Source organism: Mesoplodon densirostris, chromosome 11 (genome assembly GCF_025265405.1).
Source record: "Mesoplodon densirostris isolate mMesDen1 chromosome 11, mMesDen1 primary haplotype, whole genome shotgun sequence".
Classification (NCBI taxonomy): domain Eukaryota; kingdom Metazoa; phylum Chordata; class Mammalia; order Artiodactyla; family Ziphiidae; genus Mesoplodon; species Mesoplodon densirostris.
In genome coordinates this window covers 80535001-80592177 of record NC_082671.1, presented here as the reverse complement: position 1 = coordinate 80592177, position 57177 = coordinate 80535001, and the positions used below count along the sequence as shown (strand labels likewise).

The window sequence follows — 57177 nt, the reverse complement described above, 5'->3', positions numbered from 1 at the left end:
ATAAATACTATAAAATGATAATTACAGATAGGTCAGTGAAGATAGCCACCAAAATAATTACTTCAACTTCATGCCTATAACCAAAAGCTTTTAAATGAAACAGCTTAAAGTGGTCATTAAGCAAATGAAGACTATAATTAACCCACGCTAGGTTCCTAGCCTACTCTATTGAGCCTAATCTTTGGAAAAACTTAATTCATTTTAGGGGGAAAAAAATCTGAGTTAAGATATTCTTTAGTGTTAATACAAACAAGCTGCAACCACTAATTTAAAATCGGAGGGCTGTTTCTTCAATAAGAGTACATTCCTTAATAGGACTGTATCTGAATAAGAATTCCATACAAATAGAATATATACCTTAACACAAGATAACAAGGAAGGAATATTTCACATTATACAGAACACACATTTAGTTGATTCAATCACGATGAGTTACCCTTCCAACCAAATACTTATTTTTAATACTTATTACAAATGTTGCAGTCAGTTTGGTATATGCTGACAATCAGACAGTTTAAACATTTAGTAGTGTAAAGCACACGTGAACTGTTTCCAAAGCAATATGTGATGTGGTCTTCGTTTCAAAGGAGCAGAAGTGACTGAATTACTGTCTGCTCTTTAATGTTTCAACTAACCTGTGAAGAGAAAATGAACAGTTTCGTAAGATTAACTTCAAACTTTCAGGTATAGATCATTTATTATATAAATTTTATGCTGGAGGTGGATTCCAAAGCACTTTAAATGATGAAGGCTAAGACACTTATATTAAAAGAATGAGGTTATGGACTCAATTTCCATGAGGGTCTTTTAGCTTTCACTTTCTCTATGCTTTGAATGAATAATCAAAAAAGACCAGGGACTTCCCTGGTGGGGCAGTGGTTAAGAATGTGCCTGCCAGTGCAGGGGACACGGGTTCAATCCCTGGTCCGGGAAGATCCCCCATGCCACAGAGCAACTTAGCCCGTGAGCCACAACTACTGAGCCTGTGCTCTAGAGCCCACACGCAGCAACGACTGACCTCACGTGCCGCAACTACTGAGCCCGCGTGCTGCAACTACTGAAGCCCATGCGCCTAGAGCCTGTGCTCCACGGGAAGCCACTGCAAATGAGAAGCCCATGCACTACAACAAACAGTAGCCCCCGCTCGCCACAACTAGAGAAAGCCCGTGGGCAGCAACGAAGACACAATGCAGCCAAAAATAAATAAATAAATTTTAAAATAAATAATCAAAAAACACCAGATATATACTTTCCAGGCTGCTACTACTACAGCCAGGCCAGATGTGGATTAATTCAGAGATGAAAACTAGTCTCAGTCTTCAAGGAGATGACAATTTAATGAGCAGATGCACAAACCAACTACAAGACAGTGTAACAAGTACTATTATATCACTGAACTGTGACAAAGACCTCTGTGTGTGGTAAGGCAGTGGGCATGAAGTTACGTCAGGGAAGGCTCTTGAGAAACACAGAGCCTTAACCTAAGTCCTGAAGGATAAGGAATTGGAGGGTGCGGTGAGGTAGGGGGAAAAGCTAGAAATACAGCAGAGAGCTGGCTTATCTAACTATAATTAGAAGGTGTGGTTGAAATAAAAGCAGACGTACATGAAGACCAGTGGAAGAAAAGGGTGGAGGAACAATATGATAAACCGATAAATAATCTGAATTTCATCCTTAAGACCAAAGGGAAATCACGCATGTATGTGCACAGCTGCATGTCACACAAATGCACAAACGGCTCCTGGAGACATACTTACCATTCCATTGCCTCATCAAGGCCAGTGCCTTTGGTTGCTGAAGTTTTGAATATTTGCCATTTTCGGTCCTTCAAGGCAGGTAACCCAAGTGAATTTGCCATCTCCGAGGGAGTCATGGCCTGTTCCATGTCCTGCTTATTTGCAAACACCACTAAAATGGCTTTTCTCAGCTCTTCTTCCTAAATAACATAGAAAAGGCTTGATTTCTTCTAATCAATTTGCTCCCTTGAGTTTAGGAAGAAATGCCAAAAAAAATCTATTATTTTAAAAGCATATTTCCTAATTATTAATATATAATGTTCATTATAAATTATTTGAAATTATAGAGAAGTATGAAGAAAAGAAACTTCACCCATAATCCTATCTCCTAAACATGATCACTGTTTAACATTTTGGGTATTTTCTACTGCTTTGTAATTCAGATACTTAATAGTTTATTTAGTATATATATACATTTAAGGTCACATTTAAATACAGTTCCATACCCTGCTTTAAAAAATAAACTAAACATTAAATTGTGGATGTTTTTCCAAACTATCAAAGAAATTTTTTTTAATTAATTTATTTTATTTATTTATTTTTGGCTGCACTGGGGCTTCATTGCTGTGCGCGGCCTTTCTCTAGTTGTAGCGAGCAGGGGCTACTCTTCATTGTGGTGCCCAGGCTTCTCATTGCTTCTCTTGTTGTGGAGCATGGGCCCTAGGCACACAGGTTTCAGTAGTTGTGGCACGCGGGCTCAGTAGTTGTGGCTCACAGGCTGTAGAGCGCAGGCTCAGTATTTGTGGTGCATGGGCTTAGTTGCTCCACAGCATGTGGGATCTTCCCGGACCAGGGCTTGAACCCATGTCCCCTACATTAGCAGGCAGATTCTTAACCACTGCGCCACCAGGGAAGTCCCTCAAAGATTTTTTTAAAACATTAATGGTTATACTCTACACTAAGAATTCATGCACCATAAACTATATAACTGTTTTCCAGTATTAGATTCTTCCTAGATTCTTTTCACTCGACTATTAGAGAAACCAAAGTGACAGAATCATAATACAGAAATCTTTGTATAAATCTCTATTTCCTTAACACAATTCTCTAAAAATGGGATCAAAGTATGAAATTTTTTTCAGGTTCTTGTTACATGTATTAATAAACTGCTGTCCAGAGAGGCTGTAACAACTTCAAATCCACGAACAGTGTATGACAGTGCCCATCTCCAATGCAGCTTTGGTAGAACTGAAACTATATATTTTTCCAAACATAGCATTTCATTATATGCTTATTTATTATTAGTGTATTAAAAATACAAATGTTGGACTTCCCTGGTGGCGCAGTGGTAGAGAGTCCACCTGCCAATGCAGGGGACATGGGTTTGTGCCCCGGTCTGGGAAGATCCCACATGCCGCGGAGCAACTGGGCCCGTGAGCCATGGCTGCTGAGCCTGCACGTCTGGAGCCTGTGCTCCGCAACGGGAGAGGCCACAGCAGTGAGAAGCCCGTGTACCGCAAAAAAAAAAAAAAAATGTTATTAGCAATAAATTCTTCTCCTATAAATTGTAGGTTCATGCCTTTTGCTCACTTTTCTATTGATTTGCAGAAGGTATTGATACGATTAAGATCACTAATCCTTAGTCACTGGCTGTAAAACTGTGTCTTGGTTCCCCATTTTACCCTAACTTGTATTGTTTGGCATCTGAGCTTTGTGGATTTTTTGTTTGTTTGTATAATATTAATATAATTAAATCTATCTTTTCTTTTGTAATTCCTTCCAATTCTTGGATTTAGAAGGACCTTCTCAATCCAGAAATTTTAAACATATTCCCTTATAATGACTTCCATTTTACATAATTCTTTACTCCATTTAGAATTTTTGTGTACAAAAGTAAAACAAATTGATTTTGTGTTAAGTTTTAATATAATAGTCCTGACTCATATTCCACATGTACTTTATATCACTAATACATAAATATTAATTGATTGCATCAATTAAAAGTTACTTCCTAAAGAATGAATACAATTTTTAGTTCTTTCTCCATAAGATTATACAAGTCAAATCCTAATACCACAAATAACCTAACAACAATCCAGTACAATTTGAGAATTGTGAACTTAAGTTAATCCATTTCTTTTATGCCATACTTTATGATAAAAATCTATTATAACATGTGAATTACATCTAAATCAAGCTTTTATTTTAAAAATCTGTTATACCCAAGGCAATTAACCAGTCCCTTAATACTCCTTACACTTTGAATTTGGTCTAAGAAGCTCTTATGATAAATATGATGCTACATTGTAAAAAAAAAAATTTGGCAAAACTTTAAAACTTTAGGTCTGCAATTTATAACTCAGAAGCTACTAAGAAGTTAGTTGTCCAAGAACTCTATTCTAGCATTCTAAGAATGCTTCTAACTAGGTAATCAAGTGGCCTAGAACTTATATTTAAACATTCAATGATCAGATAATTCAGAATCATAGTTTTGGTGGGAAAAGGAAACCTATGCATCTAATTTTCTCAAGCAAAGGCAATTTCATTATTAATTAATTAGTACATTTGAGAAGCTTATTTAACAAATGGGGATATTAAAAACTTTTAGTTGATTAATTAATGCATCCTCTGAATTCAGTCAGTTAGCCAATAAATTATCTTACAAACCTCAGTGAATATAATGTATTGAGTTCTTAATTAACAGCTATACACTGTTCCACACATCAGGGGTACAGGGTAAACTCAAAGAACTTTACACTTTTGGGTGGGAGGCATATATAAGTAAACAAACATGTTTAAAATAATGGAAAGAAACGGTAAGTGGTTACAAAGAATAAAGTAGGATAAAGGGTTAGAAGATAGCTGAGACCCCCTCTCTGAGGAAGAAACATGTGAGATAAAACATGTCAAGAAGGTAGCCACACAAAGACTTGGGGAAAGAGCATTCCAAGCAGGAGGAGCAAGTGCAAAACCCTAAGCCAGGTGTCAGCTACGCAAGCTTGGTGTGAAAAGAACAGAAAAATCAGTGTGACTGAGGCACTGTAAACACGGGGAAAAGTAAAGAATGTGAAAGCTGGGAGAGGCAAACAGGGGCCAGAATTGTGCCAGAAATCCAGGAAGATATATTTCTCTGAACTTTACATTTCTAAAGCAAACAAATATACTTTCTTACTATTTACATATTTATACTATTTATATAATAAATAAGTCTGCTTCCATAAGCTAATTTATACAACTGGAATAAAGACATTTTAAAACAATCACTTCATAGGGGTGACTTAGAATAGTAACTTCAGTTGAGAAAGAGTTTAGCTCAGAACTTCCTGGAAATCAAGGAATCTAGTTTAAAGGAAGTTACAAGACTGGAGTTTTTTTTGTCTCCAACTCTCTCCCCAACAGTATTTTTGGAATAGAAAGTAGCTTGCACAAAAGAAAATGATACTGAAGGCATAGGGGGAAAAGACCCCTGTTTTCCTTTTAATTTTTCCTGCAAATGACAATAAACAATAAAAACAGCAAGCAAATATAAATGATTTACCCACATTTTAATAAAGTTTTCTTACCTCCAACATGGCAACTAACTCTGATTTGGAAATGCCAATTCGGTCTCGGTCACAACTGTCTACTACATAAATGACTGCATCTGTGTTTGAATAATAACATCTCCAGTATGGCCTGAAGAAAATTCAGAAAGGGAGAATATATTATTATTTGAAAGAAGAAGAAACTGGTATGTTAATTCATATGCTAGGACTTGGCAATGATGGGGTGGGGTGTATTACTTGCCAATCCTTCCCCATCCATGCCAGAATCAATGCCATAATGATTCATTGTTTCTGATGGACATATATCATATCCCTCAGATGGGATGGGGTGGAAAGAATATTGAGAAACATAAATCACAGGACCAAGGAGCTTCAGAATGAGTTCAGACTTTAGGCTGAGAGAATATATTTATAATCTATAAAATCACTAAATGTACCGATAAAAAAAGTTCCACACAGACCTGATCGTTACATCTTAACTAGAAACTCCTTAAGAGGAATGAGTTCTTTTTAAAAAAATTTTTAATATGATTTTATGTAACAGACATTAAACTGATCACTGAAGACACGAAGTAGAAATGGCTAAAGTAAGAAATTGACTCAAATGTGGTTCAAGAAATAAAATGAGTTACAGGGCAGCAGGATGTCTGGGGAATACACTACTGATCTTTTAAGATGGTAAGTACCCTAGTGAGTGAGCACTGACAGTCACTAAACATTCACAGTTGCCATGTCAAGCACAGAATGCTGGGCAGGAGACTTGAATTCCAGAGGGCATCTATGTTCACATTAGTCCTAAATGGTGGGCCCAAAAGGTATTTTTAGGAAATCCAAAACAGTCTGTCACAGAGGAAGGGACTGACAAGAATTAACTAGAGGACCCTTTTTATTTAAAAACTACTGAAGTAATTAGGTCTTGAGATTTTCATGAAAAGATTTTTCATTGAAGTGATATCTGAAAAACTGGCTTCCTTAGATTTTAATTCTTTAGTTAAAATCTTTAATTCTCAGATTTTAATTGAGAGAATCAGGCCGTTTTACCTCATTTTAAACTAGGTGTCTCCTATTAAATTACAGAAGAAGACATATTTTGGTTTACTCCTGTAACCCTAAAAGAGCCAATAAAGAAAGATTCAATACCACAAAATGATCTGGCCTTTGCACCATACCTGATACTTGTCTGTCCTCCTAAATCCCAGACTTGGAATTTTAGGTTCTTGTATGTTACTGTCTCAACATTAAATCCAATGGCTGGAAAAGAAATCAAAATAGCAGTATATGTAGACTAATACATTCTGTCTTCAAAGTATCCAATCTGAGTTTCAGCAATTAATAGTAATTGCTGAATCACATTGTTAGTTCAAATATTATCCCATTTAAGATAAGACAGTATGCTGTGCTACACACGCACACATACGCACACCAATTAGCAAGATCAACACCACTTTCAGGGTATATAAGAACCCCCAGCTACCTATGCAATTATATAATTCTTAGCTCAATGGAAACCCTATTATGTTAAACTCCCTTCAAAATACAGTACTGGCATACAAAAGTGTTCAGAAAGTTATATTTAGAAAGGACAGTTGTATTACAAAAAAATGGAATTTTGGTACGTTGCAAATAAACAGGGAACAAAACCAAGAAAGCCTAGATAGACTCTAAACTTCAGTAGGTAAGGGCACAGCAATGGCTGTATACCTCTTTATGGAAGCTGAGTTCTCTAAGGCTGGCAATCTCACAGACCCTCTGAAAACCTCCTCAAGAGCTCATCTGTAATAAGGTCATAGCTAGATGGTCAAAGGGGAGGAGTCCCATCCCTTTTCCCTGCCATCCTTCTTAGCTGGAGCTCTCGCATCACATGCCTAAGGCAAGATATTACTATTTTCCATTGAAAGGAATCTGAAGGAGGTGGAAAGGCTACTGAAAAAAACTTGGGAGCTACATATACAAATATTACTAAGATTTCACAAACTTAAAAAAAAATCAAAGTAAAAAATGACTTAACAGCTATAACTGGACAATTAATTTTTTAGATTTAAGTTTATACTGGTAAATGATGATTATGAGTATATGGCAAGTATAAAAAAATTACTATAGCAAACCTGAGTGAAAAACTAAAAAGCGAGTTCATGATGTCTCCCTTAGAATTAAGTAGCAGGGTAATCACTGTCTTCAACCTCAGTTAGGAGTGTTGGTTATTTGCAAAGGACAAGGGCGTGGTATGAACCATATTTGCTGAAATGCAATCCACTGGGCTATGTGTATTGCAGGGGCCACGATGACTCAACTGTAGCAGATTGAGTTGGGTGATTTTGAAAAGCAAAAACCAAGGAAACTGAAATTTACTGAAGGTGGCATAAAGAAGTAACAGATGACACAGGGTTTGAAAAGTTCTTCTTTCATAAAAGCTACACTTTTTTTTTAACCTGGAAATTTAAATAGTACTAAATTTAGAAATACCTTGAGTGACAGAGTAACTTTAAAGGCATAATTTAAATATTCTTGAGCAAACTCTACAAACTATTAGTTTAAATGTACTAATCTTACTAATCTAAGTAAATTCAGGGCAACAAATGAAAATAGCATAAGTAACAGAACAGTCTTATTATGTAGTAAATTAAGATTGCTGGAGAATATTCTTCTAGGATATTAATTGATTTAAAGTCAAGGTGTTTCTTTTCTTGATATTTTTAAGTACCAGATTCAACACTCAGTCTCTTCAACTCAGATTTTTAAAAATAATCAATAGAATTACTAAAGAGAAACTAATCTTAATCAAATAGTAACAAATACAGAAAAAAACCCACTTCATATGTAATAATATCACTTCATATCTATATAATTCTTTACACAGGTTTACAAAGTATTTTATATACTAGATTTATTTTCCCCTCAAAGCCAATGTATATTTATTATCTTCATTTTATCAACAAAGATACTGGCTCTCAATGAGATTAGGTGGCTTAACTCTACCCAACTTTTAAAACAGCCCTAAACAGCAGAACCCAGCCATGCACAGGGGTTCATAAATTACACCAAATTGTCTGTAAATTTATGAAAAAAAGTGTTATAAATATTATGCTCATAGTAGAAGTTTACGAACCTTATTAATTACATTATATATTTATTCAGAAATAAAGTTATGTTTGCTGGAAAGAGAAAGCCCCTATAATTAGTTTATCATACCAACACTTACTAGGAATAGTAGTAACGACTTCTCCAACCTGTAATCTGTACAAAATTGTAGTTTTTCCTGCTCCATCTAATCCCAAAATTAAAATCCTCATTTCCCGGGTTCCAAACAGACTGGAAAAAATGCTTGAGAAAAAGCCACCTTAAAAAATAATAAAGATGTATTTCAATATCATTTCATGAACTAGGTCCACAAAACATTTAATCTTACCCTTTGAAAGCTACAGCAAATTAAATAATACTGTAATATTTTCTTCGATTCATAGGTGCATATTTTTGTTTCCAATGAAATACATTATTCAACATCAAACTAGTAATTACTGATTGTTACCATGTCCTGGATACAGTGTCAGGCAGGCACAGAAGATACACTCAAAAATAAGAGAAACAGGACCACACTGCCCTCATGGAGCTCACTTTCTAATCGAGAGAATATGGATATCTTAGCATGATCTCCTCACTACCCCCAGAAACCAAAGGGCAAATCAGAATGACAGTGGGACAATGAGGTCCTTGAACATGAAAAGCAATTACTGTTGTACAGCAGCAGTACCATCGTAAGTACCTTCAATCACTGATCCCACACAAAATACCTGGTTATTTTACCAAGAAATGGCAAAATTAAGAGCTGCAAGTCTGGAAAAATGAATCCACCATGGGTTAGAGAACCTTGAACATTTGTAACACAAGGGGTGTGACTTGACAAAATCCTTTCTACCTTTTACAGGTTAAAAAGAAGCAGAAGAAAAAAACTGAAGGGGTTATGCAAAAAGACAAGAAACCGCTTCTGACGTTCCAGACCAAGAAGTAAACTCCCCAGAAAATCGCTGAGGTATTTAAATAAGGCAAAGAATTTGCATCATTTGGAGGGTTGTAAGCAAGTTAAGAAATCTGCACCTTCATTTGGGCTCTAGCGGGGAGGGAAGCTCTACCTGATGCTTGTGATGACAATGTAGTTCCCTCAATGAGCACTCCAAAAATTGAGATTAAAATGTCATCGCTGACTAGTAATACACTCCCTGCCCATTTCCTCCTCCACCTTATCTACAGGAAAAGCTACAGGTAAGCAGACAAATGCCAAGCAGTAATAAAACATAACGAGCACCACCTTCTTTTGGAGTTTAAACTGACGCAGTCCCAGCGACCAGGGAGAATCCAGAAGCTCATCCTTCACCCAAGAAACCTGAGCGAACCTGCGACTGACACGCTGCCAAGCTTCGCAAGACCAGCTCCATCCAGCAAGTGGCGCTGGGTCCGAAGGGATGAGGGAAAAGTTCACCGACCCGCGCTGCCCTCACCTCGGACCCCGCCGGGAGAAAGGAGAACGGGATAAGACGGGGGCGAAGGTTCGAGGCAGGGTCCACGCACACAGGTGAAGAGCTAAGGTGAGTTACGTCCTCAGCAGTCAGCGCCCTAAGACGCTAGCTACTCTGGGCTTTCCAGGCCGGCCCCTCTCCTCCTCCTCCAGACCCCAGCCCTCGGCCTCGGCCTCTCAGCGCGCCCAGGCTCCCTTCTCAGATCCCTCACCCATGATGAACTGCCTGTCCTCCCTCGTCGACCGGCAGAGACTGGGCCCGGCCTCGGCAGCGACTCCTAATCGAGCCTCAGCGCCGCCACCTCCCCTCGCCTAGGCCTGCGCTCAGGCTCCGGCTCCGGCTCGGCCTCGGGCTCTGGTTCCCAGGGGGTTTCCTTGGAAGCCTGGTCAGCCAGCAACTTCCACGTCGGACCTCCCGGCGGGGGCGGGAGCGAGGCCGCCGCGACTGCGCGCCGGGAACTGCAGCCTGAGCGTCCGCGCCGTCACTTTCGACGCAAGTCCCCGGCGCGCAGGGTGTAGATACTGCGGAAGCCGCAAGGGAAAAAAAAAAATTCAAGGACTCCAAGTCTCCCCTGATTCTGTTTTCTTGGACAGGAAAGGCTTCCGAAATAGGGAAGTTCGAATTTTCATTTTAAATTCTGACACCAAGAAGTGGTGAATCCGCCAACCGGGAATGCGCGTCGGGCCTCGATGCGGCAGTCTGACTGGAAGCGGACGCAGCTTACGGCGTCGCAGAAATTGCTGGTCCTGAAGCACACTGCGGGCGTTGACCCGATTTTCCCCTGGCTCCTTCCTCCGACTAGGAAAGAGGGCTACCTTATAATAATAGGAAGAGCCCCGCGCCACCAATGCGGAGCCGCCTTACACTGAGGCCGCCAACGAGATTTTTGGCGTCGCAGTGGCCTGCAGGGTCAGCGTTAGCGTCCCTCCCTCCATTCTTCTACCTGTACCTTCTCCGATGCTAGCAAAAGGCAGTCATTACTCTATAGGAAAGGTATGTATCTTGAGGGCAACATCATTTTTCAAAATGCAGTCATTCCTGTTACTATTGATCTGGTTTTACAGTTACTGCTTACCAAAAAGAAACGTTTGAGGAAACAAGTATAGCAGCGTGCTAGAATTAAAGATAAACATTTAGTTTATAAGTCTGTGGAATTTTATTCTTCAGACTAACATTTGGAATTGACCTCACCTCTTTCAAGTCTTTGCTCAAATGTTATTAATATTTAAAATTGCAACCTACTCTACATCCCCCTTATCCTGATTTTTTAGAAGTTACCACTAAACATAATTTACTTATTATGCTTATTTATTGTCTACTGCCTCTCACTAGAATGTATCATCTATGAATGCAAGTATTTTTATTTTGTTCACTGTTTTGTTCTTGTACTTGGGCACTAAACAAATATTTGAGAGAATGTGTTGAATTATACGTTTTTAAGGCCAATAACATAAACATTAGTTAACTTAAACATATATTATGCAATATTATTAAACTTGTTTCCTAAACTAGGCATATCTGAACCACTATTTGATATGAGAGGCCAAGCTCTCTTCTTCAAGAAAGTTGTTATATTTGAAGAGGAACCACCAGATGGTGGTATTGCATCAGGTTCATTCTCAGCGGAATGAGATCAGTTGGTCTAATTGATTAAAAGTGGAGTAGATAATTTAATCCTTTTCAAATCTTATGGTCCAGCAATAATTTATTAAATTTTAAAACGTGAATGTTTAAATGCAGTCCAAGCAAGTAACACAATTTCAAAATTCTTTTGACTATAAAGCCACAATACGATCAAATTAGTTTAAATTTTTTAAAGCTGGAAGGAATCTCAATTCCAAACATCTCAATTGCCCATGAAGAAGTAGAAACAAGCTAAGTGATAGAGCCAGGACAGCAACTCTGATCATTTGACTTCCAGGCTGGAGTAACTGCATTATGATGCCTTCTGTAACTGAGCCGTGATCTATACATTTGGTAAATTGATTTGCAAACACATGACCATACTGTAGTTTCCTAAGTTAGAAACGTAAACATTTCTGTGCGTTACATTACCTAGTGGACGTTACTTTCTTTTGCTCCGATTTTATTCCATGAAGCAGAAACCTATGAAATATAATAAGTATAAATATATAAGTATAATAAATATCAGCTTCAGAAGGACTTAACGCTGGGTATTTATAATTGTCTTTTAAACTAAGGAGTGTTTTGAAATCATAACTAGGTGTGTGATTTTTCTTTTTTTAATACATCTTTATTGGAGTATAATTGCTTTACAATGTTGTTTTAGTTTCTGCTGTACAACAAAGTGAATCAGCCATATGCATACATATATCCCCATAGCCCCTCCCTCTTGTATGTCCCTCCCACCCTCCCTATCCCACCCCTCTAGGTGGACACAGAGCACAGAGCTCATCTCCCTGTGCTATGCGGCTGCTTCCCACTAGCTATCTGGGTTTTTTGGGGGGGTTTTTTTTTTTTTTTTTTTGCGGTACGTGGGCCTCTCACTGTTGTGGCCTCTCTCGTTGCGGAGCACAGGCTCCGGACGCGCAGGCTCAGCGGCCATGGCTCACGGGCCCAGCCGCTCCGCGGCATGTGGGATCTTCCCGGACCGGGGCACGAACCCACGTCCCCTGCATCGGCAGGCGGACTCTCAACCACTGCGCCACCAGGGAAGCCCTAGCTATTTGTTTTACATTTGGTAGTGTATATATGTCAGTGCTACTCTCTCACTACGAGGTGTGTGATTTTCACAAATTACGTATTGTATTTCAAATGTTTCCTTTCAATAACATGTACTTTGTTGTCAAAGAATTTCTCTTTAGACTAAGGGGTCTTTTTTTTAATTGAGAAATAATTCACATACAGTAATATCATTTTTTAAGTGTACAATTTTAGTATATACACAAGGTTTGCAACAGTCACCACTGTCTAGTTCCAGAATGTTTTCATCACCCCAAACAGAAACTCTATACCCATGAAGCCATAACTCCCTACTGCTCCCCTCCTAGCTACTGATAACCTTTCTGTAGCTATCTATGAATTTGCCTATTTTAGATATTTCATATAAGTGAAATCATACACTGTTTGTCCTTTTGTATCTAGCTTATTTCACTTACCGTAATGTTTTCAAGGTTAATCCATGTTGTGGCATGTATGAAATACTTCATTCCTTCTTACTGCTAAGTAGTATTCTGTTGTGTGGATATGCCATGTTTTGTTTATCCATTCATCAGTTGATGGATATTTGAGTTCCCATTTTTTGGCTATTTGAATAATGATGCTACAAACATCTGTGTACATGTTTTTGTGGAAATACATGTCTTCACTTCTCTTAGTTATATACCTAGGAGTGGAATTAATGGGTCATATGGTATCTCCACAACTACAGAAAGCCCGCATGCAGCAACGGAGACTCAACGCAGCCAAAATTAAAATAAATAAATAAATTTATTTAAAAAAATAATAATTGTCTTGGCTATTCTGGATCCCTTGCATTTCCATATTGAATTTTAGGATCAGCTTATTTGTTTATGCAAAGAAAGGCAGTTGGAATTTTGATAAGGATTGTACTGACTCCGTAGATTAATTTGAGGAGTATTGCCATTGTAATAGTCTTCCCCATTCATGAATGTGGGATGTCTTTCCATTTATTACGGTCATCTTTACTTGTTTTCAACATTTTGTAGTTTTCAGTGTACAGGTCTTGTACCTTTGGTTAAACTAATTCCTGAATATTTTGAGCTTTTTTGAGACTAAGGGTTCTTAACCCTTAGTCAGCACTTCCATCGTATTCTTGTTTGATATACAATTTCAAAATTCATAATATACTTTTGAGAGAATAGTTAACAATGAGCACCCATGTACCTAACACCCATCTGTAATAATCATCAGTTTATGGCCATACTTCATAGCCACTCTTGTTTCATAATTATCCCTACCATTTGCACCCACTCACTAAATTCTTTGTAATCAGGTGCCCACACTTGGACCAGTCAGCTGTGGCTAAGGGAACAGTGTCCACTGGAGGATCATATTTGCTTTCATATGCACCATATGCATGAATAAGGGTGCAGGAAGGGGGAAGTTATAGTAGCTGGACACACTAGGTATTCACAGTTATTTTCTAATACCAGTATTTGTCCCCTTGGGGTAGATGTAGCTGGCATTAAGTAGAGTATTAATGGCTCTTCCTAAACTGCGTCTTGCTGTGATTGTCTTCTGCCCTGGAGAGCTGAGGAAGCAGGACCTCATTCACTAGGGAGGACATAACACACGCCACAGTAGCCCAATGTCTGTGGTCTCAGATCTTTTATAGACCACCTCTTGACCAACCCAACCCCTTCCTCCCACCTTCCTCTTTTTCCTGAGGGCAAGACCGGCTTGTCTCTCTATCGAAGTTATTATACCAGAAGTGAGAGTTTCTCTCTCATTGCTTTATTTCCTCTCAAATCTCATTATAGAAACGCGGGGGCATTTCTTATTTTGAAATTCTTGCCAGCTGGAGAAACCTGGGATAAGGAACCGTTTTATTTTCTAACCCAGGAAGCCTGGGCTCTCTGTATCTCCTCCAAATTCTTCTTACAAACTGAACAGTTCTGTAGTGTCTTTCTCTCTTCCCATAGCTCATACTCAGCTCTAAGAAGCCAAATGACACTCTCAATATTCTGCCTGGAAATATCTCAGCCAGCTAGGCAAGTTCATTCACTATGTTATCTATATTTCAAGTTACTACAGGCAACGTTTTTATCCACTGTTCCACAACGGTTTACCCTAAAAGATTTTTGCCAGTCCTTCAGCTCTTACTAACAGCCTCTTCATTTTACCAGCCTCCACCCACAGTATGGTTCCAAAGTCAATGCCATGTATTTTAAATTTCTATGTACCCCATCTCTAGTACCAGTTTCTATATGTCACTTGTTTATTGCCATGTAACAAACTGCTTCAAAATGTAGGGACTTAAACCAGCAGTAGTAGTTATTTATCACAATCATATGGATTGGCCAGGCAGTTCTTTTTCTGATCTTGCTGGAGGTTATTCACACAGCTATATTCAGCTGGTACATTGGCTGACTTGGTTGGCCTCTCTCTCCATGTGGTCTTTCATCCTCCCAAAAGCTAGACTGATCTTGACATGGCTATGGCAGTGCCATACTCCTAGGTATAGACGTAACAGGAATGCATGCACATGTGTAACAAGAGACATGTATAAAAATATTTACATAGCATTATTCATAAAAATAAAAAACTGTAAACAACCCAAATATCTGTCAATAGTAGAATGGATTCATAAATTGCAATGTATTTACATGATGGACATCTATATAACAAGGCAAATGAAAGAACTACAGTTGTATACTGGAGAAATATCATAAACACATAATTGAACAAAAGAAGCAGACACCAAAGAAAGCACACTATGTATGATTCCGTGCATATAAGTTCAAAATCAGGCAAAACTGAACGATAATGTTAATTTTTGGAAAGGAGAAAGTGGGTAGGTGGAAGCATGAGGAAAGTTTCTGGAATGTTCTGATATTCTGTTTCTTGACCTGATTTGTTTGCTTCTTTGATACTTCATTGAATAGTACATTTATATTTTGTGTGTTTTTCTGTCTATGTGTTATATTTTTAAAAACATTTGAAGAAACCACATTAGGATGACATTTCCACCTATCTAACTGGTAAATTTTTTAAGAAGTGGCACGTGGGAAAATTGTCACTCTCATCCACTGTGCAATCCTTTGGATGACCATTAGGCAGCATCTACATACAAAATTTTAAATGCACATACCCCTGACAAAAATTTCGTTTACAGGAATTGACATAGATATGCTTGCACATTTACATAGCCGCATTTGTATTATGCTATGCATATACATGAAATTCTGAACATTCGTACAAGAAACCTTAGGAATGGTTACTCTGCAGAGTAGACTGCAGATCTGAAGTGCAGGAAGACACTTTTTCTTGTATACCCTTTGTACTGTTTGAATTTTATACCATGGATTACTCTTTTTTTTTTTTTTTTTTTTTTTTTCTGTACACGGGCCTCTCACTGTTGTGGCCTCTCCCGTTGCGGAGCACAGGCTCTGGACGCGCAGGCTCAGCGGCCATGGCTCACGGGCCTAGCCGCTCCGCGGCATGTGGGATCTTCCCGGACCGGGGCACGAACCCGTGTTCCCTGCATCGGCAGGCAGACTCTCAACCACTGCGCCACCAGAGAAGCCCGGATTACTCTTTTAATAAAAGTAAACTAGTTGGCTTTTTTTGCTTATTTGTTTCTACTTACCCAAGGTCATCTGGTTAAAAGTGACAGAGCCTGGATTTGAGCCCTAGTCTAACACCAAAGCCCATACCATCAACCATAACTCTGAATTTTCTCTTGTGGAGTCTCTGTTTTCTCTCCTAGAAAGTGAATGTATTTGTCTAGATTGCAAGGGTCTCTTTGGAGACCGACATGGAAGCTCTGTTATATAAACTGAGCCAACACCGCAGATATGTAGGAGAGATCTACCACTGAGAAATGGCATTAGTGCCCAGGTATCACCCCTGGACACTCCATCCACCAAGTCTACCACAGTAAGATTCATCCAGTCCCTACCAGATGAGAGATAATGCCACACGTGGATATGCCAGATAGAGGAGCTTACAGAAGCTGGTAGTTTGAATAGTCAATAAATCTTGCCAGGAGCTGGGGGAGAGCAAGAGCATAATAGGTAAATATAGCACAAAGTCTACATATTAAAATTAAATTACACAATTAACTTTTGAGGAATTTAAACCACTCAGCTATGCATTGACTATAATAACCATTTATACAGTTCATATTTTGTATGATACAAGATAGCTGTGGTTTTTGAAGTTAACCAATACATTTATTTAGTTAGTTAGTTAGTTATGTCTGCGTTGGGTCTTCGTTGTTGTGCACAGGCTTTCTCTAGCTGCGGCAAGCAGGGGCTACTCTTCGTAGTAGTGCGTGGGCTTCTCGGTGCAGTGGCTTCTCTTGTTGCAGAGCACGGGCTCTAGGCACGTGGGCTTCAGTAGTTGTGGCACACGGGCTTAGTAGTTGTGGCTCGCGGGCTCTAAAGCACAGGCTCAGTAGTTGTGGCGCATGGGCTTAGTTGCTCCGCGGCATGTGGGACCTTCCTGGACCAGGGCTCGAACCTGTGTCCCCTGCATTGGCAGGTGGATTCTTAACCACTGCGCCACCAGGGAGGTCCCAGCCAATACATTTAAAAAATGAACACACAGACAAAATGTACTAGAGTAAGTCTTTGAAAATGGAATTAAAAAAAAAACTTAGTTATTGTCATTTTTTGCTGTTACTGTTGCACTAACAGGAAAAGGAAATAAAGCCATATTAGTGAACATAATAGTCATGATTGAGATCACTAAACTTGCTTGTGTTGTTCGCAGCTAAGAAAACAAAGGTTTGGAGCTTTATTTAAAAATAAACAAAATGTAATTAACCATCAACGGACAACTTCAAGCTGCACAATCAATCCTATTTACTTTCTAGTGATTCAAATGGGTTGTTAGGAGGAAAAAGCATCTGATCAATCATTGCTTCAGCTCTGCTTTTCTCTTCAGCTCCAGTCCTGAAACTCCTCCTCCTTACTAGAGGGTTCTCTATGAACATGTGTTCAAGATCCACATATCTAAAATTGAACATATCTCTCCCCCAACTAAAAAAACAAACAAACAAAACCCCCAAATATGGTTCACTCTCTCAACTTCCCTATTTCTCTGCTCAGTGATCCAAATTCTACTCTATCTTACCACTTATGGGTAATGCAGACGTGCTTCTTTCTCTGGCCTTCCATTGAATTCACAGTGACCAAACCCTATTTATTCTTCCTTTACTTCCTACTCTTAGATGGTAGCCACTTAACTGATCCATCTCTGCTTCTCCCCAACCCCAAATATGCTTGAACACCACCATTTTGCATATACTAAATATTCAGTAAATGTTAACAGAATAAATCATGTTTATTTCTCAATTATAACGCTTTAAAACTCATTTGCACAAAGATATTTATAATTGTTGGTTACTTACTTTTCCATAAGATTGTGAGCTCCTTAAGGGCAGGGCTTAAGGTGGGCTTATTTTTCTCTGTATCCCCAGTGCTACCACAATGGAGTTCAATAAATGTTTATTGAATTCATGAGTGGATGAGGCGTGAGCTACTTAACTCAGCAGTCAAATACTTCCACAATCATATCTACCTAACTACCTCTCTCCAGATTAGGCAAACACTGTGGACTTGGGGGGAAAACTCACTGTTTCCAGGAATGTCTAGATTTTGGTTCTAGAGTGAAGTTTGCATTTTCATCAGGGAAGACATCCAATCTTCAAAGCACCCAAAGACCCTGAATATGTGGAATTAGTTTCTGGTTCTGCATATCTACAAGTTCCCAGGGGATGCTAATGCTACTTGTCCACAGACCCCTTCAGTAATTAGAGTTCTATGCTCTGTGACCTATTTCTTCAATATTATCTTCAGGACATGCCTTCTGCCTGACTAATACTATAACGTTTTATATATGGCTTCTCCTCCCTGGGATGTTTTCTCCATTTATTTCCCCTTATTTGAATCCAACCCATCTTTTCAGGCTCTTTCTCCCGGGCAAAGCCTTCCCTGGCTATTCTAGTGCTCCTACTCCAGAATTTTTTTTTTTTTAACTCTATTAAAGTATCCACTGTTGGTGCTTCGAGTTTGACCCATCTACAGTTATTGGTTATCATTGTGTACATGCAAGTACCCAGTTATATGCTTCTTTTTCTTTCCTGTGAGGCTTAGCACAATAGTAAATACTCAATAAATTGTTGTTGAATAAATGAATAAATGAATGACTCACTTCAGCATTATTATTCCAAAGAGAAATCAAATGCTTTACTGTTCTATACTGTCATTTTCCAGAACATGGAGGAAAGAGGCAATATGGAATTTCCCCAGTCTACTCAAATGAGGCAGTCCAATCTAAACAATCTATTCAAAAATTAATGATATTAAAATACCTAAAATGAGTTTATATTAAAATTCAAAATTTTCTCTTCAGTATCTGAAACAATGAAATTTGCTGCTGCTGTTTCTGTCCCAACTTCCAAAACCAAAAACAAATATAGTTTGCATGAGAACTTTGGCATTATAGAGAATAAAAGTTTGGTCCTATAGCATATGAATTGGTATTATAGCGCGATTTCAATAGCCTGGTTAAACAACACGCTTTATACCAAATACCATGTTGCATATCAAATATTGAAGTGACCTCCCTGCCTGGTGAAAAACAAAGAATCTTTATTATTGATATAGAGAAGTTGTTTTAAATTTTAAAGTTAAAATAAGGAAGTTCTTTGAATATTGCCTAACTCACAAACATTCCAGAGCATACCACCCTATTTTGCATTTCTATTGAACAGTTTTTTATTTTTTTTACCAACTTGCAATATTTGCTTTATAAAATAAACTCTAACTCAAATATCAATTTATCATTTTAACAAGAGAAAAGAGCTATATTGTATATTATCAAATTCCTGACCAGATAGACGTTTCGGTTGTAAATTATTAAACTACAAAATCTCTTGGTAAACTATGAAACACCAGCTCCACAAATGTAAAGCATTTTAATCGTTATTATACATAAGGTATAACATTTCTGCAAAATGCTGGAAAATATGAGCTAAATGAGTACGCCTATTAAAAGTACTGTATCAATTGAATGGGAGACATAAAGCAAAATGAATCTTATTCTTAGTAAATTTTAGTAATTTAAATCTGTTTCTTTTATTTACACTCTGAAGGATTTTCATTCTTAATTTAGTTTAGCCACCTCTGATGGAAACTTCTGTTCACAAAATGAATAACAAAGTGAAATTCTCAGAATACAGACATTAATACTGATTTTTAATTACCTTTTATTTTATTTAGCTCTCTAGCTTCTGATAAAATATTTATGGAGGAGGTTATTTTTAGTTCAGGCTTTGCAAAGCTCTCTTGTTACCTCGCAATCTGAGTTCATCAGAATGGAGCAACACAGGATATAGACTCAGTAGCGACCAGAAGGGCTAAGCAGGCATGGCATTTTTGTAGAATTGTTAGATCTGGAAGAAACTCGGTGATCATCTGGGCCAGTCTCCCGGTTTTGCAGGTAGGGGCAATATGGCCCTGAGGTCACCCAGCTCATTAGTTATAGAGTCAGGCTTAAATTATTCTCTTTTCTCTTCAGTCCATGGTTCTTTCCACCTTGTTAAATGACACATGGGGAAACTAGGAACAGTAAGAGCATCCAGAAAGACAAGTAGATAACATAGGTAACACAGTCTCTTCTAAACTGACTGTGAAACTCTGCCATTTTATCCACACCCCATTCAACTCTCAAAGGTCTGCCATCACTGAGAGACCTAAACTTCAACCAGTGATTGAAAATTACTAGATTGTTAATTACACAAATGGAACGTCTCTAAATGTGTTTTATTATCCATATTTGTCACTGGCTGTCCACATTTTTCAAAAAGGAAAACAAATATTGGCTTCCCATGAATCCTCACTGTTGTGTCCCCTTTATTTTCATCATATGCATTTCCTAATAATATTTATCAAGTGCTTACCGTGGGTCAGCCAGTATGGTAGTCACTTCAACTGTGCTACTTCATTCACTCTTCATAAATAACCCTAAAAAGTAGATACTATTATTCTCCCACATTTTAAAGGCAATGAAATTGAAGCTTAGACAGGTTAAGTTACCCAAGACATGTAGCTAGTAAGTGGCAGAGCTAATACTGGATCCCAAGCTGTTTGACATCAGAACCAGACTTCTTAAGCACTATTGCTGTGTTCTGCTTCTGGGGAAGAAAGCAGCCTACCCAAAATAAGGAACTTGCTTATTAATATATATATATATATATTTCATATATATATGAAAATATTTCTCCTATATAGTATATATATTTCATATATATATTTCATATATATGAGAAATATTCTCATATATATGAAAACTGAAAATATTTACGTATTTTCTAAATGGTATGTCCTTTTCCTTTTATTTGGGATAGATAGTAATAGTCAATATGAGAAAGTTCAGACTAACTTAGTTATTTTCAATTTCAATTTTATATTTTGCAATGCATAGGTTTTAAAAAGTTACATATATGTGATATGTAATAACATATATATGTAGATATATCAAAAAAAGAAATTCAAATAATACAAAAGAGTAAATAATGAAAGTCTCTCTTGCCCCAGATTTCCACACCCAGTCACCCTCTCAGAATTAATCACTATAAATGGTCTTGTGTATCCTTCCAATGTCTTCCATGCATATATATGTATAATTCCTTTATTTTCAATGGATGCATAATATTTACATTGTTCTGTATCTTTTTACAATTAACAATAATATATCTTAGCGAATATTCTATATCAATACACATAGATTTACCTCATTCTTTTTAACATTGGCAAAATGTTCTGCTGGGGAGGCAGAACAGAACAGAACAGAATCCGTTGATTCTTTCTGTAGATCAAAGAAGTAGAAATGAAGAACAAGTGATTAACAGATGACCAGATCTCTTCCCTAGCTCCCCCTTCAGTAACCTCATAAACAAACTGTGTGAACAAGATAGCATCTAAAGAAAAATCACAGGTTGACAAGCCCGCACACAAGCCTGCACACAGTGGGGGATGGCGACGACTCTGACCCCCTATCTCAATGATTAACTGAGATTACTTCCCTTTTTCCCTTTAAAAACTTTCATGGCTGAGCAGAATCTTTGGAAATGGTTTTTGGGGAACACTGAGTCCACCATCTCTCCAGATTGCCAGCATTCTGCTTAAAAGCAACTTTCCTTTCTACCTACATTTGTCTCTCTCTTTCTGTATTGATTTTTGAGCAGCGAGCAGCTGGACCTGCTTTGGTAACACTATCACTGCACTACAGAGAACAGGACATTCCTTCCCTTACCGTGTCCTACTAAAACTTTTGTGTCAAAACAGCTTGTCCAGTTCTTGGTTTTGACACGATGCACAAGTTCTTCAAATCTGAGTGATAGACAACACACAACACTCGAAATTGGCTCTCTCCTCCAGTAACTAATTCCCTTGGAATAATAAGAGCCTTTTTAGGAAGCTCCTGAGTCTTTCATGCAAACTGGTAGGCCCTCTCCAGTTAAAGTCCAAATATTCCCAGTTGGGTCTCAATCCATTTAATGACACTCTATTCATTGGCTCAAGATGAGTCATCCCACCCCCTCCCTACCTCCCATCCCCTAAGCACACAGGATGAGGCACTGCTATAGAGTCCCCTTAACCTCATGTGAACCCTATTGGTATGCATGGAAAAAAGGGGGTTTTATTAATGGACATCAAAATTGATGTTATTGTTCTCCTTTACAGCTGAGGAAAGTGAGGTTAAGTACCACAGATGGAAATAAGTGGGTCTGGGGTGTTCAAACAGGGGACTGATATTAATTGATATTAAAGTCTTCGGTCCCTCCAACTCAAAATATACTTCTCAAATGAAAATGAATTCACTTTGCTTTGCCAAGTACTAAAATGTGTCTTAAGGCTGTTACCTGGCCAATTACTATTATTGAAAATAACACACTAGTTTCCATTATTACACTATTTATTTTTTAATTTATTTTTTTCTTTTAGTAACGTATACTTGGTGTACAATATTATATAAGTTACAGGTGTGCAATATAGTGATTCACAATTTTTAAAGGTTATACTCCATTTATAGTTATAAAATATTGGCTATATTTCCTGTGTTGTACAATATATCCTTGTAGCTTATTTTATACCTAATAGTTTGTATCTCTTAAGCCCCTAGCCCTATGTTGCCCCTCCCCTCTTCCCTCTCCCCACTGGAAACCACTACTTTGTTCTCTATATCTGTGAGTCTGCTTCTTTTTTGTTATATTCACTAGTTTATTGTATTTTTTAGATGCCACATATAAGTGATATAAGTGATACAGTATTTGTCTTTCTCTGTCTGACTTATTTCACTTAGCATAATGCCCTCCAATCCATCCATGTTGCTGCAAGTGACAAAATTCCATCTTTTTTATGGCTGAGTAGTATTCCATTGTATTTATGTATACCACAGCTTTTTTATCCATTTATCTGTTGATGGATACTTAGGTTTTATTTATTTTTATAAATGTTCTAATATGTATTATAAGTGATGATCTCTATTTGATATTGACTGAGGCAGCATAATATATTCAACAAATCTTTCTGCCAGATACTTTGATGGACTCTGGTGATAAAGTAGTGAAGCAAAGTTTATTTGAAATGAATACTGGATTGAGTTTGGGTTGGGGTCCTCAATCCCCTCTCCCACCAGGGCGACTTTCATTCCTCGTGAGAGTCTTAACATAGAAACTAGTTCCACTGATTAAAAAAGAAAAAGCTGTGAAAATCACTGGGTCCCCAAAGTCCCTTCAGAATCCTAGATATGTGTATTATCATGGAGAAATATGGGTTTTTTTTTCTTTTTTCCTTGGAAGAGTTACTTACAAGCTATATGTGGACATAATGTTTGAGACAACTCAACACTAATATGAAGTAAAGTAAATTACTTTGCTTGAATGAATGAAAACAACATATTTACTTTTAACAAAATATAGCATTTTTCCTCAAGGATACAGAACATTAAAATTCCTTGCCTTCTCAAAAAAAAAAAAACCCCTCATATTTTATTGTTTCTGAAATCTTAAATTTGCCTGTCCTATCAGCATTTTTAAAGAACAGTCTAAATGCATTTTAATTGACTTCTCTCCTTTCAAAATGTCTGACAATCTTTTAAGCAATAAAGGAAGGAAATACCAAACTGGCAAGATGTGGGATGTGAAAATGGTTCTATGGGCATGAGAAAACTGCTCCTATTATGTTAGCAAGTTTCGAGTCCTTTACAAAAAGAAGAACTGGCCTTTTAATACCAGGCTTTGCTTAGTCATGTAATTTTTCTTAAAGTTATTTTGCAGTTATGTATTGGCTTTTTCGCTGGCATCAACGTGGGAATCAAAGTCACATGAATTGAAGCTTGTGCTAATTTTTTTGTCGTTTGCCTCTTTGACACCTATCTAGGGTATACAAGTGTTATGAAACTCATAGCAAAGACCTCCAGTCATTACAGGGGGAAAAAATCATACCCCTTATTTTTCTGACTTAAAGTACTTTGTTTCTTTCTTTAGATTATATAAGACCACTATTTCACATTATTATGGTGCTTGGTACAAGGTAGTGAACTTCTTTGGTAATAAACATGCCAGGTACTCATTGTTGGCCCTTGGCAACATTGTGAGGTAGTGTTGTTATCCCTGAATCCTTCATTGTGGGTGGTCTCTTCAGCCTGGCAGCCAGGGCCTTCCTAGAGCACAAGACCTCTGCACACAGACTCATATCTGCATTTTCTGGCCAAGTCCCCCAAGCTCCAGATCTTTCTGAGTTCTTTCCCTTCCTTATCCCTCAGTGATTTCCAGCTACCATAAGACATTCACACTGAAGCATTAGAAAAAAAGAACAGTGTTGTTCCCAAGTAAAAACTTTCATTGTTGTTCTAGGATTTTCTGAAGTTACAAATATATGGGAATTCAGGTAGCTAGAGGGGGAAATATTTCCCCCACCCTCAGATTTCTTCAGGGGCTTTTCAAATTCTACCCCCGGAAAGGGTCATCTTTGCTAAATGGATGTAAGCCTCCTGCCTTTGTCACTCAATGAAACTTGCTTACTCATAGCTCACAAAGTTCCCCTGAAGATGATTAGTCAGCATTATTCTAAAGTTTCAGCAAAAACACTGAGGGAGGCTGCCTAACACTACTGGATTTAAATTAGCAGTAAGAAAAGAAGTCACATTGCCTCATGTGCTAGCCAATGTTTCTGCTAAATTAGTTTTTTTTTCAATTAAAAAATGCTCACACAGGGCCTCCCTGGTGGCGCAGTGGTTGAGAGTCCGCCTGCCGATGCAGGGGATACGGGTTCGTGCCCCGGTCTGGGAGGATCCCATATGCCGCGGAGCGGCTGGGCCCGTGAGCCATGGCCGCTGGGCCTGCGCATCCGGAGCCTGTGCTCCGCAACGGGAGAGGCCACAACAGTGAGAGGCCCGCATACCGCAAAAAGAAAAAAAAAAAAAAAATGCTCACACAAACAAGGAAAAAAGAGGAATCCACACAAAAATATAGACTATGAGAGCTGGAAGGGACCTTCAGGATCAGCTAGGCCAATGTACCCATTTTACAGGGAAACTACTAGGCTATTAAGCCAAGTTTCCCAAGATCCCATTGCTAGTGATAGATCTATTTCTCACTTTCAGCCTCTCATAGCACTGTGGTCCTCTCCCTTCTTCATAGCCTAAGACTGGTTACACTTCTGCATTTGCCTATGCCATTGTTTGATTAAGGCCTGTCTCCCTGACTAGACTATGACCTTCATGATTACAGGAATTCTGCCTGGTTTTGCTTGCCACTTGCCAGGACAATCAGGCATGCAGTTAGTGCTCAAGAAATATTTGTTGAATGAGTATCAGTAAAAACACAGACTTAACTGTCGTTAAAGGTAGAATCAACAGTATATTTCAGTCTTTTGCATAATTATCAAATCGTTGTTTATACATTATGTGGACATGCTACTTAATCAAGGAAATGTTAGATTCTACTATAGTAAAATATAATATCCATGGCTTAATCAAGGAAATGTTAGATTCTACTATAGTAAAATATAATATCCATGGCTTAAGACAAAAGGTTTACTTCTTATTTATTTAAATTCAGTTTTCCACCTATGTGTTTCTTCCCTGTGAGTCTCCTTTACTATTCACACAGAACACTTAGGACACTTCTGGTCACCAAGAGATTTTTTTCCCACACCAGTTTAAATAGGCAGCCTATCTCCACCTTGTAGCTACTCCATCTGGAACATGCAGCCTTCAGGGTCACTGTGGCAAGGGAAGAGCACCAGCTTGTAAGGTCCTCAGCCCAGAAGTGGCACATGGCACTTTCACCTACAGTCCTGTGGCCAGAACTGATCATATGGCCCCTTCCCAATGGCAAAAGAAGTCAAGAAGTTTTTAGGGAGAACTAGCTGTCTCTGCTTGCCATTGTATGGGTTAATTATAATAATAACAATCACTAGTTTTTTTGAGCACTTATTTTGTGCCAAGCCAAGAGCTAAGTGCTTTATTACATTTACTGCTTCCTTGAATCCTCATTACAGATGAACAAACTGCAGACACTCTCATTATGATCAGTTTCCAAATGAGGAAAACTAAGGTGTCAGTTTGTTCAAGGTCACAATTGCTAAGTGGAATCAGGGATTTGAACCAATGTGTCAGGTACTGAAGCCTGTGCTCTCAGCCACTCTGACTAAATCCCACCTATGGGATTCATCAGAGTAAGATTTTGAAGAACAGACTGGTTTTTAATAATACAAATGGAGGATAAGAAAGAATTATAAAATCCATGTATATGATTATGTGTCCTCAATTTACCTACTCAGTTCAAGAAGCATGTATTGTTAATATTGCCAATAGTGGAGAAAACTGAGGTCATTAGCATCCTGATAGGACACACTGAGAAGACAATATGTGTAGCATTTCTGCCCAAAGTGCATGATCTGAATCTAATTGTGAGGAAACCAAATTAAGGGACAGTCTATGAAACAATTGGCCTTCAAAATGTCAATGCCATGAAGGACAAAGAAAAGCTGAGGAATTTCTGCAGATTTAAAAGCTATGAAAGGGGACTTCCCTGGTGGCACAGTGGTTAAGAATCCGCCTGCCAATGCAGGGAACACGGGTTCGAGCCCTGCTCCAGGAAGACCCCACATGCCATGGAACAACTAAGCCCGTGCGCCACAACTACTGAGCCTGTGCTCTAGAGCCCGCAAGCCACAACTTCTGAGCCTGCGTGCCACAACTTCTGAGCCTGCGTACCACAGCTACGTGCCTAGAGCCCGTGCTCCGCAACGAGAGAAGCCACCGCAATGAGAAACGTGTGCACTGCAACGAAGAGTAGCCCACGCTCGCCACAGCTAGAGAAAGCCCGCACACAGCAACGAAGACCCAATGCAGCCAAATAAATAAATAAAATTAATTTAAATAAATAAATAAATAAAAGCTATGAAAACTAAAGAGAAATCTCACTAAAATGGAGTCAGGCGACCAGAAGGGGGACGTCTCTTGCATGTACCACTCAACATCAATACAGATTCCAACAGGAAGAGACACAACTTACATCTCTGTCAGGAAGTGACTACTACCACCAGCAGAAGGAAGAAAGATTCTGTTGGCTGGCAAGAGCTCAGCCAATGAGAGACTATTATAACTCAGCCAATGAAAAGCCACTATACTTCTAACTCCCAGTTTCTTCCAGTGAACATTTTGTTTATAAAAGCCCCGCCCAACTTCCCCTTCTCCTCTACAAAATAGTTTCCCCTTTGCTTTATCGAACTTACATGTGGGTTCACCACAGATGCATGTCCAGAATTGCAATTCTTTGTTGCTCCTGAATAAACTCATTTTGCTGGTAAAATAACTGGCCGTTTTATTGTTTTAAGTTAACAGGGGACTAAAGAGAACAGCCACAAAGTGCAATGTGTGATCTTGAATTGGATCCTGGAAGAGGAGGTCAAAATTGCTATAAAGGATATTCTGGGGGCAGTTGATGAAATTCAAATATAAGCAATATGTTAGGTGAGTATTATAACTATAATACATTTCCCAAACCTTGTAATTACACCATGGTTATTAAAAAGCTCAGTTTTCGGGCCTCCCTGGTGGCGCAGTGGTTGAGAGTCCGCCTGCCGATGCAGGGGATACGGGTTCGTGCCCCGGTCTGGGAGGATCCCATATGCCGCGGAGCGGCTGGGCCCGTGAGCCATGGCCGCTGGGCCTGCGCATCCGGAGCCTGTGCTCCGCAACGGGAGAGGCCACAACAGTGAGAGGCCCGCATACCGCAAAAAAAAAAAAAGCTCAGTTTTCCATCTGTGTGTTTCTCTCCCTCAAAAAACTCAGTTTTCCATCTGTGTGTTTCTTCCCTGTGAGTCTCCTTTACTACTCACACAAAACATTTCACTTCTGATGCTTCTGGTCACTAAGAGATTTTTTCCCCCACACCAAGCAATTCTCTGTGACACCAGCCGGGTGTCCTGTAATTTAACTCAATTCTGAAACTGTTTATCTGGAGATAACATCAGATTCCACAGGTTAAGGGCTCAGTTCCACAAGACTGCCCCCCATGCCCTGACCTGACATATTCACTTTGGACACCAGTTGCAATCCCAGCTTATCACCTGTGCTTCTGACCAACTGGCTGTAGATGGGAGGTTCCAATGACCCCCTCTTTGGGTTCAATTAATTTGCAAGAGTGGCTCATAGAACTCAGGGAAACACTTACTTGTGTTTATTAGTTTATTAAAGGATATGATAATGGATACAGATGAACAGCCAAATGAAGAACATAGAACAAGGTCCGGGAGGATCCTGAGTGCGGGAGCTACTGGCCCCATGGAGTTGGGGTGCGTCACCCTCCCAGTGTGGATGAGTTCACCTACGTGGAAGCTCTCCAAACCCCACACTATTGGGATTTTTTTTTAACTTTTAAAAAAACTATTTGTTATTTATTTATTTATTTATTTATTTTTGTCTGTGTTGGGTCTTAGCTGCAACACACGGGGTCTTTCATTGTGGTGTGCAGGCTTCTCTCTAGCTGTGGCATGGCTCAGTAGTTGCAGCACATGGACTTAGTTGCCCTGCGGCATGTGGGATCTTAGGTCCCCCAGGGATCGAACCTGCATACCCTGCCTTGGAAGGCGGATTCTTAACCACTGGACCACCAGGGAAGTCCCGCTATTGGGATTTTATGGAGGCTTCCTCCCGTAGGCATGATCAATTATTAACTTCGTTTCTAATCCCTCTCCTCTTTCTGCAGGATGGAGAGTGCGGCTGAAAATTCCAAGCTTCTAATCGTGGCTTGGTCTTTCTCGTGAACAGCCTGCCTCTAGGAGCCATGCAGGAGCCCACCCAGAGTCACCTCAATAGAACAAAAGATATGCCTAGTGCTCTCTCTTATCACTTAGGAATTTACAAAGGTTTCAGTAGCTCTGTATCAGGAACTGGGGGCAGAGACCAATATAAGTTTTCTGTTATTTCACAGCTATATCAGAGAATGTCCTTGTTTAAAGGACATAGATACTGAACTATTTAGACATAAGGGAGCATGATGTTTGTTGATTCATTAAAATTTTATGTATAGATAAAAAATAGAAAGTGAGATAAGCAAATGTAGCAAATCATTAACAATTGCTGAAGCTGTACTATTCTTGAAGCTCTTTAAAGTTTAAAATTATTTTAAAATACAGGTGGTTGTACAGGTGGTTGGCAGGGGACATGAATTTTTATGACTGTTTGTCCTATGGCAACATAAAAATTGAGGAGAAATGGAAACCCCATTTGAAAGTAAGGGCATTCTGGCAACAGAAATCCAAGGATCTGGTGGATGGTTGAGAATTAGGAAAAAATGCCCCTTCCATTCAAATCCATTCTCCCTCGAAGCATTAGTGCTCTAAGTCAATCTTTCAACAAAGACCACAGATGCTGGTGGTTTCTCATTCTCCCCTAAAGCATGGGGGACATATAAACTGCCTGATAAAAACTTTAAGAACAAGCAAACAATCAACAGCATTTCCAAAGCTCCTTTACACCAAGATCACGAGTTTCTAAATCACCAAGAACACTTCCATAGAAGACCTTTGACTGGGAGAATGAAATTGTGTTTAAAAGGGACACAAATAGGTTATAAATCAGAATATTGCAAAAGCAGAGATTAGTTGTGAGAAAACAAAATCACTTATATACTAGGAGAAATACTCATTGAAGCATCAATATATGTTCCATCCCCCATGGACTTATTTTATCCAACTAGCCATCACCAATTTTGAAAGAGGATGAAAAACTAACTTTCAAATTTCTCTTCTTCAGCAGGCATGTATATGACTAATACAAGAAATAAGGATTAAATGATTTGATATAGGCAATGTGTTCAGAACAATGCCAGGTGCATAGTACATTCTCAACTAAAATTATTTTTTAAAAGAGATAAAAATATTAGCTAAGCAGTGTTGAGATTGAGTCCCATTTAAACCATAGTTGCCTGGGAACAAGTAAGAACCCATTGCAAACTGTCCTAAGGATCTAGAACTTCATCCAATGCAGGAGGAATTTTGCCCTAGAGAGTCATGGATTTGGGAGTCGAGAAATGCTGGGATCAAACTAAAAGACATTTTTAATGCTTTGGTTCTCAGGTCTGACCCTTCCCATTTTCTTGGGGGATCCAAGAACCTCAGCAGCTGGCTATTTTGATGTTTGCCCAGGATAGGACAATGGTGAAAAAGGTCAACCCTAGCAGGACAATGTCTGGGTTTGGTCCCAACGCTTCCCGGAAGCATGACCTTGAGAATTTCTGTGCCTTGATTTCCTTCACTGCATAATGGAGCTAATGATAGTATTCAAATGGGGCTTAGGTTATTGGGAGAATTAAATGAGCAAACGTGGAAAATTCCTAGAACAGTGTGCATCTAACGCATTACAGGTAATCAACAGATGTTAGCAAGCATTGTTATAGTTTACTTCTGCAGCAACGACTAACTCTTCCAGTTTGCCCAGGGTTGCTTTGACTCTTCAGTTTCAAAACTGAAAGTCCCACATCCTGGGAGAGGCTTCAGTCCCAGGCAAACAGGGACAGCTGGTCACCCTATGTACACCAGACTAGCTTTGCCAATCCACTTTGGAAGGGCTACTACAAAAATTGTGTTAGCAGATGTTGGCAGAGTCCGTTGGTTCAAGATGATTCTGAAGAGTGTGTTTTAAGGCTGCCTTTCCAATATTCCTCCTCTTTGTGGCTTTTCCTGATTCACTCAGGGCCCTCACCCCACATCCATGCTTAAAACTAAGCTCCCCGAACTTTTTTCCCATGTCATTTCTCATGCATAACTAGTTGGACTCTTTCCTCATTCACCTCCTCTTGAGACTATCAAGGTCCAAAGGGCAGAAGTTTTGTCCTGTTTCTACACATGCAATCAACACTGGTGGGTTGAATGTAATTTTGCTTTCCCGGATTTGAATGGGAGGGTCTGGATTAATTTGCCTCTGCATAGTATTTCCATAAAGGTGAGGCTTTTTCCAGGTAGATAGTGCTATGTGACCTTGGCCAAGTTACTTAACCCCTCTGGGCCATATAATAAATAATGTCAGTGATGTTGTCATTGTTATTGTTACTCATATTAGGCATAGGAAAAACTGACTTTGGAAAATGGCAGAGCGAGGATTTCAACCCAAGTAGTCTGTCCCCAATCTTAAGAGCCTGGGCTCTGGACTTCCCTGGTGGCGCAGTGGATGAGAATCTGCCTGCCAATGCAGGGGACACAGGTTCAAGCCCTGGTCTGCAAAGATCCCACATGCCACGGAGAAACTAAGCCCATGTGCCACAACTACTGAGCCTGTGCTCTAGAGCCCACGAGCCACAGCTACCGAGCCTGCATGCCACAACTACTGAAGCCCGCGCACCTAGAGCCTGTGCTCTGCAACAAGAGAAGCCACCGCAATGAGAAGCACGCGCACCTCAACGAAGAGTAGCTCCCATTCACCGCAACTAGAGAAAGCCCGCGCAGAGCAACAAAGACCCAATGCAGCCAAAAATAAGTAAAATTTTTTTTAAAAAAGAGTCTGAGCTCTTAACGATTTTTCTTGATTTCTTAAGTTGAGAAAAAAGAAAGAGCAAAAATAGATGAGAAGACATACAGGAGGAAATATAGTATGTTAATGGGTTTGAGTGCAGATACACAGAAGCAAGGTCAATAATTCACAGATTCAATTTTAGCTTTATCTTTTTTTAAGCATAAGAAAAATAGGGGAGGTGTAATTTCTTTAATAGTTTTCTGTTTAAAGGAAGCAAAAGTTCAGTCCAGAGACCTGCCTTTCTCTCTTACCCACTACCAGATGTTCATAAAGACATATTAAGTAAGATTTGATTTTCTACCAAAGCCAAACTGGGAATTGCAAAGACAGGATGAAAGAAAAAATATTCTTTGAGACTGTTCTTTCTATCATAATTTTTTAATATCTTGGGTATATACTTATTTTCACACTGAGTTATATATGTCCTTAATATATTTAATCATTTGTTTTTCTTTTGTGCTTTTATAATTAATTTTGGGGGGCTTTTATAATTAATTTGAACAATACATATCTCCAGGTTTCTGGTAAACAAATATAGCAATATAGCTGAATTTTTTCTGAAAGCAATATAGTATTCATTGATAAAGTTCCTAAGAAAATGGAAGGATAGGGAGTTCCCTAGTGGTCTAGTGGTTAGGATATGACACTTTCACTGCCATGGCCTGGGTTCAATCCCTGGTCAGGGAACTGAGATCCCCCAAGCTGTGTGGTGTGGCCAAAAAAACAAAAACGAAAAAAATAGAGGGATAAATAGGGTTTCAACATATTAGCTCAAAACAAAACAAACAAAACAGCAACCACAACAAAACGTCCTAAATGTACCCTCTTCACACTTCTGACATGTGTGACGCTGGTTTGTTTGCCAACATTAACTTCTTTTTCACAAATGTACTTAGTTTAGAAAAACCCTCCTATTGATGTCACCTCAGTAAGTTGTGTTTTTCAAAGAATTTGCCCATTTCATATAAATTTTAAATTATGGACATAAAGTTGTTCATTATATCTTCTGATTATTATTGGTTCAAATGTATAGAGTTATGTAACCATCACCACAATCACAATATAGAACATTTCCATAACCCCCCTCCCCTCAAATTTTCCTCGTGCTCCTTTGCAGCCAGTCCCTTCTCCCAGTCTCCCCAACCATAGACAGTTGTTGATCTGGACTCTGACACTATCGTTTTGCCTGTTCTGGAATTTCATATAAATTGAATCTTAAAATTTGTAGTCTTTTGTGTCTGGATTCTTTCACTTAGCATAAAGCTTTTGAGATTTATCCATGTTGAACGTGTGTATATCAATAATTTGTTCCTTTTTCTGAGTAAAATTCCATTGGATGGCTCTACAGCAATTTGTTTTTTCATTTATGAGTGACAGAAATTTGGGTTATTTCCGATTTGGGGCTATTATGAATAAAGCTGCAATGATCATTTTCATACAAGTGTTTGTGTGAACATGTTTTCATTTCTCTCAGGCAAATATCTAGGAGTGGAATGGTTGGGTCATAACAGGAGGTGCATGTTCAACTTTATAAGAAACTAACAAATTACTTTCCAAATAGCTATATCGTTTTACCAGCAATGTATGAGTTCCGATTGCTGCATATCCTTGCTAACATTTGGTAATTTTCAATCTTTTTAATTATAGCCATTCTAGTATATGTGTAGATGTAGCTCATTGTGGTTTTGAATTTCTCCAACGACAATGATGCTGATGAGCATCATTTCATGTTTATCATTCATATATTTTCTTTAGTGAAACGTGTGTTCAAAAATTTTGTCCCCTTTTTAAACTTGGATTTTAGTCTTTTTATTGAGTTTTAGGATTTTTTAATGTTCTAGATATAAGACTTTTATCAGAAATAACTTTTGCATATGTATTCTCCCAGTTTGTGGCTTGGCTTTTAATTTTATTCATGGGACTGTTTGAAGAGCCAAGGTTTAAATTTTGATGAAGTTCAATTTATCAATTCTTATTCTTTTAGGTTTTGTGTGTTTTGTGCCCTATTTTAGAAATTTTTGGACTTCCCTGGTGGTTCAGTGGTTAAGACTCCGTGCTTCCACTACAGGGTTGTGGGTTTGATCCCTGGTTAGGGAAGATACTGCATGACACACGGCGCAGCCAAAAAAAAAAATTTTTTTTTTGTTTTGCCTAACACAGGGGCATTAGATTTTTCTCTTCTGCTTTCTTATTGAAGTTTTATAGTTTTACCTCTTCAAATCTTTGAATCAACTAATCAACTAATTTCTGTATATGTTATGAGGCAAAGATCAGGGTTCACTTTTTTCCCATGTGGATATCAAATTATTCCACCTTCATTTTTAAAAAAAAATCAACTATACACGTGTAAGTCTGTTTTTGGACTCTCTATTCTGTTCCATTGATCTGTGCCTATTCTTATGCCAATATCACACTATGATATTGATTACTGTAGTTTTATGATGCCTCTAACAAAAGTTCTTCTTTTGAAAAATTGTTTTATTTTAGATTTTTTGGACTTCCTTATAAATTTTATAATCAGCTTGTCAATTTCTACAAGTCATGTGCTGAAATTTTGATGAGCATTGTCTAGACTGTATAATTAAATTTGAGAGATTTGATACCTTAACAATATTGTCTTTTAATCGATGAACCTTGTATAACTCTCCACTTATTTAGGTCCTCTTTAACTTCTCTCAAGAATGTCTTCAGTATTCAGGTCTTACACATATTTACCCTTAAGTATTTTATGTTTTTAAAATGCTATTATAAATGATATATTTTTTTATTATAAATCTATTTATTTATTTATTTTGGCTGCATTGGGTCTTTGTTGCCGCGCACGAGCTTTCTCTAGTTGAGGCGAGCGGGGACTACTCTTTGTTGTGGTGTGCGGGCTTCTCATTGCAGTAGCTTCTCTTGTTGTGGAGCAAGGCTCTAGAGCACAGGCTCAGTAGTTGTGGTGAACAGGCTTAGTTGCTCCACGGCATGTGGGATCTTCGTGGACCAGGGCTTGAACCTGTGTCCCCTGCACTGGCAGGCGGATTCTTAACCGCTGCACCACCAGGGAAGTCCCTATAAATGATATTTTAAAAATTTTAGGGCTTCCCTGGTGGCGCAGTGGTTGAGAATCTGCCTGCCAATGCAGGGGACACGGGTTCGAGCCCTGGTCTGGGAAGATCCCACATGCTGCAGAGCAACTAGGCCCGTGAGCCACAACTGCTGAGCCTGCGCGTCTGGAGCCTGTGCTCCGCAACAAGAGAGGCCGTGATAGAGAGAGGCCCACGCACTGCGATGAAGAGTGGCTCCCACTTGCCACAACTAGAGAAAGCCCTCGCACAGAAACGAAGACCCAATACAGCAAAAATAAATAAATTAATTAATTAAAAAAAATTTTAATGTCCAATAGTTTCTTGTCAATATATAGAAATACAATTGATTTTTGTATATTAATCTCATATTCTGCAGCCTTGCTAAATTCATTCCCTAGTACCAGCAGTTTTTTAGTGGATTTCTTAGAATTGTATAAATAGCTGATCATATCATCTTCATTTTTTTTTGGCCGAGATGCACGGCTTGTGGGATCTTAGTTCCCTGACCAGGGATTGAACCCAGGCCCTAGGCAGTAAAAGCTAACCTAGTAGTCCTAACCACTGGACTGCCAGGGAATTCCCTGATCATATCATCTTCAAATAAAGACAATTTTACTTCTTCCTTTTCAGTCTATACATTTTTTATTCCTCTTTCTTGCCTTATTACAATTGTTAGGACCTCTAGTGCAATATTAAATAGAGCTATATTTTGAAATGGGTAAATTTTATTGACCGTAAATTATATCTGTTAAAGTAGCTAAACAAAAAGACTGTTTTATGCTGAGGTGGCTCTAATGCCTTGGTAGCCTCCATAAGCAAACCAAAACTTAAGCCAGAATCAGTTGGAAATGCTCTCATATCCAAGAAGACAAGATTTAAGAACAACCAATCACAAACAGGCAACTAGCCTTTCCCAAAACAAGCAAATGCTTAAGCTATAGCCAATCAAATAACTTCCTTGCTTTGCTTCCTTGTCTGCTCCACAAGAACCTTTCTCTTAGCTCCTGTTGATAGAGTGCTCCTAACAATTTTCTAACCACTTTCATGTTGGAAATTGATGTTTGCTCAAATAAACTCTTGTAAATTTTAATGTGCCTCAGTTTATCTTTTAGTGTACCTCAATAACACTGATTTTTTTAAAAAACTGAACTGAATATAACACAGAAGTGAACAGTTAAAGAGACCTTTTATGGTAGGATGGGCATTGAATCATAGATGCAAAAGAATTACAGACCTTGATCTGAAAAAAAATAATAAAAGAAATGGAAACTGATGACTGAAATTAAGAAAGAAGTTATTGGGATGTGTGAAAATGATTGAAAAAAGTGAAAGAAAAATATTGAAGATTTTCAAAAGTATTATAATGGTGGAACAGGAAGACTAATATTAAGAATGGCAAGGTAGGGCTTCCCTGGTGGCACAGTGGTTGAGAGTCCGCCTGCCAATGCAGGGGACACGGGTTCGTGCCCCGGTCCGGGAAGATCCCACGTGCCGCGAGGCTGCTGGGCCCGTGAGCTATGGCCACTGGGCCTGTGCGTCCAGAACCTGTGCTCCGCAATGGGAAAGGCCACAGCAGTGAGAGGCCCGCGTACCGCAAAAAAAAAAAAAAAAAAAAAAAAAACAGGAAAAAAAATGTCAAGGTAATATTTAACTTGTGATAAACTTTATGAAATGTTTGAAGATGCTGTCTATAACAGGGATAGAACAATAAATAAGGAGAAATTATTAAGAATGGTTAAAAAACTTTTTTTATCAGTATAGGGCAATTTTTATCTTTTTAGAAAATTGTCAGTATCGTGTGTGTGTGTGTGTGTTTTCACAATTTAATTTCTGAGTGTATACCTCCCCAATATTCAGCTTAATGTAGAGATTAAATTCTGACTTTTGGTTTCTAAACCACGTTGGCACACAATTTTCTTTTTTCTTTCTGGTAATATATTTCTAGTCTACAGCATGTAGGAGCAAAAATAAATAAAGCTGGCTACCTTGAACTATGAACTAAGAATAATAGCAATCCTAGTTGCTATGTTAAAAGTCCAACTTCTAAACACTTAGAATACCTTTTTGTTTTTTATGTTTAATAAACAGGGTTTTGCTGTAAAGAGATAAAAATGAAAGGGCAACTAATCCCTTTCTTACTCTATTAATTTTTCCTTTCACAACTCTAAAGACACCTGATAATCATTTGCTTTTTATAAGTCATTCAGTTGTTTATAAGATAAAATTGCTCGGCAAGTATATTATTTTATCATTTTCTTCTAATTATAAAAAAAATTTGAAGCAGCATTTATATCATCATATTTCCTTCTATGTGACATCATACCAAGGGAAGAGGGAGAAAACCAACACTTGTTCAATACTCCATCTCTAGGACGTGTGTTCTCAGTTGATCCAGAACAGCCAAGGAAACAGGTAGTTGATAAACTTTACAGATGAGAAAACAAACCAATAGGTAAACCATTATTCAAATTCCAGTAGCTATTACATGGTAAAAGATTTACAAAGTTTATGCTCTTGCCCTACCCTCTGCTGATTCTTTCATAATGCTTTTGAAGTTTAACTTTTCTAACTCATATTAAGTTCTATGACTCTTCGACTTTTTCTGCTAGATTTTAACTTTTGTCAACTTAACTGTTTAAAAGAGCTAAACTCTTCTGGAATATGAACAATATACTTGGGACGAGTAGTTCTGTTAAAAATATAACTTTTAACGGCAACTAACAGCCGGTTTTCAAAGGCAGACTTAAGTTTTTTTTTGTTTTTCTTCTGTTTTGTCAGCATCTAAGAGGGTTTCTTTATTCTACTGAGACTAGGTGTTAATGAAATAGTCTTAGCTGTTTTCACAGTAACTTTTATTCCTAACTGTGAAAATTTTCTTCTGGACAAGGGAAGAAAGTATATATTAAAAAATGTTATATGATAAAAATGCCAGCCTATAATTTTTAAAAGGTTTTATACTTTTTTAACTAGGTAATACAAATTGTAAAAAAGAAATTCAGAATACTAAAAGTATATAGTGAAAAGTAAATCTCCCATCTTTGGTACCCAAACACTAGTTTTCCCCAGAGATGCTCATTTTTAACAATTTCCTATGTATCCTTCCAGGATATTCCATGCATATGTAAGTACATATAATATTTAATATATCCTTTAAAATATAAATTGAATTATCGTATATACACTAGCATCTTGCATTTCTTATTTTATAATGTAGCTTAGAGTTCCATATAGATATCTTAAAAATGAGTCATTGTAATGGGTACATAACATTCCATTAAAGAATATACCACAGAAGGGAATTCCCTGGCGATCCAGTGGTTAGGACTCGGCGCTTTCACTACCGTGGGCCCGGGGTTAGATCCTTGGTTGGGGAACTAAGATTCCCACAAGCCGCTCGGTGTGGCCAAAAAAAAAAAGGATATGCCATAGAAACTATACATTGTTTTGCAAAGCCTAAAATATTTACTACCTGGCCTTTTACAGAGAAAGTTTGTTGAGTTCTGTTTTTGTTACTAATTTTTAACTCAGTAGTGAATGATTAGAGAACATGGTCTCAGGGTTAAAAATTTATAACAAAAAACGTATTAACAGGACTTCCCTGGTGGCGCAGTGTTTAACAATCCACCTGTCAATGCAGGGGGCATGGGTTTGACCCCCGGTCTGGGAAGATCTCACATGCCGTGGAGCAACTAAGCCCTTGTGCTGCAACTACTGAGCCCATGTGCCACAACTACTGAAGCCCATGTGCCTAAAGTCCAGGCTCTGCAACAAGAAAAGCCACCACAATGAGAAGCCAGCGGACCACAACAAAGAGTAGCCCCGTTCGCTGCAACTAGAGAAAGGCCACGTGCAACAATGAAGACCCAACACAGCCATAAATAAATAAATAAATAAATAAATTTATTATTTTTTAAAATTAAAAGCCCTTGAGATATTGTATTTAGAAATTAAAAACATTAACTCCAGGGTAAAAAAGAAAGAATAATGAAAAGTTAATAAATAATTGGAACAGAATGATAGTAAAAGAATAGAAAATTCTTTTGTAATAGAAAAAATAGAAAATTCTATTGTAGAATAGAAAAAAAATGAAACAAAAAAAAGAAAATAAAAAATAATACTTGTGGAATAGATTAAAAATGCTACTTTTAGGGCTTCCCTGGTGGCGCAGTGGTTGAGAGTCCGCCTGCCGATGCAGGGGACAGGTTCGTGCCCCGGTCTGGGAAGATCCCACATGCTGCGGAGTGGCTAGGCCCGTGAGCCATGGCCGCTGACCCTGCGCTCCGCAACGGGAGAGGCCGCAGCAGTGAGAGGCCCATGTACCGCAAAAAAAAAAAAAAAAAAAAAAAAAATGCTACTTTTAGCCTTATATGCTCACATTAGTTAAAAAAACAAGCACAAACAAACAAACATTAAAGACATGTATCTCAAATAAGAGATTAGAAAAGGAACATGGGATAAATCCAAAGAGAATGAAAGGAAGGAGATAATAAAGATGAGGATGAATAGAAGAAAAGAAGCATACAATAAAATCAACAAAATCAAACTTTTTTCAAAAGGTCAACAAAATTATTTTGGTTTGTTGTATTTTATAGAATATAGAAGACATGAATGGATGTATTGAGTTCTTATTTTAGGTTATTGCATTTTTCAGTTCTAGAATTTCTATTTGGTTTTTCTTCACATCTGCCATGCCCCTAACCTCTGCTATTAACAAAAATAATAATTTCCAGTTTTCTGCTGAGATTTTCAATCTTGTGTTTTATCTCCTTAAACACTCTCAAACATAATTATTTTAAAGCCTGTGGCTGACAACCCCAATATCAGAAGCCCTGAGGTGTGGCTACCTCTATTTTCTGTTGTTATTACTTATTTCCCTTCAAATTGCCTAATCTCCTTAGGGGCTTATTGATTTTTTAATACCTGTGGGCGTGATATTTGAAACACTGTAGAAGTAACCATGTAGAAGCCATTGTGTTATCTTCTATCTAAAAGTGCCACAGGGCATTTGCAACTTGGATTCCCTAAATCCAATTTCAGGGATTAAAATGATAGCTACAAACTGGGCTAAAATTCCAAGCAGGGTAATTTCACTTCCAATTTTGACTTAATTGCAGTGTAGAGGCTTACGAGCTCTCAATCCAAAGCTAGAGGGAAAACTTATGCCTCCACCACCACAGCAAGCCACTCTGAATGTTTAATGGCATCAGAAGAGAGAGAAACAAGTGGGCAGCCTGAGTAAGCATATCGATTTTGTGCACACTCAAATCGATATGCCTGAAATAGTAATGTGACATTTAAGGCATTTAGAAGTGTTCTGAGTGCAAGAAAGGTGGAATAAAGATGACTTTCTTCAGTGTCCCCAAGCAACCAATATAATCCCAGTAGTTAACTGTGACTCTCCCTCCTTCAAGAAGCCCTTGGTCCTAACCTGTCTTTCAGCCCTTGACCTGCTATCTCACTGGCTGCTGAACAGTTCACTTCCTCACCTCCTTCCAGTCTTTACACAAATGCTACCATCGTAATATGGCATGGCTGATGAGCCTATTTAAAAGGGGAACCTCTCACCTTCCTGCTTCTCCTTACTCTACTCAGCTTTCTTTTTTTCATAAACTACTTATTGTCTACTATGCTATGTAATTTACTTAGTCATCATGCCCATGTTTATTATCTGTCTCCCCCTGCAGAAATGTACAAAGACAGGAATCTTTGCTTTGTCCACTGATATATCCTGGCATCTAGAATAGCATCTATGTGAAGGAATAAATGAAGGCAGCTCTGAGACCGCCATGGATACAAGAGGGAGTGTCTCAGAGGTCTCACTTCTCACCTCTAGCCCACAGTTTATTAAACCTTTTTTCCCAACTACTTACAATCCTGTCCTCAAGAAGACCAGCAGCTTCTGGGAAGAACAACTGTCAGAAGTAAACACGATCTGAAACACACTAGGTAGTTACTAGCAAGTGTGCAAAGAAAAAGTGTCTAGGGAGTTCCCTGGTGGTCCAGTGGTTAGAACTCTGTGCCTTCACTGCTGGGGGCCCGGGTTCAATCTCTGGTTGAGGAACTGAGATCCTGCAAGCTGCGCAGCAAGGCCAAAAACAAAAAACGTGTCTACATCTGAGTAAAATTTCGACACAGATAATATTCAGTGATTGGAATACAGTAAAGGGCAGACATTTCAAACACACCTGAAGTCTTTTTCCTCATTAAGTTTCTTGTTAAAGAATCACTGAGGTGCATGATTTCTATTCATACTGAGTACTCTACATTTACAAAGGTACCTGGCTACCTGTGTTCATGTGACGTAGTTGGGGAACGGGAGGTAAATAAAAGATTTTGCTGAAAACCAGAAAAACAAACAAAACCAAAAACATGTCCCTTACCTCTGTATATCTGTGGTCTTATTTTAGATTTAGATATTGTAGGTTGTTGTTCTTGGATCCTGCCTGCCTGGCCCACCCTTAATCTGGCTCTGCGCTCACAATAAAGATGGTTTTAGAGATTTCTGCAGTATTCTAATACTCATGTGCTACCACGCCCTGCATCTATCACCACAATATCGATTCTTTTGCCCAGAAGCGGATTACCTCTCCTTCTGGATATGTCTTGTATTGTTCTAGAATAGGCTGTTCCTTCAGTAGCAGCCCTCCCGTCTGAATGACTCACTCTCCTTTTGGATATTCCACCTTGCCCTTCTCTTTCAGGAGACTTCGAGGTTGGTTTTATTCTTCTTGCTGTTTCACCTAATGGGAGCAAGATCTTCCCTTTTCCAAGTTCCTGGAGACTCTCACTTGGACCTCAGCTGATAATGATCCTCTCGAATTCATGAACATTCTGGCACAGTAGCATCTAGTACTGCAGCTCTGACAACTGAATCTTAACTTCCTCTTTTCCACAGAAACCTTGGGAATTCACACCATGAATGCAAAAGAAAAATAACCGAGCTCTTTGGTTTCTCATTAAACAAAATAAGATGGCTTGCCAAATGTGTTTAAAACCAGGTGGGTTTGCTTTTATATTTTTCCAACGTAGCATGCCAAGAAACATGAATCTGGGGTTCATATGTGAGGTATTTTGTTATCTGATGGCAAAATTATTCCCATTTGAGTTTAGGGCTTCAAGTAAGAAATAATGCTAGGAATTGATTGGAGGCTGAGGTGAGGGGGGCAGAACTGGTTTTCTAAATTTTATACATCTTTATTACTGCCATACTTCTTTATTTCTGTCATAAATTTATAGATTATATTTAAATCATGAAGGAGTTTTAATAAAATTAAAAATGTAATTTGGGGAAATTCCCTGGTGGTCCAGTGGTTAAGACTCCATGCTTCCAAAGCAGGGGGCACAGATTCGATCCCTGGTCAGGGAACTAAGATCCCACAAGCCGCGCAGCACGGCCAAAAAACTTTAAAAATTAAAAAACATTTTTTAAATTAAAAAGACAAAAATATAATTTTGTAACACCGACTAATGAGTGTTTTCATTGCCCAAAGCAAAATTGTTCCCTTAGAATTTTCTTTTTTGGAATTTCATTTGCTTTGTTAGATAACCTTTCTGTAATCCCTTGTTCCCTTTGTCTATTGTTTACTATTTTAGTATGTTATTTGAAACACATAAAAGCATATGTATGCTTTTACTTTAACAAAATGAACACCTATAAAACCATCCCCTGGTCCAAAAACTAAAACATTTTAAATAAATGGTGTGTTACTCCCTAGACGATCTCCCTGCTTGCCCCATCCCGGGAGTATTCACTGTCTTTAAGTTTGTGTTTATTATTTACTTGGTTTACACACACACCATATAAAGATAGATACATAGATACATAGATACATAGGTGATAAATAGAAACAAAGAAAAGAAAAGCTGATTAAAAATATATTGTTTAGTTGTTTATTTTTGAAACTTGTAAAAATCCTGTCATATTTTAAGTGCTTTTCTGGGTTTTATTTTTTCACTGAACTTTATGTGTTCAAGATTCTTCCATGTTATTGTATTTTCACTTTTGTATATTATTCCATTATGTGAACACACCTCAATTTATTCATTCTCTTGTCAGTGTGTATATATGTATATGTATATATCTATGTATTATTTATCTATCCTGTGTGTGTGTATATATATATATATATATGTATGTATATATATGTATATAGATTGAAAGAGAAAGAGAGAGAGATGACTTGTTTGCAGAGCTTTTCCATTATTAACATGGCTGCTAACATCTTTCTACATATATCCTGGCATTCATGTACAAAAGTATCTCTTGTGTATACTCCTAATAACTAGTTATTTTCCTAAATGATTGTCCCAGTTTAGACTCCTACCAGTAATGTGAAGAATTCCCACTGATTCACATCTTCTTCATTTAGTTCGTATTGTCAGACCTCTTAATTTTTGTTAATCTCAACCACAGCATTAAAAACAGAACAAAACCTTCTGTCAAAGTTGATGGATTTGTGGGGCTTCCCTGGTGGTGCAGTGGTTAAGAATCTGCCCGCCAGTGCAGGGTACATGGGTTCGAGCCCTGGTCTGGGAAGATCCCACATGCCACGGAGCAACTAAGCCCGCGAGCCACAACTACTGAAGCCCGCACGCCTAGAGCCCGTGCTCCGCAACAAGAGAAGCCACCACAGTGAGAAGCCCACGCACCACATCGAAGAGTAGCCCCCTCTTGTTGCAACTAGAGAAAGCCCGCGTGCAGCAACGAAGACCCGATGCAGCCAAAAATAACTTTAAAAAAAAAAAAAGTTGGGCTTCCCTGGTGGCGCAGTGGTTGAGAGTCCGCCTGCCGATGCAGGAGACACGAGTTCATGCCCCGGTCCGGGAAGATCCCACATGCGGAGCGGCTGGGCCCGTGAGCCATGGCCGCTGAGCCTGCACGTCCGGAGCCTGTGCTCTGCAACGGGAGAGGCCACAACAGTGAGAGGCCCACGTACCAAAAAAAAAAAAAAAAAAAGTTGGTATCTGCCAATGTTCCCTAGAGATGATATCTGAAAAGCTGAATTGAGAACAAGGAGATCCCAATTCTAAACCTAACACTCACTCACTACTCACTCACTGAGTGACCTCTGATCTCTCTGGGCATCAGTTTCCTCACCGGCAAAATGGGAATAACACCTGCCCTGCCAGCTTTATGGGCTGTTGTGATACAATGTACTCATTCACCCATCCAACCTCCACTGAAGCCCTATGTTGTGTTATAGTGTTTTACCCCCTGCTGTGGGAAAGCAAAAGACATGTAAGAATTGCTCCCTCCACCTGCCCCCCAAAGTTGGCAAAGTACTATAGCAGAGATAATGCTGGAAATGACAGAATCTTATGAAAGTATAAGGTTATATGATCATGGTGGTTATAATGAAGATTATAGGAAAGTTGTAAAAAACTGGAGCAAAACAGTACTGAGAACCCCTTGAAGAAAGTCTTTGAAAGGTTTCTCTCTTTTCTAACCATACCAAAGTCACTCTACAGATTTCTCTTTTAATGAGTATTTTCATTGCTAATTGTAGTTATCTGATAAAAGTTAAATACAGAGAAACTGTAAATATCATGATGATTAGTAACTGGAACCAGAAACGTCTAGGCTGTTATAGGCACACAGCTGTAACTTGGGATCCCATTAATGTGTCAGTTTCCCAAACTATTCTGAGCTCAGAGAATCCCCTCCCCACCCCATCCCTATCAGTTCTCTACCCAGTTAACTTCTGTAGGAATGGGATGCCGCTTCTCCATAATGAAAGATATCTGCCTTGCTAACTGATTTTGTTAAAACATAGGGAATTGCCACTCACAACTCGCTAGGAAAAAAAAAAAAATCCTAGCCAAAAGAGCCTGGAGATGAAGCAGAATCACTTGCAAGCCTGTCTTCTTAGTGAACTAGAAAGTGAAAATATGCATAATGACCGCAGAAAGAGGGAGGAGACATTCCTCTTCCCTTTCCCAGGCCGGTGAATGGTGTAGGTTCAGAAGCTTCTGAAGCTGGAAGGGCTGAAGTGGAGAGGCATACTTGCTCTTGGGGCTCCAGATAAAGACGTATAAAAATTTCACAATGGATTAGCTCACCTCTGCCTAGAATGCAGTCAGGTACACCAGTAGGTTGTCAGAACTTAGCTGTTCTAGGACTCGAGGCAGCCCTTGCACAGGCTCTGTCATGGCTCTGAACACAGGACTAACAAACCAGCACTCCTTCAGCGCCTCCACAGAAACCAGTAGAGGAAATCTGCTGGCTCCCCGCCTCTCTGTGGAGCTGGGTGGCTTTTTTTTTTACCAGTCCTGTGTCAGAGGAGTTTCCTCCATTGGTGTGAGCACTGGTGGGAGCTATTACAGTAATTACAGTAAATACTAGAGCCTATGGAGAATTCATTTTCTTGCCTTTGCCTTTTTTTTTAATTTTAAAAAATTTTATTGAAAAAAAATTTTATTGGAGTATAGTTGATTTACCATGCTGTTATGGAGAATTTTTACACAACCTGTTTGCTGGGAAGAGGCACCAGACATGGCAGGAAAGACCTGGGTTTGAGTCCTGGCTCTGCCACTTGCCAGGTGGCTGCAGGTCCCAGGTGTGGTGAAGGCCCCAGGTGTGGTAAATAGGAGCAGTTTTGTGATTAATAGCTACCATCGGGTGTGTTTACTACTCTTTTCCTATGCTATCTCAGTAAAACCTCTCAAGAGCCCTTTGACATAAGGCCATTAGCGAATTCTTGTTCTCATGCTTGTTCTCAGTCTTACTCCATAGATAAGGAAGCAAATTCTGGTTGAATGGTTAAAAGGCTTTGGCTGGAGTCAGGTAGAACTGGTTTGAAAGCCTTCATTTCTATCACTCACTGTGTGATCTTAAGTCATTTAACTTCCCTTGAGGCTTTGTTACTTCATCTGTAAGACGGGGATAATTATAAAGCAGGACCTAACATTTGTTCAACATTTATTAAATGCTTGGACTGTCCAAAGTACATGACATGAATTCACTCAGATTTTCACAATAACTCTATGTGGTAAGTAAAATCATTATCTACACTTTATAGAGGAAACTGGGAGGTTAAATAACTTGTCCAAGTTTACACAGATAGGTGCTATGGAGCCACAGTTGGAACCCAGTGCATTATTGTGAGGGTTAAATAATCTATTATGCTGGCCTATGTAGAAGTAAATATGTGACAGGAGTAGCACAAAGGATGGGAGGGGATGTAAATGGAATTATACTGTGGTAAGTTTCTTACATTATGAAGTGGTATAACAGTTTCTTATACATGAAGTGGTATAATAGTGGTAGACTTGATAAATTAAGAATGCATATTGTAACCACTAAAGATAAATTACAGAAGTATGTCATACCGTTATTTTACCATGACATTATAAAGAGCTAATGAAGGAAATATAATGAAATAATAAAATACTTATTTAATCCAAAAGAAAGCAGGGAAGGAAAAACAAAGGAACAAAAAATAAACAGAACAAATAGAAAACAAATAGCAAGATGGTAGATTTAATCCTAACTATATCAGTAATTACTAAATTGGACTAATCACTAAAAAGGCAGAGATCATCAAACTAGGTAAAAAAGCAGCACCCAACTGTATGCTGCTTTAAAGAGACATACTTTAAATATAAAGACACAGATAAATTAAACATGTTGAAAGTGAAAAGGATAAGAAAGCCAGTGTGGTTAATATCAAAGTAGACTTCAAGGATTACCAGAAAGGATTACAAAAAATAAAGAAATTTTATAATGATAAAAGGCTCAATTCATCAGGAACACATAACAGTTCTAAATGAGTCTGCATTTAATAATAGAGCTTCAAAATACATGAAATCAAAAATTGACAGAATTAAAGGGAGAAACAGACAAATCCACAATTATAGTTTGACATTCCTCTTTGTAATCTCTGTAATCTTTATAACTGATAGAAAATGCAGAGGAAAAAAATCAGTAAGGATATGGAAGATTTGAATAACATTATCAACCAACTTGATCTAATTGACATTTATCCAGCACTACATATAATAACTATAAAACACACATTTTTTTAAGTGCAAATGGAACAAGATAGGCCCTATGTTGGGCTACAAAACAAGTCTCAATAAATTTCAAAGAATAATCTAGTGCAAGTTATTATTAAAATGAGGGTGAGGATTAGCTATTTGTCTCATAACCTATAGTTCTATGAATTCTACTGAGACATAACAAGTTTTCTAGCACCTTCTTCCCAGTCTAGCAAAATTATTTGTTTATTAGGTTTTCAGAGGTCTTACTGAGATTAAGACCCACTTCTTAAGTCCCCTAAAGCATTGAATTATTTAAATAGAAACTGCAAAGAAAGATAAGAGCTTGAATTTAGTCTCCCTTTTCTTGGGTTCTGAAGTTCTCTATTCTCAGAAAAAGCAATTTTCCACCTGAAGCTTGGCACCATAGGATTTAGACTCCACCACATCTGTTGCTTACAATTTTCTAAAATAATATCAGTTGCCACTGAGGACAATGAACTTCTGCAAAAGAGAATCTGTTGATCAGGGACCCTCTCTGTAGAGCTCTTGTTACTCAGCTCATTTCTAGAGTGAACAGAAGCACTGATGACCACCCCTAAAAAGATGCTTTGTGTGTGTATTGGGTACAAATGTCTCAAGAAGCAGTCCTTAGATAAGAAGGCTTTGAAAATATTACAATATATTAGGAGTTCCTAAACTGGGTTCTATTGGCCTGACTGAGAGAGTTTGCCTGAAAATGTGCTGATGGCATTTTCCTGGAGAAAGAGCTCATCATAGCTTTCATCAGGTTCTCAAGGAATAGGAGCCCTACTCTCTAGGATGCTAAAAGGACAGTGTATCATTTCTTTTCTTTTTTTTTTTTTTTTTGCGGTACGTGGGCCTCTCACTGCTGTGGCCTTTCCCGTTGCGGAGCATAGGCTCCGGACGCGCAGGCCCAGCGGCCATGGCTCATGGGCCCAGCCGCTCTACGGCATGTGGGATCCTCTTGGACCGGGACACGAACCCGTGTCCCCTGCATCGGCAAGCGGACTCTCAACCACTGCGCCATCAGAGAAGCCCTCCATTTCTTTTTTAAGTTGCTGAAAGCATTTTCATACTTTATCTTTACAAAGGACTCAAAACTGCATTTCTATTTTTCATCTGTAATATAGAATTGTGCCCCCAAAACATCATGTGCTCATTGGTTTTGCTCAACTCTTTTTCAGGGTCCATTTATTTATATCTTGCAGAATAAAACTTTGGAGACACCTGTTGGGGAAAATGTTGGCTTAGAAAATTGACTTGTTTTTTCCATTCATTTCAAATATATAACAAGCCTGTACTACTATGAGAATCTGCTGGGTGCTATGAAGTCTGCCATCGGGACTAAGAACCCTAGTCCAATGGAACCTAATCTGCGGACATAGGGCTCCAACATGGCGGTTGAGAGCGTGTACGTGAAGTCATTTGAGCCTAAATCTGGACCCAGCCCAGCCCATTTCTCACTAGCAATTGGACCTTAGAAAAAAAAATCGTGAAATGTCTTTGATCCTCGGTTTAGATTCTTCATCCGTGAAATGGAGCTAAGCAGGTAACTACTATTATATGTGATTTTTAGATTCTTTCGAACAATTTTTATATTATTTTTTGGTTGATGTGTGGATTGATCTGGACCCTTCCTCCTTCCTCTCTAACTTTGCCTCTTGGACCCCAGACTCATTTTGCTCCAGCCCCACTGGCTTTCTTGTTTGTGCCTTGAATAAACCAAACTCATTTCCACCTAAGGCTCTTGGCGTCTGTTGTTTCTTCTGACTAGAGGTGCTTCGCTGCATTTCTGCTTTTCTTTTGCTCACTCTTTCTTATCCTTGGATTTCAGCTCACCACATTCCCTTAGAATTTTTGTGATCGTTCACCATGACTGTATACACTTACTATGACCTTTCTCTTATTGTTTTCTCAGTATTTATTGTTAATAACACTTCTCTAGTTTGCTTTTTTTAAAAAATCATTTTTCCTCACCAGAACTTGTTCAGGGCTGTGGTCCCTGGACTCAGGACAGTGTCCAGCAAAGAGCTCATTTATATATATTTGTTGACTAAATGAACCAAACAAAATAAAATGGCACGAAAAGGGCGTAGACTGGCAATGGTACAGATTAAAAACTCATCAACATTAGCGATTTGGTTTTATACACTTGTTACTTAAACATCTACATTTCAGAAGAGGGGATGTGCGTTTACATTTGCATGATAAAACTCGGTCAAAAAAGTAATTGGTGTAGAACAATAGTCCCATATCAAAGGTGAGCTCAGATTCCAACTATGCAAAAGAGAAAATCTCTCTCCCCACCCATAACATTTACAAAAAATTCTTAGGTGGTTTTCCCCCTGGCTAAATGTGACATCCATTAAAATGACAGAAGGTTACAGTTACTTAAGGGTGGTGCCGACCTGCGCTTCAGAGGGGAAAGTCATTTCCACCTGGACTATACCTAAATGTTAGATTGGCCTCTGCTGGACAGGTAAGATAAAATGGGTAAATGGGCAGATGGATGGGCTGGGAAGGAAGCATTATAGGTGGAGGAAGTCCCCTATAATTTCCATCAGAGCCACCAAAACCCATCCCAAATAAACCTTCAAGCTAAATAAGAGAACTGGACCTGGTCTATAAATGCAGCAGCTTCAAGCATGTCCAATCAGATCACTACCCAGAAGCTTCTCCTGTTTTGGAGTCGTTACTGGATCCAGGTAAGGAGGGAAGACCATAGCATGGATTCATTTCCTCCTCTTAAATGCATGGTGGTAAATAAGGTTAAGGCTGGAATGAGGAGCCTCGAATGCCAGGGCAAGGGTCTGCGCCTTTAAGATCTCTAAGTAGGGCGATCAGTGAACGACATTATAAGTAAAGTGGTTTGAGAGGAAAGAGACCAGAGTGAAAGCTGTTAATAGTTCAGGCAAGAAAAGCAACGTAGGCTCCAGAATCAGGGGAGAAATAATAGAAGTAATAAAAAAAGAAAGATGGACAAGGGCTGTACAGGTCAGAGGTGCCCAGTGGGGCTGTGTAGGCCAGAGGAGCCACAAATTATGCTGGGTGGCAGGCGGGTTTCATGAGATTTGTTCTAATGCTTTTGGCCCATAGGATACAAATATTCTGTGCCTCTTCAAAATAATAGCCTCTGGTGTCCACTGGCCATATCATGAAATAGAAATAATGAAGGCACTGTATCTTTTAAAAGAAATCCCCTTTTGTAGCACTTCCTTAAAAACAGCTACTTAATGAAACTCTGCCAGTGAGCTCTTGACAGTTCTGTCTTATTTCTGATATTAATGAAACAACTTGGTAAAGGGCTGAAGTGTCTTCCTGGTAAGTGTTTAGTTTATGCTTTTCAAAATTCTTTGTAATAAGTGTTAATTTTCTTCTTTGGCCTAATAAGTGTTTCTCATTGACTGCCTGTTCCAATACTAGAAATATTAAGCAACTGAAGTGATCAATAATGTTTTCAAGCTTTTTTCTTCCCTTTGGGTTTGCTACTTTTAAGAGTCATGATAGTTTTGTGGGGTATTTTTGTCAAAGGGAGTAGTCTCATTTAAGTATTTAATTCAAAGTACAACACTCACCTGAGTATGTATTTGCTTCGGTGCTTATGAGCTGAGGCATAATTAATTGAAAGTTATTGACATGGCTTTTTAAAAACATATGTACTCATAATATTCATTAGGGACTATAGCCCAAAATGTGATTTATGGATTTTCTTCTTCTTTTTTTAAAAGTTTTTGCTAAATTCTTCAACATCTCCCACATTGAGAAGCTGTATTTTTTTTCGGCTTTCTTGAGATATAATTGACATATAACATTGTGTAAGTTTAAGGTGTACAACATGATGATTTGACATACATATACACTGGGAAAGGATTACCACAGTAAAATTTGTTAACACATTCATCATCTCCCATAGTTACCTTTTTTTATGGTTTTTCTTCTCATATTCTCTTTTAAATGACATAGTGATTTCAAAGAGCAGAATAGAATTTCGACGTTTGACATATTGTATTGCTACATTATGGATATGTATAATAATAGCATTAGATTATATCATCTAATCATATTATGCAGTGTTAAATATTAAAGAGTAAGCTCATTGTGTTTGAAGGATAAATGCTAAAAGCTTGTATAAACGGAGTTGCTTCATGTGCTAAATGAAATGATAAGCAATGTGGACCCACCACTCGCTCTTTCTTGTTATGTGGATTTGTTTGTTTTGTGTAGTTCTATAGAACATAAAGTTTGAAAACATTTAATGTGGGTCAGTATGATAATTGTTTATTTAAAACAAAATCTACATTACTTACAGAGATAAGAATGTAGATAATGTAAAATTATAGACCAGGGTTCTTAACCTAGGATTTTAGAAAGTCCACGGACAGTTTTCATACAGTACATTTTATTTGTAATGTAAATTCACATTTCATGAGAGAAAAAGCATGTCTTTCACCAGATTCTCAGAAGTCCATATGACACCAGAAACTTAAAAAAAAAAAAAATCACTGTTATAAATGGAGAGCCATTCTAAGGTAAAAAAGATTTTGATTTCCAGAACTTTTTAATACTTTAATATTTAAAAGAATTTTAAAATACTTAAAAACACTCGAATTATTTCTATATTTTCATATCAATATAAATAGTCTGCGTAATTAACTCTAGCTATTTTATTTATTTTTTAATCTCTTTTTATTGAAGTATAGTTAATTTACAATGTTGTGTTAGTTTCAAATGTATAGCAGAGTGACTCTGTTATACATATGTAGCTATTTAACATTTAAGAAGTTTTGTAGGACTTCCCTGGTGGCACAGTGGTTAAGAATCCGCCTGCCAATGCAGGGGACATGGATCCGAGCCCTGGTCCAGGAAGATCTCACATGCCGCGGAGCAACTAAGCACATGGCGCCACAACTACTGAGCCTGCTCTCTAGAGCCCACAAGCCACAGCTATGGAAGCCTGTGATCCTAGAGCCCATGCTCTGAAACAAGAGAAGCCATTGCAATGAGAAGCCCGTGCACCACAATGAAGAGTAGCCCCCTTTCGCTGCAACTAGAGAAAGCCCACACACAGCAGCGAAAACCCAATGCAGCCAAAATAAATAAATAAATAAATAAATAAATAAATAAATTAATTAATTAAAAAAAAAAGTTTTGTAATGACAGAAAAGCAAAAATAAATTCTTGTAGGAAATTTTTGTAGAAAGAAAATTTGTACTCATCAAAGAGAATTCAGACGATACTTTTGGTTTATATAAGGTATATTCAGAAAATATTTTAAGTAAAGTCTTTTAATTCAGAGGCAAATTAAATAGAAACACTATTTAATTTTGTTTTTTAAATATTAATCTTTTTCAGAATTGTCAGTTTATTAATGAAGCATGGTAAGTTGGCATTTAAAAATCTTTACTATTCCTCCATTTTGCATATAAAATATATGGGCTAGATTAATAAGGGTATGAAATGGTTTGCAAAACAGTTCAATTTTAGGTCTTGGAGGCATGCTTTTGAAATTAAGAGCATTTCATTTTTAAATAATGATTCAGATTCTGTTTGATTAAAGATATTTCCTTGATCCCTTTTTCCAAATCAGTCTCCTGCTATATAACTCCTTGCTAAAAATTTATAAAATGTTGAATACTATACTATAGAATGAGGTTGCTCTCTAAATGCTATGTTATAGAGCAGTGGATCTCAGCCAGGGGTGATGTTGTTCCCCAGGGTATATTTGGCTATGTCTGAGACATTTTTTGTTTGTCACAACTGTGGGAGTGCTACTGGCATCTAGTGGGTAGAGACCAGGGATGCTGTTTAGCACCCTGCAATGCACAGGGCAACCCCCCTGCAACACAGTCTTTGTCAATCTAAAATGTCAATAGTGCTGTGGTTGAGAAACCCTCCTTTATATCAGGAAAATTAAGTTCTACTGGTTATTTCCTAACTCCAGAGTTCTGTAATTGTTCTAACAGGCTTGTGTTGAACAAGACAAGCTGGGTCAAGCATTTGAAGATGCTTTTGAAGTACTGAGGCAACATTCAACTGGTGATCTTCAGTACTCCTCAGGTAAAGATGTCAGTCCCCTTCTGCTGGTAGTTTGTATTTGTTTCTTCCATACTGCTAAATTGTCCCTCTCTGCTTTCCTCTCCTCTTTTGTAGCCCCAAGTTTGTTTTTGTTTCGTTTTGTTTAAATTTATTTATTTTATTTATTTATATTTTTTGGCTGTGTTGGGTCTTTGTTGCCACGCATGGGCTTTCTCTAGTTGCAGCGAGCAGGGGCTACTCTCGGTTGTGGTGCACAGGCTTCTCATTGCGGTGGCTTCTCTTCTTGTGGAGCACGGGCCCTAGGCGCGCGGGCTTCAGTAGTTGCGGCACACAGGCTCATTAGTTGTGGCTCGTGGGCTCTAGAGCACAGGCTCAGTAGTTGTGGCACACAGTCTTAGTTGCTCTGTGGCATGTGGGATCTTCCCAGACCAGGGCTTGAACCTGTGTCCCCTGCATTGGCAGGCAGATTCTTAACCACTGCGCCACCAGGGAAGTGCTCCCAAGTTTGTTGTCTATATCTGAGAGTCTGTTTCTCTTTGTATTATTATTTAGATTCCACATATAAGTGATATCATACAGCACTTGTCTTTGTCTGACATTTTTTTTTTTTTTGTGGTACGCGGGCGTCTCACTGTTGTGACCTCTCCCGCTGCGGAGCACAGGCTCCGGACGCGCAGGCTCAGCAGCCATGGCTCACGGGCCCAGCCGCTCCACGGCACGTGGGATCTTCCCGGACCGGGGCACGAACCCGTGTCCCCTGCATCGGCAGGCGGACTCTCAACCACTGCACCACCAGGGAAGCCCTGTCTGACTTATTTTGCTAAGCATAACATTCTCTCAGTACATCCATGTTGCCACAAATTGCAGAATTTCATTCTTTTTTTTATATATAGCTGAGTAATATTCCATTGTGTGTATATATATATATATATATATATATATATATATATATATATATATATATATATATATATATATATATATATATATACCACATCCTCTTTATCCATTTGTCTGTTGATTGGGCACTTGGGTTGCTTCCATGTCTTGGCTACTGTAAATAGTGTTACTATGAACATTGGAATGCATGTATCTTTTTGAATTAGTTTTCATTTTCTTCAGGTATATTGAATATATCCAGGAGTGGAATTGCTGAATCGTATGGTAGTTGTTTTTTTGAGGACCCTTCATACTGTTTTCCACAGTGGCTGCACCGATTTACATTCCCACTAATAGCACACAGGGGTTTCCTTTTCTCCACATCCTCTCCAGAATTTATTATTTTTAGACTTTTTGATGATAGCCATTTTGACCTGTGTGAGGCGATATCTCATTGTTGTTTTGATTTGCATTTCTCTAATAATTAGTAATGTTGAGAATCTTTTAATGTGCTTATTAGCCATCTGTATGTCTTCTTTGGAGAAAGGTCTATTCAGGTCTTCTGCCCATTTTTTGATTGGGTTGTTTATTTTTTTTTTTGATATTGAGTTGTATGAGCTCTTTATATATTTTGGATATTAACCCCTTGTGAGTCACATCATTTGCAAATATTTTCTCCCATTGTGTAGGTTGTCTTTGTTTTGTTGATGGTTTCCTTTGCTGTGCAAAAGCTTTTAAGTTTAATTAGGTCCCATTTGTTTATTTTTGCTTTTATTTCTTTTGCATTAGGAGACAGATCTTCCTATGTTCTTTATCCTAAATAAATTTAACATCTCAATATAAAAATGCCAAGAGCAATCACATATATAAGCATATAAGCATGTATAAGCATCACACACACACAAATATAAACTTTGACTTTGTCAGTTTCTTTCTCTGTTTTTAAATAGATTACAGAAATTACCTGGCTTTCATCAACCACTGTTCTCATATCAGAGGAAATTCCAACAGCTATGGTGTGCTGCCCACAGAGGAACCGGTCTACAATTGGAGAACAGTAAAAGTGAGTACTTTTACCAGGGGACCAGCATCCCTCAGTAACAGGCAAATTTCCTATTTGTCCCAGCCTTCCCCTTGGTGAATTTGACAGTCAGTGTGGGGGACCATCAATGCTGTCAAGAAGGAAACTGTGCTTTATCATTGTTCTTCATCTGACATCAGATGGGTTTGAATGATTTCTATAGAGGAGGTATTTTAGGGTTCTCACATCAATGCTTCTCCTCAGTCCATCTGGAAAACTGCAGGAAAGTTATGGATCCCCTAAAACGTTCCCTGCACTGGCTTTACCCACAATCTTGTATTAACCTGCTCTATTTCCCCTCCCAAGCTCAGAGCTAGGTATGTGTGTTGGACCAATTCATTTCTATTTTAGTAGCCTTCTGCAAACGTGAGTGTCCCCACCATCTACCTCTCCTTCCATGTGTTCTTTTACATTGTTTACTTTCTTTCTTTCTTCTTCTTCTTCTTTTTATTTATCTGTTTATTTATTTTGGCCATGTTGCAGCATATGGGATCTTAGTTCCCTGACCAGGGATGGAACCCACGCCCCCTGCAGTGGACGCGCTGAGTTCTAACCACTTGACTGCCATGGAATTACCTGCATTGCTTCCTTGATGTGTCCCTTTTATCAAGCAGTCTTAATGTGGTAGAGTATAAATATTTAAAAAAAAGGTTTTTTTTCAGTTATTACCTTCAACCATACTATGTCAAATGTCCTTTTTCTGTCCCTGTAAATTATACTGTCAGGGCCTCTCCAACAAGACATTTCTTTAAAGAGGGAGTTTTGGTTTTACTTTAACCTCTCTCACCTCCTCTTAGGGTTGCCAGGTAAAATATAGGATGCCTAATATTTTTATTTGCTAGATCTGGCTACCCTATTTCCACTTCAGCTTCCATCCCCAGCATACACTGCACAGCCTCTTGTGGTGGGGACTGCTTGCCTGCTGGGCAGCCCTCCTGTATAGGGAGGGCTCAAGTCCACCCCCTTCCACCACCATGTCTAGTTAACCCGTGGAGGCCCACATTTCCTTGCCATATGTAATGGTAGGAACTTAGGCTGCTTCTTCCTGCCTCTCTGGGCTCTGCCCTCCCTCAGCTGCCATCTTTCTCCTCTTATCTTCTCTTGCCAGATGGGCATCCAGTTCAGGAATGGAAGCCCATCTTCTCTTTTTGCTGGCACCTCAGTTTCTACTAATGATTCTTTCGGATCTTTCTTGCTGGGCATTTTTAGGGGAAAGGAGAGAAGCAACACACTCTCCTTTCTCATAGGGAGGGGGAGATACAGACCTCCTCACAAAGCCTCAGATTACCCTCTGTCCCTTGGCCCTCTCCATATATGGGTTTGAGGCTAGCTCTGCCCTGGGAGACAGCAGCTGAAGGTAGTGATTTTCAGAATTTGAGAGATGCCCTCAGCTTTTGACTTTGGCCACCAACTGGGGGCCACACGGGAAGTTCCACTTAACATCCTGATACATTATTTATGTAGAACAGTGCTGCGGACCTCTATTTTGAAGGAAATATTCATCAGTCTCTGCAGAACATCCCTGAAAACCAGCTGGTGCAACCTGCTCTTCTCCAGCAAAAGGGAGGAAAAGGTATGTGGATCCATTACTCCTTGCATAGGTAAAAGAGTCAAATCTTCATCATAGCAGCTTTAAGGGAATTTCATATCTGAGTTTGGAATTGATTTGCAAAATATTCTCTTCTCACAGTTGAGAGTAATTTAACTCTGACAGCCAAAACTACTCCAAGCTAAAAAACAACAACAACAACAAAAAAAACTACTCCAAGCTGTTTATCTTGGGTGAGCTTTCCTATAGCTTCATAGAGATGTTGTAAAGGTGCAAACTGTCACTTCACTCAAATAAATCTGTATTCAAGAATAAGGTGTAAGATATGGAGAACAAACTAGTGGTTACCATTGCGGGGAGGGGCAGTATAGGAGTAGGGGATTAAAAGGTATTATGTATAAAATAAGGTACAAGGCTATATTCTACAATACAGAGAATATAGCCGTTATTTTAGAATAGCTTTAAATGGCATATAACCTTTAAAAATTGTGAATCATTATATTGTAAACCTGTAACTTATATACGTCAACTATACTTCAATAAAAAAGGAATAAGGTATATAAATTTTAGGTATAGAAGGGGGAACTTTTCCATAACTTATTTTAGCAATCGTATTTCAACTGTGAAGCCCTCAGGATAGAAATCATCTCTATTAAGTTCTCCACAAACTTAATCATCTCTATTAAGTTTTCCAAGTTCCATAATAACTTTAGTTCATAAATTTGAAATCCTGCTTTCATAAATGAAGATGATCTCATCTAACAGGTAGGCAAAAGTGTTAAAGCAGGATAATAGCCTCTGTTGGCTAAGATGTGGGCCACACACATTCACGTGCATTATTAAAGAGAGTATAAATTTTTACAAACTTTTGTAAGGCAATTTAGCAATACCTACCAAAATTTTAAATGTTCATGTCTTTTGACTCTGAGTGACTATATGACTCACTTAGTGGTTGAGTGTGAACTCTGGGTTGATTATGTGAGCCTGGCCAAATCACTTACTTAACCTTCTGTACCACAGTCTCCTTATTC

At 38.5% G+C, this 57177-nt stretch overlaps 2 protein-coding genes and 1 long non-coding RNA gene across 4 annotated transcripts in view; 2 read left to right on the top strand and 1 right to left on the bottom strand.

Moving 5' to 3' along the window:
- Nucleotides 1–392: 392 nt before the first annotated feature.
- ARL1 (ADP ribosylation factor like GTPase 1) lies at nucleotides 393–10240 on the bottom strand. Of its 2 annotated transcripts, none has more exons than XM_060112775.1 (6): nucleotides 10004–10240; nucleotides 8481–8618; nucleotides 6451–6532; nucleotides 5300–5411; nucleotides 1758–1936; nucleotides 393–635 (listed from the first exon to the last, which is right to left on the bottom strand). In XM_060112775.1, the coding sequence occupies exons 1-6, from the start codon at nucleotides 10005–10007 to the stop codon at nucleotides 605–607; spliced, it is 546 nt and encodes a 181-aa protein (XP_059968758.1). In that variant the 5' UTR covers nucleotides 10008–10240; the 3' UTR covers nucleotides 393–604. The 2 variants fall into 2 exon arrangements, with proteins under 2 accessions (XP_059968758.1, XP_059968759.1); XM_060112776.1 differs by lacking the exon at nucleotides 10004–10240 and adding an exon at nucleotides 9585–9980.
- Nucleotides 10241–10443: 203 nt separating this feature from the next.
- LOC132498739 (uncharacterized) lies at nucleotides 10444–32948 on the top strand. Its single transcript, XR_009533794.1, has 3 exons — nucleotides 10444–10785; nucleotides 27354–27489; nucleotides 28727–32948. It is a non-coding gene; the product is annotated as an uncharacterized LOC132498739 (long non-coding RNA).
- Nucleotides 32949–48085: 15137 nt separating this feature from the next.
- The window catches only part of SPIC (Spi-C transcription factor), a 14628-nt gene continuing 5536 nt past the window's right edge, over nucleotides 48086–57177 (top strand). The window contains exons 1-5 of the mRNA XM_060113910.1: nucleotides 48086–48150; nucleotides 51954–51979; nucleotides 52565–52658; nucleotides 54467–54579; nucleotides 56062–56170. Of these exons, the coding sequence (XP_059969893.1) occupies nucleotides 51977–51979; nucleotides 52565–52658; nucleotides 54467–54579; nucleotides 56062–56170 (319 nt within the window). The 5' untranslated portion in view covers nucleotides 48086–48150; nucleotides 51954–51976. The remainder of the gene's footprint in view (nucleotides 48151–51953; nucleotides 51980–52564; nucleotides 52659–54466; nucleotides 54580–56061; nucleotides 56171–57177) is intronic.

Bases quoted from the DNA above. Each gene is read 5' to 3' on its own strand.
- ARL1 (XM_060112775.1), bottom strand. The intron at 1,937-5,299 runs GTAAGAAAACTT...TATGTTATTTAG, and splicing joins AGTTAGTTGCCATGTTGGAG to GAAGAAGAGCTGAGAAAAGC. The intron at 636-1,757 runs GTAAGTATGTCT...TTCTCTTCACAG, and splicing joins CTTGATGAGGCAATGGAATG to GTTAGTTGAAACATTAAAGA.